Source organism: Terrapene carolina, unplaced genomic scaffold (genome assembly GCF_002925995.2).
Source record: "Terrapene carolina triunguis isolate 2854851 unplaced genomic scaffold, T_m_triunguis-2.0 Scaffold58, whole genome shotgun sequence".
Classification (NCBI taxonomy): domain Eukaryota; kingdom Metazoa; phylum Chordata; order Testudines; family Emydidae; genus Terrapene; species Terrapene triunguis.
The window spans coordinates 30910681-30982769 of record NW_020664409.1 but is presented as its reverse complement, the minus strand read 5'-3'; the positions used below and the strand labels follow the sequence as shown (position 1 = coordinate 30982769).

At 42.7% G+C, this 72089-nt stretch overlaps 1 protein-coding gene across 1 annotated transcript; it reads right to left on the bottom strand.

The window, feature by feature from the left end:
* Positions 1-57510: 57510 nt before the first annotated feature.
* AKAIN1 (A-kinase anchor inhibitor 1) lies at positions 57511-62562 on the bottom strand. The gene is made up of 2 exons (XM_029914209.1): positions 62511-62562; positions 57511-58405 (listed from the first exon to the last, which is right to left on the bottom strand). Exons 1-2 carry the CDS (start codon positions 62560-62562, stop codon positions 58215-58217), a joined length of 243 nt encoding a protein of 80 aa, XP_029770069.1. The 3' UTR covers positions 57511-58214.
* Between the last annotated feature and the right edge of the window lie 9527 nt (positions 62563-72089).

Below are 72089 nucleotides of genomic sequence, written 5' to 3'. Positions count from 1 at the left end.
CAATCATGTGTATTATCCCACCAAGTTTCAGTGATGCCAACAATGTCATAGTTGTATTTATTTATTAGCACTTCCAGTTCTTCCTGCTTATTACCCATACTTCTCGCATTTGTATATAGGCATCTAAGATACTGGTTTGATCTTTCCTCCCGGTTTTGTCCTGACCCTCCTTTCTCTCTGCCAATGTAGCCCACACTCCCTCTCGTCTCCGACCCATCTCCCAGGTCTCCATGTTCCCCACTTACCTGCGGGCTTTGCTCACCTGTCCCCGTCGAACCTAGTTTAAAGCCCTCCTCACTAGGTTAGCCAGTCTGTGTCCAAATAGGGTCTTTCCCCTCCTCGAAAGGTGAACACCATCTCTGCCTAGCAGTCCTTCCTCAAATAGCATCCCGTGGTCTAGGAAGCCAAAGCCCTCCTGGCGACACCATCTTCGCAGCCAGGCATTCACCTCCATGATGCATCTGTCTCTGCCCGGGCCCCTACCTTTGACAGGAAGAATCGAAGAGAATACCACCTGCGCTCCAAACTCCTTCCCATGATGCACCATTTGGTAAATACTGCTCTAGGGTTTTTATCTGTGTTTGTTTTGCTGTTCTGCTGCATGACATATACATTTTATCATTCCTAGTGTCAGATCCACCTCCCTAACCGTTCATGGCCTTTTTTTTTTTTTTTTACTGTTACACCCCAGAGCAATGTTTAATGAGAGCATCTTAATATTCCATATTCTATTTAGTTCTAAGTCTGTGACAAACTCCTTATAGGGCGGTTGTGGCTGTCCATCTGGTAGGGAAGCCATGCTCCCTCTCTACAAGGCCTCTGGAGGGGCACAGTTCAGGGGAAATTAGCACCGGGGCCCCTGCCACTCAGCTGGGTAGAGCAGTCAGTAACCTCAGAGCCCAGTCCTTCTGACAGGGGGGAGCACCAAACAATTAATGGGCTCTGGCCTGCAGTCAGGGCACAGCAGCAATGTCTATAAGTTCAGGGCCTCAGGCAGGGCGAGGCAGCAAAGTCTATAAACCCAGGCCCTCAGACAGGGCGGGGCACCAAACAGTCAGGGATCCTGGCTCTGGCAGACCGCTGACAAATGCTGGCCTTTTGGTCTGGTAGGGCAACCGGGGCCCACCCGAATCCACCAGGTCCCAGCTCAGGCCCTAACAGTGGCGGAATGGTCTACAACTGGGTCAGCGGGGAATCCAGTCACAACAAACTGGCCGGCTGTCAGTCAGCAATGCAGTCGAACTATATTTGGATCCCTGGGCTACTTCCAACACTCCCATTCAGGGGAGGTACCTGGGTCCCGGGTTCATTGTTCATCTTGCCGGGATAAACAGCTAAAGGCAGCCCCAACAGCTCCTTGGTGTCTCCGGCAGTCCCTCCGGCTCTCTGGTGCTGTAGCGGCTGCTGTCAGGTCCGAGCTCCAGCAGCGGATGGGTGACGTCCTTTTCCTCCAGCAGTTCCTCTCCAACTGAGCTGGAGGGCCCACCTTTTATATTTCCAGTTCCTGTCCTGCCCCTCTGCTTCCAGTGGGCTGGGTATCCCGGCTCTGCCCACCAGAAGGCAGTCAGGGCTGTCCCGCCATTCATCTGGGAGGGACATACTCCCTCGCTACACTCCTCTATTGTTTCTCTTTCATTCTGTGTTCTCATCCTAAATACATCTCTTTCATAAGTAATATTTTTTCAAGGGACAATGATCCTCATTTTCATTATTTCCACAGTTTTCCCTCTCTTTCCCTGCCACAATTTGTATGGAATTTGTTGTAGACATCTAAGGTTTCTGTGGCTGCCCCTGTTAAGAGCAGAACAATTCTTTGCCTATCCTGCCATTTATTTTGCTCTGTGGCTTTCATATATAGTTCAAATTGCTGTTTGAACCTTTTCCGGTAATGTTCAGCATTCCCCTGGATTCGCAAGGCTGTGAGGGAGTTAAATACAGTAGCACAGGTTTTGTAGCAGCCATTACAATGTTACCTCACACTGGTTCTTCCAACACATTGTGCCTTTCATTGGTGGTACCATGTTGTACCTTTGACAAGCAGATCAAGTTCTTTTGGTTCTACCCTTCTGTGCCTACATACTACTCAGTCACCACCTGCTCCCTTTTTTCTGCTTCTGTCCACTGCACCCCCATCAGCTCCTGTCCTACTCTTCCTCTGCTTCCTCCCACCATGGTCAGTCTTCTTTTGCTTCCCCCTCAGCTCCTGACCTTCCCCATCAGCCCTCTGCATTCAATTCAGGCCATTTCCACCCTCTCCCCATTGACTAGGTAGCAGCAGCACAGGACAGAGAATCACCCTGCGTTCAGTTTCTGTCCCCAGTCACCTCTGGCAGCTGTGATGTGCAATTGCAGGAAAACTTGTGCTCAGTCCATGCACCCCTGGGCTGGAGAATGCTCAGTCACTCTAGGAGACTACTGCATGCACAGTTTGATTGGCACATAGGAGCTGTGAGGGGATAGAGCATGTACAGCATAGATAGAATCTCCAGAGAATTTAGCGGCCAAACTCTTACAAGTCTCTACTGACGATGTGTAAACCAAGATTTTTCAAAAGCTTATATCTTGACCAAATTTGGACTAAATTTTCATTGGGGTGGCAAAAGGCACATCCCTGGCACAAAGGCCACCTCCTTGCCAAATTTCAAGTCCCTGCTCCAAAGCATAGAAACACTAGAACTTCTCAACAAAGTTGTAAGAGTTGTTTTAATGTGGACAAAATATGCATTTTTCACTACCCTTGTTCTCGGAAATGGCTGAACCATTTTAGCTGAAGATTTCCATAATAATTCAGCCTGAAACACTCATCTGGCATGAAAAATTTCAATGAGAACATTTAAAGTTGGACAAAGTTATAAGAACCTGTTTTCAGTTGCTTACAGTGGAAAATGTTATGCAACCTCAACTATCGGTGATGCTACCAGTGCCACCTATAATTTCAATCAGCACTGCCCCCCAGAAGTTTTTGTTGTAGCTAGATCCAGAAAATATGGCAGTACAAAGGAAGAAGGTATGCACATTAATTATTATTTTATATGTATACATCTGCCTGGGAGGTATGATAAGATAGGAGGTGGGCATTCTACTGTGCTTAATGAATCGGAAAATGTAGGATTTATTCTCCTATCAATTTATATAATTGCCTACATCAATCCCATGTGCATTAATGGGAGAATAGAATAGAATAGTAGCACCTTAGAATAGAAGGAAGCATAATGTTGTAAGCATGAGAAAGTCACCAAAAGCATATATTAGTATGCTTCTGTGGTAGTTTCTGTAATTTCAATGTCCTCAAGGGAAGTAAAATAGAAAAAATATTTTTGTGTGTCAACTGGAATAAATATTGGTTGGAAAGGAAATGTCACTTTAAAAAGGAAAATCAATATAGAAAACCTTAAGCTTGTTAAAATTCTATGTCTTCACAAATACTCTGAGCTGTGTACCAGATCAGAGCCAACCATTTTAGAATAGCATTCTTCCACCAGGCAATGGTACTAGTGTTGCCTGAAAATTATTCCAGCCCTGTTTCACTTATAGTTTCTGACAAACAATGGTAGTGAAAGGCATGCCATAGAGCATTAGCCAGTATCGAGAGAATTAATTACATGATATTTGTTTAATTTCTCTTGTCATCTGTCTGCTCCTCCAGTTTTCATAGTAATTGACTCAGCTAAGTGATCTCTCCTTCCTCACACTGATATCTGTGTGCTGTCAGGCATGACACATTCATTTTCTCTTTTCCAAGGACCAAAGAAGCTATGATATTAAAATAACCCAAAATTTGTAAAATGTAATAACATGTTTTAATAAAAAAAATCAAGATTTTTGATCGAATCCATTTAGGATCATGCTTTCAGACCTTTATTCATTGGGAGTAGAATCTAACCATTACAAGTCCCATACACTTCAGTCAGGCTGCTTGTGGAAGGTGCTACTCAGTGTGAGCAAGAGTATCACAATTTGGCTCTTACTATTTAAGCTCACTTCATTACAACTATTTTTAAAAGTATGCCTTAGTTTCTAAAGCCCTACCCAACCTTCTCTGCTGGTTATCTACACTATTCTAATTCTTTTGGCTATAATAGAATGAAAAGACCATGTACACAGGCACTGGCTACTGTATCCCCTCCTCCAATCTCCATTATTTTCTTCCCCTTTATTTTCTGCTATTGTTTGATTCTCCTCAGATATACTTTTTATAATCCCAGATCATCTCTCCCCTCACTGTCAGATTGCAGATAATGGCACGATGTTTAAGAAGTGGGGACTTCAAGACATATGCTTAAGATAAGCCACAACATATGTATGACATATGGACATATGTAACAGTCTCTGTTGGAAACCCATAAACCATGATGCCATTGCACCAGATCCTCTGGTACTGTAAAGGGAGTTATGCCAAATTTATACCAGCTAAGGATCTGACCCATTATGTCCAAGTCTACAAATTCTTCCAAGTCCTTCTAGCCACTATCATTAATCTCGACATTTTTGGGCTAATGAAAAAAATCTAGACCCGAAAGAACAGAAAAAGAGCAAATAATATTTCTACAAACCACAACAAAGCATTTTGAGGTAAAGGTAAAATTACAATGTATTTATGTGCCAAGTTATCTTTTATCACATCAATCCTTTGCATTTTGTTAAATGTTATATTTCAAAACTGCTTAATAAAAAGATTATGTAGAGTAATTTAGGATCCAATTCTGCAATCATTGTTACTGCAATGTTGAGAGGTACCTTACGATTCAATGAGAGCTTACTGATTTCAATGAAAATACCCACAGAGTAAATTACTATTCCATACGAGTAAGGGTGGCAGAATCAGAACAGGGCCCTTAACAATTAGATATGTAATAGCAATAGTATTCCATAGTTTTGCACAGTGTTCAAGTAGATTCAAAATTAGGTAATACATATTCAACCATCTCTTGTGCATTACAGGCCAGATTGAAAGCCCAGTGAAGTCACTGAATTCAATGGACTTTGAATCTGGCCAGCACATTTGCATATTACTGATCTGCTGAGATAATACAAATGAAAGTGACTAAAGCAACTCAGAAATCCATTAAGAATAAAGTACAACACTAAGTGATAGAAGTAAAAACAAAAAAAGACCATTTCAGGTCAGTATAATTTAAATGATAATTACCTTTTGAGCAAAGCCCACAAAGTGGTTAATTCTAAGTATAAATCACAACTGACTCATTAATTTCACTTGGAATTTATTCAGCAGAACTAGCAAAGTCACTTTTTAAAAAGTGAAAAGGGCTAACTTCTTGCCTTATATGTATGTGGGGCTCCAACTGACTTATGTTTGGCCAAAAGCTGCATCTTCTCTCTGAGGAAATGTGAATTAATAGTAACTTGCAGAGCAGAGGTTGTGCCCATATTATATTAATTTTTTGTTGTCACAAGTGGTCACAATGCACGTATTGGTTTTTGCTACTAAATTCTGAAGCTTCATCCACATATTGAGACCCTGCACAGCTTTGGGATGAGGGGAAGGGAGGAATGAATCTTTCCCCCCTTGCATTCACAGGGCCAAAGAATTAATTGGTAAGTTTGACTGGCTTACACCAATTCATTGATGTGTAAAACAATCTGTGTAATTTACATGCTGAGAAGCTGCAAGGTCTGGGTAGCCTACTGTCATTTACACTCTTGGTTTAACTGCTTTTCTCACTGCATCCTGCTCTCTGGCCTGTGAGTTAAGCAAACAGACTTCAGAGACAAGTCCCAGCGGAGAATAGATGTAAATTACACTCATTTAAACTCCCTCTACTCTTCCTCATATGTAATGTAAATGTTGAGGGAAGTCCAGAAGAAGGCATAAATTATACTCACTAAAATTCTTCTCAGAATTTGGCCCACAGACCGTAATCCCAATCCTTCTCTGAAATGTTTTGTGACACTTCACTGCCCCCATGAGCTCCAAAAGCCATATTGTACCATTGATTTTTAAACAGGACTTTCCACTGACTTCAAGGTAGAGACTCTCCAAAACAATGACTGATTATCATCCTATTCAGGGGCAATTCTGCTTCTGTGTTATTGGAAGTAGTTTTTTTTTTCCTCCTTGTTTTTACTGTAAAAATATTTACATAAAAAGAAAGCATTTCAACATCTAGGGCTCCATCTGCTCTTGCTGCTTATTCCATGCCTGAAGTCAGAATCCTGTTTCTGATGTCACTGACTGTAATGTGGAGACACTTGTGTTTAAAGTGGATTAGCATGTTGGGTGCTGAATGAACAGCAAGAGCAGATGACTTACTAAAAAACAAAGAGGTCATTGTCATGGAAAGGACCCTAGCAATAAAAAAAAAAAGAAAGAAAATAGAAAGCCTGTGCAAGATTATGCCCTGACATGTTTGCGCACAATTCCTGTTGAAATCAATGGGTGTTGTAAGCAAATCAGAGAGAAGAATCATCCATACAATACATAATAGGAGCAATGTTGTTCCCAAAAATATATTTAAGCATATTTTATGAGACATATGATCTTCCAAAGCATAGGCGTGCGCACGCGGTGTGCCCAGGCACACCCTAATGCAGGGGTGGGCAAATGGCTCCACTCCCCGGCGCAGCAAGCCACAGGGTCTGCGCTCCCGGGTGGAGGGCCCGGCCGAACGCAGGGAGCTGCCGGCCCCTCCCCCGCCTTCGCCTCTCCCCATGAGCCATGCTGCCGCGCGCTCTGGGGGCTGGGGCTGTGCGCTCCTGCGGGGCAGCGTTTGGCTCCGCGGTGAAGCAGACATGCTCCCCCTTCCCCTGGAGCCGCGCACAGCGCTCTGGGGGCCGGGGCTCCGCGGGGGGTCAGACACGCTCCGCCCTCCCCATGAGCCATGCCACCGCGCGCAGCACTCTGGGGGCTGGGGCTGCGCGCTCCCGCGGGGCAGTGTTTGACTAGGAGCCTCATCTCATGGTAAGGGGTCCGGGGCCAGGGGCGTTGGATAAGGGGTGGGGGCAGTCAGGAGACAGGGTGGGTTGGATAGGGGGTGGGATCCCGGGGGTGGTGGTTAGGGGCAGGGGGGTCTCTGGAGGGGGCAGTCAGAGAGCAGGTGGGATTGGATGGGGCATGGGAGTCCCGGGGTCTCTCAGGGGGCGGGGGGTGGATAAGGGTCAAGGCAGTCAGGGGACAGGGAGCATAGAGGGTCCTGAGGGGGCAGTTAGTGTGTGGGGGGTGTCTCTGGAGGAGTGGTCAGGGGACAAGGAGCTGGGGGGGGGTTGGATGAGTCAGGAGTTCTGGGGGGGCTGTCAGGAGGCAGGGGTGTGGAGAGGGGTTGGGGGAGGCAGGGAGCGGGGGGGTTGTATGGGTCAGGAGTTCTGGGGTTCTGTCAGGGGGTGGGGAGCAGTTGGATAGGCTGGGGAGTCCCGGGGGTCTGTCTGGGGCGGGAGTGTGGATAAGGGTCAGGGCAGTCAGGGGACAAGGAGCAGGGAGGCTTAGGTAGGGGGTGGAGTCCTGGGGGACAGTTAGGGGCTGGGGTCCCAGGAAGGGGTAGTCAGGGGACAAGGAGCAGGGGGGGTTGGGGGTTCTGAGGGGGGAAGTCAGGGGGCAGGAAGTAGGAGGGAGTGGATGGGGGTGGGACTAGGGCAGGGGCGGGGCTAGGGCTGGGCTCCCTGGGTGCACACCCTAATGAAATGGGCTGCGCATGCCTATGTTCCAAAGCCTGTAGCAATGGCCAGATTTTCCCCCTCAGTTACATTCCTGTTCAATCCCACTGATTTCACAGGTGTTTTGGAGGAGACAGTTTGAACTAACAAGTGTGAGGACATTAACACTTGAGAAGACTGCTCTACCTGAAAGATGCAAGGCATCAACTAATTCTTAAAATGAAACAATGTTTGGGTGACAAAGCACCCAAAATCCCAAAGCAAATTAACAGCAGACTCCAAAAATCTTTAAAATACAGGAGGTGATTTTTGGAAGACAAAAGAGAAAATGCTTATTCTTTGGGAGGGTGAGATGCTGAATGTTAATTTCAACCAGCTAGAGAAAATCTGTATTTTCATTTTTTATACTGGGCTGATTTTCAGCTTGGAAAAAAATCAATATAAATCCTATTATTAAAAAAAAAATCTTTTTATTGACTATTTTCATTCTGATGGTTCAGTTTAATATATGTGGCTAATGGTATCCAAATAGTTAAATAATAATTAAATAATTAATTTAATTAATACAATTAATTAAAACTACAACAGTGTTTTTCAATGTCTATGTTTCTAGGAGCACAATATAGAAATACTAACATACCAAAATTCTGCCCTCTGATATACATCAGCAACCAACATTGGCTTCAATGGGAATTTCACCCATATATTGTGTCCTGTAATATAAGGACATCAATACTCTACAATGCCAAGTGCTAATTACATGTTTCCAGAACACAAATAGCAAACATTTAGGTGGAAGTTTCCTTTGTGATTTTTCCTTATTTAATTATTTTCATAAATATTTAACCCTGAGTATCTCCTTCCTCCAATTTGATACAAACCTCATTCCTACAGATCAGGAGAGATTCAAAGTCATGTATTGTTTAGGTAATTTAAAAGCATAATCAAGGACTACTCAGTTAATATTAATTAACTGAAGACTGCATCTTGATTAACCAAACTATTGCTAAGGAGAAGACAATGGCGATGAATTAGATGAATAAATAAAATAGCATCATTATTATTTTTATTACAGGAGTGCCTAGGAACAGATTCAAAAGAGCCCCATTGTGCTAGGCACCATACAAAGTATTAGACAGTCCTTGCCTCAAAAAGCTTTACAATTGAGATAGACCAGACAAAGGGTAGGGGAAAGGACTAGAACACACAAGGGGATTGAACAGAGCGGGGGCCAGCAAATGTCATGGTAGGTCAAAGATTTTTTTTTTTTTTTTAATTTTGGGATGGGGTTTAGTTAGGAGGAGGTTAGCTAAGCAGAAAGAAGAGAGAGGACATTGGAGGGAGGGAGGGAGGGAGTAGGGCAGGGGAGAAGAGGGAAGGAAGCAAGGAGGGGTGTACAGAGAGTAGGCGAAAAGATGGAGGGAGGGGATAAGAGGAGCTTGGCGGAAACAGCACTAGGAAGACACTATCCAGTCAGAGTTGTAAAAAACTCTGCAGACATCAGTGCCAGATGGTCCCTGCAGTAGGAATGGTTGGATCTGATTCTGTGTCTGCTCCTGCCATCTTCAGTTTCTTTGGCCCCCAGGGCTGGCTCTTCCTTAGGATTTAATTTGTTTCAAAAGTCCACATGGCGCAGGACAGCAGGGTACAACCTGAGTCCTAACGCTCATGTAGCGGGCGGGGGGGGGGTCACCCCTCCGCAGTTCAGGGCCTAGGGAGTGCTAGGGAAAGGGTTCATCACAGCTATGCCCATCTTTCTCCCAGCTAAATACTGCAGTACTCACTGGAGTTGCTTCGCTGTACTTACACGATGACTTGTGTAGTCAGTTGCAGGTACAGAGCAGGGCCGGCTCTGGCTTTTTCGCCGCCCCAGGCAATAAACCCTCCCCTTGTTTTCAAAGAAGTCAGTTTCCTAATGAACATTAGTATGACTAAATTATAACCAGCTGGTTTAAAAAAAAAAAAAAGGCCACAGCCAACCAAGCAAAAAGAAAAAACCCAATCCCTTCCTCACTCTTCACTTTTCCTTCTCCTCCTCTCCTTTCCCCTCTTCTTCTCCCCTTGAAACAAAAATGGAGGCGTGAATGGAACTATTGGGACTACTTCTAGAGATAAAGAGAGACCGAGCTCTAAGTATAGCAATAGCTGGATTGCAATGTTTTAACACTGCAAAAGAATCCTCAGTTCCTGACAGTTTTAAGCCTGTTTTACAAGACTAAACCCTTGGGCAGAAAGCAGGCTGTTGGGAGTGGTAGATGATGGCTACGCTGCTGGAAAAGGTGGGGTTGGAGTAACAGAGCAGTCAGAGTGAGCCAGTGTAACAGAGAGATGGGGAAAGAAGGTTGGGAGAGAGACAGCACTGGGATTCTGACAAAAGCAGTGAGGACCAAGGGTCAGAACAGGGTCAAATCTGAGACGAATAGCAGAGCAGCTCTCAGTCAAGTTTGAGGCTGGGGTCAGTACCAAGGATCAGAGTCTAATTCAGGTTCCAGGGCCCACGTCAGGAGGCAAGGTCCACATCAAGCACAAGTCAAAGCCAGGGGTGCAAGAGCAGACATAGTCCTGACAGCTCCCCATAATCCACACTGTTGCCTGGACACTTCCTGGAATGTCCCTTAGGTTTATATAGGGCGGGGAGCCAACCAGGAGCCATGAGGCTGCTGCTTGTTGGACCCTTTGAGCAGTGAGTCATGGAGAGTGAGTTGGTTACAGCTGCTGCTGGGTGGCAGTATGGTGCTGTTTGCTGCCTGGCAACTCTACAGGCCTGGTTTTGAGACCTGCTGGACTTGACATAGAAAAGGTATGGGGTGTGTAACAGAGGGGATGGGGCCAGGGTGGGATAGGGTTTGGAAAGAGTCAAAAGAAATAATGAGCAACATTATGAAGGTGAACAGAGTAAGGGTTAGGAAGAGGATGATAGCAACAGGTGATGGAGAAGAAGTGTGGAGAGGCAACAGCAGCAAGGAAAGAGCGGTGGCTGAGACAAGGTGTGACTATAGAACGCAGATACCTGTATTACATATAAAAAGGGTGATTGTGCTTTATGTAGCTATTATTCTATTGAGGGAGTTCTGGTCATTACATAAATCACTTAGGCTTTTCTTCCAGCGGAACTGTAACTGCACAGAACTGCATTGTTTATAATGGGCCAGATCCTCAGTTGCTGTAAATCACTGCAGCTCTGTGAAAGCCAAAAGCAGTTTCACTGGTCTATACTAGCTGATGATCTGGCACAAAATCTGACAAGCTGGCCCAAACACAGAGCAGAGGGGCATTTTGTGGTCATTGGATTTACATGTACACTATATGATGCACTCTGGCTCCTCTCTTATGGCCTAATTTGCTGACCCTTGGCCCAGAGCTTAGGGAGATATTGTGCCTGAGGCAGACACAACCCCTCTCCATGCCACCTGATATTCTGAATCAGAGTTAAACAGGCTGTACTCTACCCTTCTCCTCTTGGGGTGCTATGTCCCCTAAGAAGTGCATGGAAGGAGCAGCCCTTTGTTTCTTTGAGTGTACAGACTGCTATTTTGACAGGCCCTTACATGGGCAGTAGAAGCGGTGAGCCCCCCGACATGCACTTTGTTACAGAGTCACAATCTGACCATTAATAAGCATTCAACGGGGCATTTGGAGCTGTGTGCTAAATTACTTTTCCTGGTTATGTTTGCCTCAATGTTTTATATATTTTTGAGCTTTAATGCCTGTTGGGCCCTGCATCTGCATTCTGAAGGATGCCCATCTATATAACTGGGACTGGCTTTTGCTCTAACCACAACCTAAGGAATTCCTGGCTTTTTCCTGGCTAAAAGGGGGCACACTGCATTGTGAAATCTGTCACCTAAAAATCTCCTGTAGTAGCAAGCACATGATGCAATCTTGTAAATAACTATATTTTTCAGTAGTGGGATTTTCACATCCATTACCTCTTATTTAATTATTTATAGAAATACATTTCCCCCACAATCCACATTCTTGTCAACTCCCCATCCCCAGAACAGCCCTTATCATGTGATTGGTGCAGTGTTGCTTTCAGCACAACCTGGCACCTGCAAGTGCAAATGAGCAAGTAAATGAGGTGGAAGGGAAAGCGAACCAAGTTCCTGTGACCCTCAAAAGTTTAGTTCAGATTTGTTTTAAGGTACAGTATGTATCAGCATTTGTAGTGACTGACTCATCCCTAATCAAACAATCATTTTCTTATTCTGCAGACATAGGGTCATATCTTCACCTCACAGGTGTGTTTTCTTCCCACAGACCTGTTGTGTGAAAAGCACAATCCATGTCAATTACTATACATGAGCATAAAGCACGAGTAAAGCAGATAGTGTAAAGATCAATTACCCAGTCCTGGGGTACAGATAGGTTGTTATGGTCATCATCAGATCTATGTCAGTCTGATCTGAGGCAAGTCCTGCATTGCTCCTGCACCTCAAGTTGTTAAACACTCATTCTTTATTCATAGATTCATAGATTCTAGGACTGGAAGGGACCTCGAGAGGTCATCGAGTTCAGTCCCCTGCCCACATGGCAGGACCAAATACTGTCTAGACCATCCCTGATAGACATTTATCTAACCTACTCTTAAATATCTCCAGAGATGGAGATTCCACAACCTCCCTAGGCAATTTATTCCAGTCTTTAACCACCCTGACAGTTAGGAACTTTTTCCTAATGTCCAACCTAAACCTCCCTTGCTGCAGTTTAAGCCCATTGCTTCTTGTTCTATCCTTAGAGGCTAAGGTGAACAAGTTTTCTCCCTCCTCCTTATGACACCCTTTTAGATACCTGAAAACTGCTATCATGTCCCCTCTCAGTCTTCTCTTTTCCAAACTAAACAAACCCAATTCTTTCAGCCTTCCTTCATAGGTCATGTTCTCAAGACCTTTAATCATTCTTATTGCTCTTCTCTGGACCCTCTCCAATTTCTCCACATCTTTCTTGAAATGCGGTGCCCAGAACTGGACACAATACTCCAGTTGAGGCCTAACCAGCGCAGAGTAGAGCGGAAGAATGACTTCTCGTGTCTTGCTCACAATACACCTGTTAATACATCCCAGAATCATCTTTGCTTTTTTTGCAACAGCATCACACTGTTGACTCATATTTAGCTTGTGGTCAACTATAACCCTAGATCCCTTTCTGCCGTACTCCTTCCTAGACAGTCTCTTCCCATTCTGTATGTGTGAAACTGATTGTTCCTTCCTAAGTGGAGCACTTTGCATTTGTCTTTGTTAAACTTCATCCTGTTTACCTCAGACCATTTCTCCAATTTGTCCAGATCGTTTTGAATTATGACCCTGTCCTTTTTGAATTATGACCCTGTCCTCCAAAGCAGTTGCAATCCCTCCCAGTTTGGTATCATCCGCAAACTTAATAAGCGTACTTTCTATGCCAATATTTAAGTCGTTAGTGAAGATATTGAACAGAGCCGGTCCCAAAACAGACCCCTGCGGAACCCCACTCGTTATGCCTTTCCAGCAGGATTGGAAACCATTAATAACAACTCTCTGAGTATGGTTATCCAGCCAGTTATGCACCCACCTTATAGTAGCCCCATCTAAATTGTATTTGCCTAGTTTATCGATAAGAATATCATGCGAGGCTGTATCAAATGCCTTACTAAAGTCTAGGTATACCACATCCACAGCTTCTCCCTTATCCACAGGGCTCGTTATCCTATCAAAGAAAGCTATCAGATTGGTTTGACACGATTTGTTCGTTACAAATCCATGCTGGCTATTCCCTATCACCTTACCACCTTCCAGGTGTTTGCAGATGATTTCCTTAATTACTTGCTCCATTATCTTCCCTGGCACAGAAGTTAAACTAACTGGTCTGTAGTTTCCTGGGTTGTTTTTATTTCCCTTTTTATAGATGGGCACTATATTTGCCCTTTTCCAGTCTTCTGGAATCTCTCCCGTCTCCCATGATTTTCCAAAGATAATAGCTAGAGGCTCAGATACCTCCTCTATTAGCTCCTTGAGTATTCTAGGATGCATTTCATCAGGCCCTGGTGACTTGGAGGCATCTAACTTTTCTAAGTGATTTTTAACTTGTTCTTTTTTTATTTTATCTGCTAAACCTACCCCCTTCCCATTAGCATTCACTAGGTTAGGCATTCCTTCAGACTTCTCAGTGAAGACCGAAACAAAGAAGTCATTAAGCATCTCTGCCATTTCCAAGTTTCCTGTTACTGTTTCTCCCTCTTCACTGAGCAATGGGCCTACCCTGTCTTTGGTCTTCCTCTTGCTTCTAATGTATTGATAAAAAGACTTCTTGTTCCCCTTTATTCCCGTAGCTAGTTTGAGCTCATTTTGTGCCTTTGCCTTTCTAATCTTGCCCCTGCATTCCTGTGTTGTTTGCCTATATTCATCCTTTGTAATCTGTCCTAGTTTCCATTTTTTATATGACTCCTTTTTATTTTTTAGATCATGCCTTGGCTTGTACCATCACACAGGTGCAGATGATTAGAACAGACTGTTTATAGATGAGGTCGTTTTAAGTATATTTTCATACACACTAACCCCAAATCCTTTTAACTGATACATTACTCAATCCAGCTGTCTGTTCATTCATGTCATGTACTCCAATATTTCTTACAACAGTTGTCTTGTTCTCACTTATCTGCTCTTGTGGCCTTGGAGTTACTGGCTGGCTAGTTCTGTTCAGTCAGTATCCATTCTCCCTAGCCTGTTTTGCTAGAAGGGCTGCACCTCGCTAGGAAATTACACATTTGTCTGGTTTGCTTTCACTGTAGATGAGATTGTGATCGAACACACCCTGTAATAACACCTTAAACACTATTACACTATTGTAATACCTGTTGTACAAAATATGCCTTGTGAGGTATCATTTGAAAACTAATAACTCACTGGTCAGTAATATCATGGTGAAATGTATTATACATGTGAACTACATTATACGTAAAGTTACTAATTGCCCCTGTATGATGATGATGGCATGTGTTCAACCCCTCTTAGCCCTGGCTAGGCAGAAGTTGTTAAATATGTCTGTCCTAAACAACGAAATGTGTGTTTACCTCAATTTACATATAAGTAGTAAACAGGGTCCTTGGGACAGAAAGACAGGGTAAACCAGTTTCACAAAGACAAAGGACAAGCTGCTGCCTTAGCCAGGTGTTAATCACCCCATTCTTTGGTAATGAAGGGGGGCAGGAACAGGTTTGTTGCTAAAATGCAGATCCACAACATGGAACCTCTTTCACCTGGAGACTCCATGTCTCCATCCTCACAGGAGGAAGAAACTTTATTTAGGGGTAACCCTCAGGAAAATGCATTTCAAAGGCTGACTGGACTATAAAAGTGAGGGGCAAAAAATACCCCAGGTTATCTGTCTGTCTCTCTCTTTTACCCAAGAAGACAAAGGAACCAGCCCTTTGACTTTGGGGGAATTCCTGACCTGAAAATTTGGTCAGCTGTGTTGCTGGGAACCTGTGGTAAGGATTTTACCTTGAACCATGTCTAATTTAAGTTTTAGCTCCCAGCAAGCATTTTCTTTTTATTTCTCTTGTAATCATTTCTGACTTTAATACCTTACATTTGTACTCACTTAAAATCTTTCTTTGTAGTTTCATTTTTAAATCAAAACTAATCCACTATTGTTTTTAAACTGTGCTGTTTGGTAACTCCATTTAAAGGCTGTTGGATATTGACCCCTTACAGGGGCAATGGACCTATAATATCTGATCTGTCCAGGAGAGGGCTGGACAGTGCAGAACACACATTTAGTGAAAAAATCAGGACTGGGAATCTTTTGGGGTCACCCTGCAAGTAGAAAGCAAGGCAGGTGGAAGTCAGAGTGTGGATGAAAAGAACAGAAATACTTGTGGCACCTTAGAGACTAACAAATTTATTTGAGCATAAGCTTTCGTGGGCTACAGCCCTCTTCATCAGATGCATAGAATGGAACATAGAGTAAGAAGATATATACACATACAGAGAACATGAAAAGGTGGAAGTTGCCATACCAACTCTAAGAGGCTAATTAATTAAGATGAACTATTATCAGCAGGAGAAAAAAACACTTTCGTAGTGATAATCAAGATGGCCCATTTTAGACAGTTGACAAGAAGGTGTGAGGATACTTAACATGGGGAAATAGATTCAATATGTGTAACGACCCAGCCACTCCCAGTCTCTATTCAAACCCAAGTTAATGGTATTTAGTTTGCTGAAAGGCAGCTGGAGTCAGAGCTGCTGGACCAGGGCTGCAGACCCCCCATCTGCCCAGCTGCAGCGGGGATTCCCCACAGCTACCCAGCCACAGCTGCAGTTGCGGCTAGCGGCTGGGGGACCCTGCAGCTACCAGCTACCCGGGGGCGAGGTGACCCTGCAGTAACCCAGCCCCAGAGCTCCCACGCACCGCATCAGTGGGGGACCCTGGAGCCCGAGCAGCAGTGGGTGCTGAACCCACCTACCCCTTGGAAATAAATCCCGTGACCTGTCGCTGACTTTTACTAAAAATATCCCTGACAAAAATTTAGTCTTAACCATTATAAATGGAAAATAGATCAATGTCAGAATAGTTTGTTTTGTTAAATACCATTCTAACCAGCATAGTGTACAGAATGTTAGGCATGTCAGACATGGATGGGTAGATGAGATTTTCCCTATTTATGTAATTTATATAATCACAGAAATATGCAAACTGCAAGAGAGCTTAAAGAAGGTTGTCATTTTATGCATAATTAAACTCATTAGTGCTAGGCTGATGGCTTAGTGTTCTGTTTACATCAGCACCTTAACCCTGTAATTGCATAGGAGAATCCAGATGTAGATTATGATATGTGTGATATTTCTGAATCTCTAACACTTCAGCTGCTTTGTGTAGTTATTCATCCACAGGCAGTGATATAAGGCATTCTAGATATGAAGGGAGCTTGACTGAAACGGAGGGCAGGAATGAGGTGGAAGACATGGCACATTAATGGCTCTCTTCCCAAATATTTGACCTAAACATGCAAAAAGAGTAGTCAAGAGGTTTATTTTCATCCCTCACACATTACAATGGAACTGATTTTCCCTTGTTTACCTCATGCTTATACCAAGCCTGGGAAGTTTCAATACCAAAGGGGTTTTGTTTTGTCTACCTATTTGGAGAAAGAAGGTTGAAACTACTACTCAGTCTTATCTAAAGTTTCCTACCAGAGAAGAATCCTCTATTAATACAGCACACCTGCACTGCCTTAAATAATACATAGGTATATCTCCATATATTAATAATTATCTCATAGAGCTGGAAGGGACCCTGAAAGGTCATTGAGTCCATTCCCCTGCCTTCACTAGCAGGACCAAGTACTGATTTTACCCCAGATCCCTCAGTGGCCCCCTCCAGGATTGAACTCATAACCGTGGGTTTAATAGGCCAATGCTCAAATCACTGAGCTATCCCTCCCCCCTGCTTGAAGTACAAGCATGAACATGTTGTATGAAGAGAAAAGACAGAAATAGAAGTTACTTTCAGACTGAAACATACATATTTAATATTCTGGTATCTTCAGCCCAATCATGTAGTGGCTGAATCAAAAAAGATAACAAAACAATTTTCTTCTACACCAAGAGCTCAGTCCTTGATGTGCAGAGCACTCTCAACTGAATGGTTCTACCCTCTGGTTATGCAAACAAAATATTCAAGATATTTGAAACAATTATGGAGAACAGTTTTAAGCAACACACAGAAATTTAATAGAAAGAGATTGTGGAACAACTGAGAAGCAGTAAACTATTAAATAGATGCTAGAACTAAACTGGGACAAAAAGAACCACCTGAGCAAATGGAACTAACATAAATAGAAGGCAAAAGAAAGAGGACGGACGATTTTGTGATTAATGCATTGGATTCGGACTCAGGAGACAAACTGAGCTCAAGTCGCAGCTCTGCCACAGATTTCCTTTGTGACCTTGGGCAAGTCACTTGATCTATGTGCCTGTGTTCCTTATCTGTAAAATGAAGATGATAATACTTCTCTTCGACCCTGTGTCTGTCTCGTCTATTTAGACTGTAAATTCTTCAGGGCAGGTATTGTCTCTTATTCTGTGTCTGTACAGCGCCTAGCACGGTGGGGTCTGGATCTCATTTGAAGTCTGTTGATACTACTACAGTACAGCTATTTAATACTAAGAGGAGCTACATAATGCCTAACTGCACTAGAATTGTTTAAGATGCTCTTTCAGAAATGCAGAAGTTGCCATGAATATCAACAAATACATTTTAAAAGTACAAGTGAACCAGATAACTTTATTTGTATATTTTATCACTATAAATAAGTGCATGCAATTCTGGGACAGGGGGCAGACACCTGGCACACAGCTCCAAGCTTCCCACCCATTGTGAATATTAACTACCCAGAAGAGAGTGTGTTACAAAAAGCACAAATAGGAAAACAAATAATCCTTTACCACCCAATGGGGCACTTCACACTCATCTAAAGATCAGTAGAACCGATCTCCCAGCCAGGACAGCAGCCGATAAAAGAACATTAAAAAGATTTCAAGACTGAGGACCTAATCTTCAAAGGAGCAGGCTAATTGATAAGACTTGATAACTATAAAGTTTATTAGTAGGATATTATAGTTCTAAAACTTTTATGGTCTCATATTTTCTTTTACTACCGTAAACAAGTGGTGATAACTTCCTGGACACTGAATGAGATACAGAGCTTGTCTTTGTTCATTTGTGTTTTGCTTTTGTCCTCTCTCATTCTTATGGTCACGTAACCACTGTAAACTGTTCTCTTAACATTTGTCATTTTCTATTAAAAATAAAAATGCAAATGATTATAAATGAAGAGCTTTGCTTCTAACTTTGTCATTTACTGTCATCACAAGGACAAGGAATACTAATCTTGTGTTGCACTGAGTGATAGCATTATTCGATAGAGTGATGTAATATTTTATGGTAATAGCTGTAAGATGCATAGGATCTTTGGAAAAGAAAAATCCGATTGACATTTCTGTTGCTGGGCATTAGGTGGCACAATTGTTCTGTTTTTAATGTTATGTAGTCTACCTCCCAATGCACTTCATATAAAAAAAATACTTTAAAATGCACATGAGTCACGGAGAAAACGGGAGACTATTTATTTTCCTTAATATAATTAGTGTAAACATAATTTGTTAGATATGTACATTGCATTCCATTTTTAATTATAGAGGACTAAATAATTCATAGTGAATAGTTTATTCAGCTGATTTGGCCTCTATTTTTATTCATAGGCCACCCATGAGCATCTTATGATTTTCTTAGATTTGTTTTTGGAAATTATTTTGCAAATCATTTCCACAAATAAATATTTATCTATACATTGTGAGAATTGTATATTCTAAATTCATGCTGTATTGGCAGTTCTTCACATGGCATTGCAGGATATCTGTTCCCGCAGTGGAGGGGAGAAGCTTGATGTGGTTTGTACTGCAAATATTCATGTTTAAAAGTAGCTCACTATGGACAATCATTACAAAATGCAAAATTCACTGTTTCTCCAAACATTCCTGCCTAGACATTCATTTGTTAGAGTAGTCACAGAAATCGAACGTGCAAAACAAGTACGGGTTTCTATTTGAATGGATATTTGCAGAATACAGAGGTTTTTACCTAGCTCCAGGAAGGTCCTTTTGCTGTGGCCACAGCTAAAGTGGCTGTGAACCCCCTCCCCCCAGTCTAGCTGGGAGAGAATTCCTCTGGAACAGAAAATGAGTAGGACACTTGGAGACAGTTTTATGGGTCCCATTCTGCAAGCCCCACTGTAGATAGTATGCCAGAAGTGGGCCACTGCAGATGCCACTCTGGTGATTCTGGGCAGGACTGCTGCCCAGAGGAAATTTAGTTTGGGCTGCCTAAGTTACACCTTGAATCGTCTCAGCCTTGAGAGCAGGCCGGAATCAGGAGGGCACAAAGGGAAAGCTGATCATATTTTTTTCCATCTCAAAGTTGGTGGAGGGAAGAGGGAAACAGAAGGTTTTTCAACCAAATTTCTGTTCTCATTTTGGATGAAGATTTTTTCCTTCTTGGTAAAAAATGGTTGACATTTTTCATTTCGTTTTGGTGGGGGGAAAACATCTCACTCTACTTTTAAAAACATTTGCCTTCCCTTTTTCCATAAGAAGAGGGAAAGAAAGAAGAAAAAGAAAAAGCAGTTCCCTACCCCCACTTAAATGAATTTCATGAAAACTTTGAAACCAAATGAAAATGTGTTTCTTTTAAAATATTTTCACAAAAGATACTTATTTTTCCCCAGACGCTCTATGTAAAAAGGGATTTAAAGCCATACATCTTCCCGCTAGGCTGCAAGCTTTAAATGGTGCCTCTTGGAATCATTGCACAAAATCACACTCTGCTTTTAATACTACTCTTGAGAATTAAAGAATTCTGCCATGAGCTAGGGATTTTCCAGTTTTGTGACAATTTCCATGTGCCATACCAGGAATCCAGTCCTATGAATAGAGCTATGTGAATAACTGATTGTTCCGTCTGCTGGCCCTACCCCACAATAAAGAAATTGGTTTTGGGTTAAATCAAAATGAAAACTTTGCTGCAAATGGAAAAGTAAGGATATAGTTGACCACAAAAACAAAATGTTTGTTCAACCCCAAAAGCTTTCATTTGAGCTTTGTATTTATTTTACAAAACAAAATTGAAATATATTTCAAAACCAAAAAGCTGTTTTGAATTGACATTTTCAAAACAAAATGTTTTGATTTTTTTGGGTCCCTCCCCCTGACTGAAACAATTTAGTAAATTCAACATGAATTTGTGAAGTGTTTGGTCAACCCAAATCTCTATATTTTTGGGTGGAAAACAAACTTATGGCTGAAAAATTTTGCCCTGCTCTACCTACAAACTCTTGCTCACATGAATGGTCCTTACTCATGTGAGTAGCTGGTCCCTTTGACAAGGCCTGACAGTACTCAGGAACTTCCAGTATCTAGGATGTGTTGCTCTCTCTCTCAATTCCTATTGAAGTCCAGGAGATTTGAGGTCATCCAGCACCACTGTTTCAAGGGATGGGCACAAATACCTATATTTAATCAAGTCTTAAGCAGCTATTTCCCAGAGATATGCTGAAAACTTCAGTCCTTTCTATATCTCCCAAACACAACAATAAACCTTTTCAGGCTGGCCATCGGGGGAAAAAAAAAAATACAGAGCAACCAACACCTGTTTGTTTGCGTTGCACCTGAGACAATGGAGCAGTGATCCTCGCTGGGGCCTGTGAGCCTGGTTTTCATACAATAAATAACATCCTCGTTCTTTTCTGCAGCTGACTTTCTCTTTCAAAACCCATTCTCATGTCTAAAACGGTGCATGTCACCTTATTAACAAAAATTAAAAGCTTTGCATGAAGGCCCAAATTCCAAATAAATCAAATTTAAAATCAAAATTTATTGCCCACATTGTGTGTTAAGTAACCGATTTCATCTCTGTTAATGCCCATGTAGCTCCCATTAAAGTTAATGAAAGTTCTACATGCACACCAGCCTGGCACTAATATATCAACAAAGATTTACATTCTATACTTGTTTCTAAGTACATAATGTAATAGCCTCGGCACTTCTGTAATTGGCAGAATCATAAAATCTGAAAGGGAATTTTTATCCCAGGGACTGACTCCTGCTCCCAGTGAATAGCAAAATGCCCAGTGATTTCACTGGGAATTGTAATATAAAAGCTATTATGCGCTTTATCAACCATTTGTTTAAAATGTTTGGAGCAAGAGAGAAATTATGCTGTTTTCATTAAACAAAAACCTTTCAAATAAAATAACATTTTAAGGTATTAAGATCTTATTTGTGTGTCACATGTATAGACCTCTTAACACTGATTGCCAATTAAATACTGAGAACAGTCATGTCCCTCCCCTCCCCCACCCCCATCACTTTGCCAGGAAATTTAGCCACAGCTAGATTTGATCAAAGCTACTCTGAAGCAGTGTTCCTCTAATTTCTCCCACACATGTGCAGAATGAATTTTGTTATGTGCACCATTATGGAGGTGATGTGTCACATCACCTCCATAGTGGTGCACAAACAAAATTCATATGGTGGGGATGGAGCCGAGGGGTTTGGAGTGTGGGAGGAGGCTCAGGGCTGATGCAGAGGGTCAGGGTGTGGGGGGTGAGGGCTCCAGCTGGGGGTGAGGGCTCCGGAGTGGGGCCAGGGATGAGAGGTTTGGGGTGCAGGCTACCCTGGGGCTATGGCGGGGAGAGAGGACTCCCACAGCTCTCTCCCCACAGCAACACCTGGGCTGGGGGGCAGAGGTGCCTCTCCCCGGCTGCAGCAGGTCCAGGCCGGGGCCGACGGAAGAGCACCTCTTCCCTGGCTGTGGCAGGTCTGGGCTGGGGATGGGCGCCTCTTCCCCAGCCATGGCAGGTCTCGGTCTGGGCTGGGGCCGGCAGGGAGAGGCACCTCTTCCCACTGCGGCAGGTCTGGGCTGGGGGAGAAGCATCTCTCCCCGCCGTAGCGCTGAGTGCCTGCATGGTTCTTAATAGGCTGCTGTGCAGCCATGTGGCCACGCAGCTTAGAGGGAACTTAGCTCTGAAGTCTCTTTTCTCCTTCTGGCTGGGAAAAACCATCAGGTGATTCCATTATAGAGGAGAAACAAAGAAAAGTGGAAGGATTGTTTTTCACGTGAGTCATTGGACTGCTATTCCGGAGACACAGGTTTAAATTATTATCGCTACCACAGTCTTCTTATATAAGTTGGGGCAAATAACTTGACTGGAATGTACCTTCCCTACCACATTTCCCTTGCCTCAAAGTCTGCCTGTTATGGTTGAACACTACCACTACCGCTTGGTGGCATATCTGTCATGAAAAATTTGATGAAATGTTGCTTCATGGGCCATATTCATTTGAATACTACTTATGACAAATGCAAACAGCTTTAACTGGTCTGTCATAGCACTTAAATAGTGGATAACCTAAGGTTCCCAGGACAGCATTATTACTTGGCTGCATTATGGGGCAATATTTATTTAATCCATTAACCACTCTCCAAAAATATTTCCAATGTTTTAAGGTAAAAATATTTGCCTCCCCATCAGGCCTGAATGACTATTCCTTCTCTTTCCTCCCACCTCCCCACCATGCCCTTTCCAATTATTCTAAGTAGCTTAAATGACAACCTTGTTGTTTTTTTAGGTTGAAATCCTCCTTTCCCATCACCTCTCTCTCATAACATTGGCTGAAAAACAAAGTTTTGTTCCAAAGACACAGCATTTTACTAATATAACCCTGGATGATTGAGGTTCCACAGTGTAACGAACAGTCATCTGTTGCATTAATAGTATTTAATAATCTACTATGAGGAAGTAGACTCTAATTTGTTTCCAGCTAGAGTTCAGTCTATTGTTTAGGGACAATAGGTGGACAAAGAATCATTTGAAGCTATTTATGGACGCTCTGTTTGATAAATTTGTTATTAATGATGCTGCTCCCTTTTTCCCTTGAATAAGTATTGTCAGGATGACTTATTTGGGGTCTTCTGTTTTGACCCGCATAATAGTTATCTTCTGAGGACTTACAAAGGTTTTCTGTGTGCTTAGCCATTTCAAGGGTGCTAGAGCTGTTGGCTGGAAGATTATAGTAAGGGTTTGAGACTTCCTAGTCAACTGAGAGAATGTAGTGTGAGCAGGGAGCCCTGTGAAGCATCAAGTTATCCAACCCTATCTCATGAAGCTACTATAACTGCTCAAACTTTTTCAGTGTAATCTTCTAACTGGAATGAAGTCATTCACCAATATTACCTTAAAATGGCATATCAGACCAACTTTACTGGGCAACCTGGCCTAGGGGCCTCACAAAATGCAGTTCAGTCATGCTGCACTAATCAACAATGGGCTGATTGTTTTATAAGGGCTATTTCCCCAACACCAAGCAACATGCAAATGCATTGTGACTTGCACTGTTCTCCATATTCCTATCTGAAGCATATCTTCCACCCAGACCCTGCAAGGATTTACAGTACATGAACTGTGCATTCACATTTATGCTGTTCAATACAATATTGCCCTTGCACTTTTCCTTGATCTTTTGTGTAAGGATATATATAGTTTTTCCCTCATCTATGACCTCCTCAGATCTCCCATTCTTAAGTATGAATCAAATGTTTCAAAAGCACCTCCCCCCCTTCATGAATCTTCTTTTAATGAATTACAATAAAACAGGTTCAGGTTAATAAGTATATTAGGGTAAAAGGAACCTTGACGAATTCAAGATGTTTGGAAACCCTGGATACAGTTTCAAGGTTTATTCAGGGAAGTCATGATTACAACAACATGACTCCCCGCAACACCTTTGTAATTTAAATCTATGAGCCAAAAATTTCAAAGTCAGATGCCTAAAGCTGACCTAATTTTCACAGCTTCCTTGGACTTCCTTTGCAGCTTCCTTGGACTTCCAAAGGAGCTGAAGTTGTTCACCTCCTCTGAAAACAATCTCACTTTTATTTAGGCACCTACCTTTAAGCATCCCTGTTTGAAAACATTCACTATGTTTGTTCAGTGGTGATTCTATTTAGGCTGAAGACTGTGCAGCCAAGTGCTGCACAATAAGGATGGAAGAATTTCCACAAGAAATAAGGCTAGTCTATAGGCTGCATTTATTTTTCATTAGTATTTCTCTCTTGCCCTGTTTCCCCCCCCCCCTTTTTTTTCTTCTTTTTTTGGTGGTGTAAATATAGGCCAAGATTTTCAAAAGTGGCTAGTGATTATGGGTACTCTACTGGAGATGCCATAGAGGGGCTTGGTTTTCAACAGACCGGTGCTCAATGCTTTGTGAAAATCAAGCTGCTTAAAAAGTGTCTCCGGTTAGATTTTGAAAAAAAATTATAAAAGGCTGGTTAGAAGCTCCAAAAATACTCCTTTGTAAGTCCCATGACCAGCAGAGACATAACTGGAATTAGGGAAATCTATCACCAACAATATTAGGAGATAGTGAGTATGAAAGAAATAAGAATTTTCTTGAATGTAAGGCTGCCTTTAAGACATAGAACTACCGACCATTCTGAACAGAACCAAGTAGAGTGGGAAGATGCAGCCTTATTTAATAGAAACATTTGAAGTGACAAAACTGTACAAACTCCTGAATAGTAAGTCAATGAGCACAGAATTAAAATTAGGCAAGATTAGATGAGTAAGCAGTGTAGTCCTCCGGGGGTCTGGAAACCACTTTGGATCTTAGGTCTCAGCTGAGGGATCGGTAGGGGAACTTGAACTGGAACCGAGTGAAGTGCGTGGACCCAAGGTCCTGAAACCAGACAGGCTTAATCAAGCCTCAACAACTCCTCCTGCTGTGCCCTGAACTCCTTCCTACCTCCTTTGGTTCTGTAGGCTTCTCCAGCTTGTAGGTCCAGTCGTCCCTTTTCCGGGGTGTCTTCTCACCAGCTTGCTGGCAGGACCTGCCTTCTGAAGCCTGCTTGTTCCTCTGGCAGTTGTGACCCTGCCCCTCCACTTCTCAGCTTTTTATTCTCCCTGCCAATCAGCACAGGCTGGTGGTTGCTGCATTAGCTGTCAGGCCAGCACTGGGTCTAGACACCACATGACACTGCACTGTGGTTTGGCACAGCTCATTCTGCGCTGGTCCTGCCATGGACTCTAGTTCCACTGTTGCTTCTCTGATACTGTCTCACTGACTGACTTGCATCAACTGTGGTGTTGACTCCTCAATACATGCTCTAGTTGAACAGTGTGGGTTCCTCAGATCAGATGTCTCTCTGGTCACTTGTGGATGGACTGTTTATGTCTGCTAGAAATGCCAGCTTCTCTTCTGGTCCCTGTGTAGACAGGACTCTTAGGGTATGTCTACACTACCGCGGTAGTTCGACGGCTGGCAATCGAACTTCCGGGTTCGATTTATCGCGTCTGGTCTGGACGCGATAATTCGAACCAGGAAGTGCTCGCCGTCGACTGCGGTACTCCACCTCAGCGAGAGGAGTACCGCGGAGTCGACGGGGGAGCCTGCCTGCCGCGTGTGGACCGCGTCTGAACCGCGGTAAATTCGAACTAAGGTATGTCGACTTCAGCTACGTTATTCACGTAGCTGAAGTTGCGTACCTTAGATCGAATTGGGGTGTTAGTGTAGACCAGGCCTTAGTGATTTGGTTGATTCCAAATGGGCTATAATTTTCTTTCTTGATATTGGCAGGGGCGCTTCGGCACATCTACACTGACTTTCATTACAGAGGAATCCCTTTGGTCCTTAACATTAATGGGTCCCCCCCACTCCCCCTTTCTAGCAAGCTGACTGCTCAGATTTCCTTTGAAGAAGAGACTGAACATTTTGATCTTGATCTCCAAAAAGAGTCATCAATCAGGTTCAGTAGAGAGACAAACTAGTTAAAAAATGTTAGGCCAAAGCCAACATCAGTCCCTTGCTGCAACTGCTTTTTCTGTTAAATCTATCCCAGACATTTTCATGTTCCATTTGGGAAACATATCTTCAATTATTAACAGATTTAAAAGTATTTCATCTATAAAACATGTTAAAAATAAAGACATCACATTCTGCACTAAAAGTCTGTGATCAATATATGACCAAAGGAAAAATGTTGATTTGAAATATCCCAAGATAAATATATGCAATACTAAGGAATAGAAAGACTGTGTTGATGCAGAATGGTCTTAATAAATATTTGATTAAGTATTCTCTACCTACTTTGTCCCTAGGTCTCTATGTGAGACTTTAATACACTTTCTTGTTCTCTCCCAGTTGCTTTAAATCCTCAGAGTTCTGCTTATCTATGATCAACCCATTTCTTGTTACCAAATTGTGACTGGCAATATTGATCCACCTGTCAACATGATGTTCATGCTAGACTGTTAAAATGAAGATTAATTAAGCCATTTTTCTCTGCAGAGGAACAGGCAGCTTGTCAGAGTCTCAGTAACAGAGCATGGTAATTGTCATCAGTGTCATCAAATGTAGAATTCAGATAGAGCAGAACCCATTCTTTCTTCAATGGGCCAATTTTTTTAAGGTAATGGCGCATAATTCTCATTCTGCTGAAATTTTATATGAAATACACACCTGAATGGGAGCATTTTTGAGACAACCTGTGAGCATGTTCTCTGTACATGAAATGGTGCAGATATTTATTTATTTTTAATTCTTTTTATAGTGATAAGAAGAAACCACTATACTAAATTCTGTTGAGAATAGACACGACTGGGCGTTGAACATTTCTGAAAATCTGGTCCCATTGGCTGTTATTGTTTACAGAGCATCTAACTCTTTAAGTGAATATACACACACAACAGAGAGAGACAGGACCAGCAGTTTGTAGTCTCAGACAAGGGTAGAAGAAAGGCATACAACATGAGGAGAGATATTAGGCACACATCATCTTGTTTTTTGTTTATTTTTAAAATAAATCTACCCCTTTTGCTGTTTGGAATTGCTCTGCCTCATTTTAAAAAATCCATCATCTCTCTTCCAACCTTGCATTCGACTTTTGTATCTTAATGACAGGTGGTTACAGACACCCGAGTAAAAAACCTAGTTATTTGCATCGTAGACAACAAGCTATCACTTTAAGGGCTAATACCACACATTGGCAAAGGTAGAGGGGCATCAAACTACAGCAGTCATAGCAAGGAGGAGACACTGGTCTGGTCTTTTCTTCTCACTTGTAGGCAAGTCTTGCATCATGTATTCACTGTGTATGAGTCAAATAATTTCTTGCCAGTGATTATATATCTGTCAGAGAAGAAAGTAAAAACCTGTGGTTTGCTTCTATTTTTGGAAGAGGCAGACAGATAGAATTTGCATTAGCATTTGTCAGCTGAAACTGCAAATAAGGGAGTTAATTAGTGCCATTTGCAGTGTGGACATCTACACTAAGCTGTGGACTAAGACCAACAGTTTGCTTTTCATAGACCAGGCTCTGATAGATTAGAAAAGGGCCAAAGCTGCAAAATCCAGACCTGATTTTACATTTCCCCACCCCAAAAGTTCTGAAGTGTGTGGATCAGGGTTTTGGATTTTGCCAATTATAGAGCTAGGGGCTGAGAAAATTGGAGCTGGATTCAGATATAATCCTCCAGAGTCTGGGGCTATTCACATCTAGGTGTCTGCTGTGGGGGCATTTCTCAAATACTCTCTCAATGCTAACTTGGTCTGAAATTTGAATTGGTGAGCCCTTTGGAGGTAGAAAGGAAGTAAAACTATTGTTGACCTTGAAACCAACCCATTGTTTGCTAATAAAGAGACAGTATACACAGGGCCGGCTCCAGGCACCAGCCTGGCAAGCAGGTGCTTGAGGCGGCCGCTCTGGAGAGGGGCGGCACGTCCAGCTATTCGGCGGCAATTCGGCAGACGGTCCCTCACTCCCGCTCGGAGCGAAGGACCTCCCGCCGAATTGCCGCCACAGATCGTGATCGTGGGTTTTTTTTGTTTTGTTTTTGTTGTTGGCTGCTTGGGGCGGCCAAAACCCTGGAGCCGGCCCTGAGTGTACATTCTTCTCACTATAAACTCCCTCCTGCCAGAATTTCCACCCTAGATAAAATATGAATTATTGACAAAAAAATAAATCTGTACCAGTCTGAGACATCCAGTACCTCAGGTGTTTTTAATTTATTATAATTAAATTGTAAAAAATTATTATTAAATGAACATTTAAATGACTGGATTATTGGCAGCTACTCTTTTTTCTGTGTTGTGCACACTATGCACTCTCAATCCCTAATCTTCAAGATTTTGTTGCAGCAGCTATTGTATGAAAGCACTTGTCAGCCAAGAGTAGGGGCAGGAGGCTACCTCCAAAACTAGTCAACATGACCTTTTTAATTACAAGGTATCCAATACACAAGAAAACTGCTTTGATAAGGTCAAATGAAATAGGGGTTACCACAGAATAGAAAAGAATTCACCATATTGTGTCTAGTTTTCTAAGCAACTTCCTAACAACCCAATGTGGATTGGGTGCCTGTAGTACTTACCGTTACCAGCACTACCGTGCCCCCAGGGTGGAATTTATGATTCTAATTGGGAGAGATGTTCAGTACTTCATGTCCCTAACTTGACTCCAATGTCTTGCCTTGCGTTAAGTCACTACATATGACCACATCATCCTGAGCCCTGATCCTTCCTGACTGCTGCACCGCCAACCTGTGTTGTCAGGGTTACCTTACCAATGCCAGCATTGTCCAACGATGCTGATCACTGCTCTGCCACCCTGACTCTGCCTAAGTGTCGTCTGCAAGTCTGAATCAGTGCGAATAACCTGCTCTGTTGATGTCTGTAAATGTAGAATTGTTAAACTTCTGTTATACCCATTAGCAGATTGAAACTACTAAATAAAAAGGATCAAATCCAGTGCTTTCTGGATGTGTAACCATCCTCCCTCTCGAGGTCAAGGAGGTGGCATCGGGGAGTCAGTATGTCCCTCAGCTGTCTGGGTGGTCCACCTTGCGGCCACGCAATCACCCAGATATTAGTTCCAGTTTCCAAAAGGAGGATTTGACACAGCACGAGACAGCTGGTAGCCCTGGCTTCCTGGCTGGAGTGCACAGCAGCGTCTAGGACTCTGGCCCTCTGGGCATGGGCGAAGCACTTCAACAGTCTGTAGCCCTCCGCCTCCTGCCTGGGGCAACAGCAATAGACTAGGGCTCTGGCCCTCTGGCGTAGGCAGAGCAGTTAAACAGTCTATGTCGCTGGCCTTCTGGCCTAAGGGTTAGTGCGCTGTCAGCCCCACGTATGGGGCTGAGGTTAAGGGATAGGATAGGAGGACCCAGACCTATCCTGCTCCACCAAGTCCCAGCCCAGGGCCCTAACAATGGTGGGCGATCCTACCTCTTGATCAGCGGGGAAATGTGCAGTCAGTGCCTGACGTCCCAGCAACAATACCGGACCAAAGTCTTGTTTCCCTGGGCTACTTCCTATTGGCTCCTGCTGGCTCTGCTCCATTGCCTCTGGGACCTGGCTCTCAGTCTCACGGTCAGGTGGCCCTTCCTCCGGTCTCTCCCTGGGATCTTCTGTTTTCTGGGGCCCTGGGTTGCCTTTTCTCCCCACTGCCAGTCGCGGGCTCTGCTGAGGGCTCAGTTCCCTGGGCGGGACGTTTGCCTCTTTCCCTGGTTTGGCTGCAACTGAACTGCAGAGCCCCATTTTTATACTTCCTGCCCCAACCCCGCACTTCCTGGGAGGGGGGCAGGGTGGGGTTGGTTGCACCCACCAGTGGGAATTAACCCCCTCTGTACTGGAGGGAGGCCACTCTGCCTCACTACAGGATGTAAAAAAGAAATGGATTTTACCTTGATAGCCATTGATAGCCTGCCTATCTGCTATATCACACAGTGGACAGTTCGCTATCCAAGCCTTGCTTGTCTGACAGTTCTGGCTTAAAAAGCAATTTGTTTTTAATGCATGAGTTTGAAACAAGACCTACGGTATCACTATGCTGGCTTAGTAGGTGTGCAACGGAGGAACTTGAAAATACATTGAGTGGCATTTTCCTTACTGTGTTCAAAGTAAATGTGCATTCAAAGGAGAAAAAAATAAAGACTAAGCAGCTCTGCAGTCCTGATTTTGAGAAGCAGCTTGTTCATGTCTAACACGCTGATGAGTTTTTTGGAACAGTTTTTGCTCATATGAAGACTGTCTTGTAATGCTGCCAAAATGTGTTAAACTCAGCATCACCTGCTGTGTTATGGACCATCATGCAAGATGAAGCTACCCAGAGTGACTTTTTTAGGACACCTGTTTTACTGAGTTAAATTTTTAAGGATCTCAAAATCCAAATTTGTGCTGCAAAAACATGCATGACAGCTATAGGTGAAGGAAAGTTCAAATCCCACACATGGGGAGCACATTGTAGGTCTTAAACTTTTTCAGAGTGCAGAGTAGTTGTTAGGAGGTTCCCTTTAATGGATGACCTCCCTTCCCATGCTCCAGATCCTGCAACATTACTGTGACAAATACAGTATTCTAACATAGACAAATAATCTTAGTAGAGAATTTTTCTATATTAGTTTGTAAATAGCATTTTTTAAAGTATTATGATTATGACTATCAAAAAAAGTCTGCACTGTCAGATCTGATTAAATTGTAAATGTACCAGAGCAACATGTACCAGAGCAACTTAAGTTCAAGTACCTTGTCTTTTTAAAAATATTAACCCTACTGTCTCTCCTTTTCTGCATATTTCTGATCCCCTCCTATTTCACCACTCCCTCATTTTTGATGCCTTAGACAAGATCTCTTTTCTTCTCTTTCAGCAAGCAGCTCAGGACCAAGTCCCCACTATCCTTGCCCTTCTGCAGTCTGTAGCGCTAGCAATCTCCAACAGAGGGCTGCAATTAACAACTACAATTTGGCCCCTAGCATATGAAGTCAGATCTCCTTACAAAGCTGGCTGAGATATGATGTCTGGAGCCCAACCCTGCCGCCACCAGTGCTTCTTTTGCAACAACAAAAGAAACACCCCTTCTCAGAGGCCTCATTTATTTTATTTGTTTATGTCACCAGAAAAAAGTCAGATTTAAACTTTCTGTGCAGCGTTTTTGGGTTAGCTACTCAAACAAAAGCAGAATATCCACAAACAGGCAACATACCATTGAGAGATGTCCAAACAGACTCCACAAGCTTCCTGGGGAAAATGCAGAGCTGGCACTAGGCACAAGCAGACTAAACTATTGCTTAGGGGTCCTGAGCAGCTCAAGAGGGCCCCCTATTTGCTTTTTGTTATGTGTTGTGTGTGTTGGTGTGGGGAGGCAAGAATAATCCTGCTTAAGGCCCCCGATGGGCTAGCACTGCCTCTGGGAAAATGGAAACCGTTCCTTCTGGCAGCTCCCTTTTTAGAACCTGCCCACTCCTTATGTGCCTCTCTCTTAGGAATGCATCACAGACACCTTTAGTAAATCAGGCTCAAAGGTGTCCTAACTTTCTCTGGAGCTATCCTGCAGTAATCTATAGGGAAAATAGGACGGGGTGTATGGATCCAGGAGTGTGAGGGGCCCCTAGCATTTGCCCTGCCCATTCTAATGAGCAATACTCTTCCTAAGCCACATTTCCCTAGAGAGCTTTTCTTGTCCAATAGTCAAACGCAAGTTTTTGGCAGTATGTTGTTTTAGTGTCCATACAATTTGTTTTGTGGATTCTGAATTTTAAGTCCCTACATTCAAGGAAACTACCTGATGACACCTTGTCACTGTTGTTCATATTTCAAAATGCTCAATTACCACCACCTCCTGATTCACGAAAGTCAGGAAACAGTGAAATTGAATTGAATTCCAGTTATTTTTCAATGAAAACATCACACTAATATTTTGTTATGGAACATAATTAGTTAGGAGGTACATATGTTATATCTGTATCAGCAGTATACCTTGCTAGTTCATCCTATCCCTCCCACCCCTGAACCATACCCAAGACATTCTTCTTGTAGTCTCAGAGCATGCTTACTTAAATTCTTACATACTAACTTATGAGAATTAATTTTTAAATATTGGACAATTATAGACATTAACAGATTATAAACCAAACACACACCACACACCATTTCTTCTTTGTGGATCTCTTGTATCATGTCTGAATTCAAGGATTGCTGCAGATGCAATGGCCAGAAAAGCCACCAGTAAGAAGCTAGAGCTGTGCATAGGTCTTTAGACCTCATCAAACACCCAGAGACAAGAGTAAACATTGTCAGTGGTAGAGTGGCACCACAATCAATCAATGTAGATGACACCCATACAATTGGAATTCATCAAAAGTAAGATTTTGAACATAGCTGGCGCCCAGGGTCCTATGGCACAGTACCACAGATATTAGAGACACTGGCAGTGACAAAAAAGCATATATAAGTTGGTCCAGCATAGTTCTTTGACACTAACTTTATCTATTCAAGGGTGATTGATAAACCTCCAAGCACGTTCATGAGAGGTTGATATCAAGAATATTTTGTCACACGAGTTGGCTCCTGTACCAACAGCAATGTAAACTGATTCTGGTGACATGAGGATTGCCAAGGCTAAGTCTTGCCTAAAAATACAGCTGCAGAGGTGTCAAACTAGACATACGTCAGAAGACATCACCTGCAGTCATTGACAGTTCTTCAGGTAGTACACCAGCTAGTGGTATCATCAAGGGCTTTGTGATCCATTTCAAAGCCTACACTGAACACAAGCTAGCAGCAGGTAATGTATACCTTGTCTGTGACAAGTACAAAGACTTCAGCACAAAGTCACAAGAGCCAGCAGAGCTACAGAAGCAAGCATCCAATGCGTACAAGTATCCAGCTACCTCCACAGAACATAGTCTTGATGCTTACTGAAAATAAGAAACTGTTGACTGACATCATTTGTACAGAACTCATTCAAGACAAGAAGTTTCACCAACGACATATACTAAACCACAAGCTAATCATCACAGGAAGAGACAAAACCCCTTGAAATAAACCAAAGGGTGTGGGGAATCAACAGAGAAAATATGGCCACCTTGAATAAGGAAGTTGACAATATCCTTGTTCAACAAATGATGATGGTTGCAAAAGAGAAACAGGTGGGAATATCAGTATTATCATTTGACAGTGATATATTTGTCTTACCTTTGCACCATTACCTTGAATAGGGCCTAACATCTTTAGTCATTATAGAATTCACAGTCCAAGAGAGAGCTGTAATAGACATTTGTGCAACTGCAAAAAAACACCAGAACTTTGTACCAGGACTATTAGATGTCCACATACTCTCAGGCTCTGATACAGTAACTTCCTATTTTAACCTCAGCAAAAACACTGCATTGAAGATTTTGTGGGCTGGATACTCCCTCTCTGCTGGGTGACATTAAAGCAGCAATGTTTGATGTCATTGAATGTAGGGACGCATAGCTCCCGAATCGTCAGCCCATGGGTACGGCACACTGTTCCCATGGCGACGAGGCAGGAGTGGCCTTCACCTCAGCATCTGTGATTAGGAAACTTATTTGGCTGACTTGATTGTCTCCCTCGCAGCTGGCTTTCACGTGCACAAGATATGGGTTTGTTATCTCATGTTGCTGTACACTGTATGCTTCTTCTATGCGCAAGAATTTAACCAGTTAGAAGTGTTGTAAACAGAGAAGTAAAAAGAATAAAAGCCCCAGGAAAAGTTCCTGGGGGGCTGAGAGGCTTTTCGGCTACCACAGACCAGGCGTTCTGTTTCCTTTCCTCTGTCGTCGCCACAATTGAATAGGCAACCAAATTCATGGCTGTATGCTACAGACAATCATAGTGTGCTACTGTGTCAGAAGCATGGCAGGAATCACTGGCAGTGAAAATTGGCAAAGGTACCACGTCAACATCAAAGCTCAACTCCTTACCACTAATAATTGAAGCATTTATAGAAAACGTACAATGAGCATGTCTTCAGGCATACATGTGGAAGACTGATTTGGATCCAGTCGCACCACCCTTCAGCATGGATAGATGTGCGATGACAGTGCCAAGTCTGTTTCCAAAAAACTGTACCAGCCAGTGATGTGCTTGCGCCTGCAGATACTTTGAAGTTAATCAAGTGCTCTTGTGAGAGTGATGCATGTTATAAATCTATGAGACGTAGCTCTAACAGTGCCAAACTACCATGTTCTATATACTGTGCATACCCAGAAGGTGTGGTGTGTTGCAATGACCTAACAAAATCAGCATTAACATTTGCAGATGAAAACAGCAATGACAAGCAGTGCCTGTATTTCTCATATTTGGACAGTGCGCTGTAGTCTGAATGAGACAGAACATTAGTAATCATTTATAGTGATTCCAAAATGCGGTATTTGATACAAATTATTATAACTGTTGAACATATTCAACACATTTGGAATATATGTGCATATTTTTCACCTTAAAAATTGGTAACTGTATCAAATTAAAATGGAGCTCCCTCAACCCCCTTCCTCACAAACCCCTATTATTCAAATATGTATTGATATTACAAATGTTAAATGCATGTATTAGGACACTTCTGCTTTGATTTTGTATGCCTAAAACATGCAAACTCTTACTGATTATGGACCCTAAAGCAAGGTTGACCAGAATAGCTGCTGGACTATTCCTGCTGGCAGCTTAAATTTACATTAAATCATTATTAATTAAGAGAAGAAGTGGGATTAGGATGCTATGTACTAGTATTTTTCCATATTAAGAAAGTACCATTTTATTTTGTTCACTTCTTCTTTATGTAAAACTATAAAATATTTTTAGTTTGACCCATATGCTCTAATCTTTGCCTGAAAATACAGTGTATCTTACTGAAAAGAGTTGATATTAGTCATCTATGACCCTAATCCCATTTATTATCATTTTAATATTAATAGTGTCAAAATAAATCTAATGTTAACAAGTGGGATTTGTCCTAACATATACATTGAAACCATGTGCAACCTTAAGGACAGAACCTATAGATTATATATGAGACATATGACAACAACTGTAAATCACAGAGGAAATCAGGAAATATTCTGAGAAAAGAGGAATGATTCATATAGTTGTCAACATTATATTTTAAATCCCTGAAATGATTCTGAAAAGAAGTTGAGACTTTGAGGGCTGACCAGTGTGAGAGGGGATCACATGTGGAATTTTAGATTCTTTTGATATGAACAATTCAAGGCTGCTGACTGTTGTGCGTTCAACTAAACAGCCAGAACCCATGGAGTCTCCTCCCCAGGTGATCTCCTCTTCTTCAAAAAGTTCCCATCCCCATATGTTCTTTTGTCTTGTGTCAGTGTGGGTAGGTTCAATGGTCTGCAATTCCCTAGCCTGTTCAGGAAGGATTAGCAGGCGTGTTTCCCTCTCTGGCATAGTCAGGGGGGTCTTGCACTTTCTCTATTGGGGATGGGAGGTTTGCGGCATCTTCTCCATGCTGTCTATCAGTTGGGCCTCCACGCTTCTTCCTTCATTGTCTCTCTCCTGTGAGCTAGGGAAGTTTGAAGTCCTCCCTCCCTCCCTCCGTCTCTCTATGCCCCCAGTGAACTCCTGTGTGGTTCCTGTGCAGCTCATTGATTTCTCAGGGATGGTTAAAACATACAGGGACAATCTGTCCTGCCCAAATAAAGGTCCAGTCCTGCAACTGCAGACCTCTGCAGCCACGTAGCGCCCCACTGAACTCTGTGAATTTCTGCACAAAGGCAGTTGCAGAATCAGGGTGTAATTCTCTCTTCTTGCCAAAACTCACCATTTATTTGATGCAATAAACTGGTTATAGACAAATCCTGAGCAGCAACCAAATCCCCAACCAGCCTCTTGAGATCCCACTACCGCTGCCTTCTGCTGTCTGTACAAGCTCAATCAGTGAGTGGGCCTATCAGGGATAGATAGATAGATAGAGAATTCAAATAAAATACTGCGTGGGTTTTGTTAAATCCAGACTGGGTTTTGTTAGAGACAGACTGGAGATTATATGCATCTTGGCAAAAATGAAGTCCTACGCTAAGTTCAACATACATGGATACAGACCCGGGGTCTGATTCTCCACTGCCTTGCATGCAGTGTACTCATTTACATCTGTGCAATTGTGCATAAAACACAGCCAAATCAGAATGCCCAGAAAACTCTATGAAGTCAAGGAAATGGATCAGGCCCAAGCCTTGCAAAGATAGGACTTTTTTTTTTTCTAAAAATAAATCGGATGAATTTTGTATGGTACTTATGGTACAAACTAATAACACTGGACGGAGGCGGACATAATGCAGGATAATGCTGAGAAAGCCTTGCCCACACAGCTCTACTAATTCACAGCAATAATGGCATGCAATACTATTCCTGTCATGAGCAAAAGCTGGCTCTCGTAGGGTGGCTTTGTGATGTAAGTGCAAGGAGTGGGAATGAGATCCCCACACTCATTATTACTTTTGAACTTAGAAAGATTTGAACAGATCGCCTCAAAACTGAAAAAACAGGGGTCAGATTCCTGGAACTAGGTCCATGATAGAGTGGGAGGTGAGTGGTGGGAGAAGCGAGAGAGAGAGACCCTAAAGGACAAAGTTAATGAGGCTTCGCGGAGGGGTCTGTCTCCCTGGATCTATCCTGAGAACATTACTTTTCCACAACCTACCTCCCACACAATGTTATTTATATAAATTAACAACAATGGTCTTAGGGTAGAAACCTATGACAGATGTCTATTATCAGGATATTGGTTGCCAATGGTCATTTTCTGTGGATGCTTGAACAGTACTGCACCCCACAACCAACTAGAGTGCAATATTGCTAATAACACTGAAATCAAATTTTCCATTAGTATGAATATATGAAGATGATTCATAACATCAAAGCCTAAATTCTCAATTTAAAACTCTTGCCGGGATCCATAAAGATCCTAGCAAGATGTTTAAACTCAGGGTATCATTTTCAGCTTTCCAAAGGGCAGAATTAGAGGAATCATCAAGCTCTAAAATAAACCAAACTGCAGCAGTGTTAAAATTATAATAATAAATAATAATATTGGGTCAGGTAATCTGAAACCTGACTGCAATCAAATTTCTTTAAAGATTACATGATACAGACATAATCGGAATGGTTTTGCAGTGGCTTAGATTGATTTTGCTTCCCCTTTTTGCCAGGGAATAACCTTAGCAAAATTTCCAAATGGAAAGTAATTCACTAGTTTCAATGGGCAAATGAAATAAATCTTTAATAAAGAGGTTTGCCTAGGGAAGGAAAAGCTAGTTAAGAGAGCTTAGGGCTCCAAATCATCAGTCTATGTGCTCTGCATAATTTGATACTGAAAAGAGCTCAGCTAACTTCATCAAGAGGATGAAGGTGAAATTGAGATAAATTATCACGTGAAAAGAGACAGAATAGAGAATAAGCACTAGCCAATGGGAAGCATGGCTTTCTTCCTTCCCTTACAGAACAATATATTTTATATCAGTGACCACATCACCAGTGAGTAAAATTATAAGAGGCATGATGTTGGCATCATCCTAATAAACAAATGGGTAGTTGCAGGTCTCAAACTGGTTTTAGCTGTTGAATATTTTCATCCCAGTAATGAATTAAAACTGGAATTTACCTTCCCTACTAACCATTTTACACTTAAAGGGATAACCATAATCTGACAATATTGATTTTCTACATCTCTACCAAGTAACGTATCTTAATACAGAAAACTAATTACTAATCCCGGAGCCCCAAAAGTCTTGGGATTCGAAATTCTAATGCAAGTTTGTAACATTGAACAATTACCACAGGAAAACCCCAGCTGAAACATTCATGCTAACAAATACTAAGTAAAAGTGTAAACCGCCACTTGGACCTTGCTAGCTTATGGAGTGCCAGACAGACTATACAAAGGACTACAACTGTAATGGCTACCAAAGCCTTCTAACACCATTTCCCAGCATGCTTGGAGTCAGGAGTGGGGATGGAATGGACTAGAAACTCCTGCTGAGACCAATAGGGAGGCTTCTGCATAGGATAATTTGGGCAAGCAGTTTCCTGGGCCAATAATGAGCCAGGGGTGCTGAGCTCCTCAGTGGAGACACTGTCCGACTCAGAGAGACTAGGTTTAGTTTCAGTTTTGGCAGTGTGTATTGTTACAGTTCAGGGCAATGGCACCTGTATTTCCCCTCAGTAGTCCAGCAAGGGCACCCACTCTTGGTTTTCAACTCCCTAACTGTTACCTTTCTTGGGTGGAGACGTGTCTCTCTCCCTTCTGACCTGGATATTCCCAGGCTGGACAGTTCCCTGCCTTCATTGGGTCATTCCCAGCTCAGACAGGTTTCCCCTAGGACACCTGCTTGCTTTCTCTTCAGACACGGATAACAGTGTAGTTGCTACAGATATAAGCTACCACACAGCTCTTTCTAGCAAGCCTACTTTATTCTTAAGGTAAAAATCATTACAGAAATGGGGGGTCGTGAGCTGTCAGCCTCCACCCCAAACCCCGCTTTGCTTCCAGCATTTATAATGGTGTTATAAATTAAAAACATGTTTTAATATATTTAAGGGGGGGTCGCACTCAGAGGCTTGCTATATGAAAGGGTCACCAGTACAAAAGTTTGAGAACCACTAATCTAACACTATTAAATGACAAATGCGGGGGGGGGGAGGGAGAGGAGGAAGAAGTTTGCTCACATCACTTTCTCTCTACCTTCTTTGAGCAATGCCTCAATATGCACGTACTCACACTGCCTCTTGGCACTGTGCGATTCAGGAGGTTCCAGATCCCGGCATACAGTTCCACACTGAGCCAGCTCCCCAGAAAGAATATTACATGTATACAACTTAGGCTAGGTTTACACTAAGGGGGGGGGGGCCCAATTTAAGATACGCAAATTCAGCTACGCAAATAGCATAGCTGAATTCGGCGTATCTGATCCGACTTACCCCGCTGTGAGGACGGTGGCAAATCGACTGCCGCGGCTCCCCCATCGACGGTGCTTACTCCTACCTGGGCTGGTGGAGTATGCGCGTCGATTCGGGGATCAATTATCGCGTCCCAACGAGACGTGATAAATCGATCCCCGAGAGATCAATTTCTACCCGCCAATCCGGGCGGGTAGTGAAGACAAGCCCTTAGGAACTACTTTATAACTCCCTTACAAAGCATCTCAATCTACACATTCACTTAACCATCGTTAAAGCATTAGAATCCTCTCATATCATGTTCCACCTCACTGCTAATAATAATAGCCCTGTTCCCTACTTCTGACATAACTTACACAGTTCTGCATTGACATGATGCACACTGGTCCTGAAGGGACACATGCAGCTTTTCCCTTTGCTCACACGAGAGGGTACAAAACATAGATCTCCTCATATCATAATCGCAGCTCTGCTTACTCACCTCAAAGTAATCCACATATGTTCTCACGTTGCAAACACCATTGCAAAGCACCATTTGCCTCTATCATTTAGTGTAGGTACACCTAATACATTGACTGCATCTGGAGTGTATGCAAATAATTCCCATTGGCTACTGCCAGTGCCAGGGGAACAGAGGCAGGGTGGCATGGACAATGTGTGTGTGTCCCCCCTGTAATAGTGTTAGATCCTGTGGGTAGAAAATAAGAGATGAAGAGCTTGCACATTTCAGCAACTATGGGGTTGGTAGAGTAAAGGTATGTGTGTTAATAGGGTGCATTGGATCATTGGTGCAAGAGGGCAGAGGGCATTACCTGGTTTTCAGAAGTTTGAGTTTTGCTCAGGTCAGCACTCAGCAAGGGGTTGACATTCCACCAAGCAACCTTAACTCTGCATCAGTTAATTTTTGCCATTGAACTACCAAATGTTTTGCATAAGCCATGCATTTAAATAGCGTTTTCATCTACATTTTTACATAAACTGCACTGAAAAGCATTCAATCCTCCCTACCTAATGAGAATTTTAATTCAGAAACTTTATTTCAGGCATGGGTAGTTTACTACACTTGCATTGAGAGCTTTTTAGTAAACCTCTTTCTGTAGCAGCAGCAATCTGTAGCGCACCATCCACTAATCTCTGTTCCTTTCCAGGTTTGGGGGCTGAATACCAGTTGATAGTATCAGTCTTATCAAGTTTCCCCCAGCAATATTCATGCTTCCACTAAGTTTGTCTCAATGACTGGATGTACTTTCATTGTATTTTCTCCACTATCTATATAGTTGAGCGGCAGCCAGGGCCAGCTCCAGGCACCAGCTAAGGAAGCAGGTGCTTGGAGTGGCCAATATTAAGGGGTGGCACTCCATCCGGTATCGGGGCGGCACATCCAGGTCTTCGGCGGGAATTCGGCAGCGGGTCCCTCAGTCCCTCTCTTCCTCTTTGAGCTGCCGCCGAAGCGCCGCCAAAGAGGGAGAGAAGGACCCGCTGCCAAACTGCCACCGAAGAATGGAGTGGCGTGATTGAGCTGCTGCCGAAGTGCCGCTGATCGGCTTTTTTTTTTTTCCTCTTATTTTTCCCCTGCCGCTTGGGGCAGCCGCATGGTCCCGTAGCCACCAGGTGTAGGAGTCAGATTGTTCCATTCCTGGCTCTTCTATCTGCCTGTTGTGTGACCTTGTACAAGTCACTTCACCTCCGTTCTCCCCTCTTACCCACCTGTCTTATCTGTTTAGGTTGTGAAGTCTTGGCAGTACCATTTTTTACAGCTTTGCCTAGCACAATAGGGCCCCAATCTCAGTAGGGTCCTTTAGGTTCTACTGTTACACAAATCAATGATCAGTAGTAGTTCACATTCTCCTTATAGACTGTGGACTATGTCATGCTGCCTGGAGTGGTTCATGACCATGAGTACCAACCTCAGGGCAGAATGTCAAAAGCAGGGCAGACACCCCAAACTGGTGGTATGTTCTATAATTAGATTTCACTAAGCCAGTAACAAATGTGAACTCCTACATCACTGTCTTTTGGGAGTCAGACAGTCTACTCAGACTCTCCAGTCTATCTTGCCAACCAGGCAAGCTGCACTTAATGATAACTGGTCACTTACATCAAAAATCACAAAATATTCAGGTTGCTTCTAGTCCCAAGAGACCAGTCACTTACCCCAGATCAATTGGTACCCTAGACCAGTGGTTCTCAAAGCTGGTTCGCCGCTTGTTCAGGGAAAGCCCCTGGCGGGCCGGGCCGGTTTGTTTACCTGCCGCATCCACGGGTTCGGCCAGTCCTGGCTCCCACTGGCCGCGGTTCGCCGCTCCAGGCCAATGGGGGCGGCGGGAAGCAGTGCAGGCCGAGGGATGTGCTGGCTGCCCTTCCCACAGCCCCCATTGGCCTGGAGCGGCGAACCGTGGCCAGTGGGAGCCGCGATCGACCAAACCCGCGGACGCGGCAGGTAAACAAACTGGCCCGCCAGGGGCTTTCCCTGAACAAGCGGCCAACCAGCTTTGAAAACCACTGCCCTAGACCGTACACCAAAGACAATGCCTGTAGCCAGTCCTGTAATAAACTATCTAAAGGTTTGATAACTAGGAAAAATAAATGAGAGTTATTTGAAGATTAAAGGAAGCAAACACATACACACAAATGAGTTACCATCTGTGAGTCCTAAAGATGACAGAGATTTGATAATCTGTCAATTCAAAATGTCTTTCAGTCAGCCTACGGGTAACCCCTGTGCATCTCTGCCTTAGTTTGATGTTGTTGGCCCTATAAGAGTTCAAACAGCAAAGAGATGAAAAATCTTCATGTCAACTATTTTTAGTTACCGCTTTCAGCATTCAAACCAATGGAATGAGGCCTTCTGCACGTATTTCTTCCAGGGTGGCTGTGGCAATTAAAGTTTTTTGTTTTAAGATTGGCCAACTTAATTTTTGGTAATTCTCTTGGGTGGGTGGGATAATTCCTGTGCTTGCGTTCACAAGTTCAGAGCAAACATTTTCAAAGTTATAAAGCAAAACTTACATTATTTCATTATTAGAAAGACAAGGTAGGGGAGGTAATATCTTTTAATGGACCAACTTCTGTTGGCGAGAGACAAGTTTTTGAGTGATAAAGAGCTCTTCCTCGCTGGCTCAAAAGCTTGTCTCTTTCACAGAAGTTGGTCCAATAAAAGATATTACCTCACCCATCTTGTCTCTGCAATATCCTGGGACCGGCACAACTACACTACATATTTCCTTATAGCATGGAATACAGACATTGCAAGTGAGATTAATGGACCCAGCAATATACAAGCATTTCATAGACTCTAAACAATAAATAAATACATTCTTGTAAGACTAATATCTATTCTGAACAAAACTAACATACATATGAGCTGGTTTGTTTTCCAGCTATGAGTTTGTCAGTTCTTAGCTAAAGCCGACGGCCTTGGTCAGAGTTTACCAGCATCACAGACTCGTCTTCAGTAAATAAAGGAATTAAATTAATACAATAAAAGTGAATACACCATGATTTGTTTAATTGAACTGTCTTTTGAGCAATTCACACAAATCAGCCATTGCTCCCTTCAGTTTGCCAGTGGACGTTAGATATGTGTATACTGCGTGGAACCCCAGTGAGTCCTTTTAACAGAGGTTAAAAAAGGGATCATTTGGATCCCTGGTTGCATTCCCAGTTGTGAGCAGCTATATCTTCTCTCTGCAAGCCTGCATCTCCAGCTGCACGGCTTTGTCTTGCTTGTGTACTGGGCTCCTGCATGCCTCTCTAGTCATTCACTCTCTCCTCAATAAATCCCATGCCAGGCCCTAACATTCAGACCCCAGGCATCCATTTGTACAGGAGGCCTTATTGCCCCAAATATATACCAAGAAAACGTCTTGACAGTGAGCTATGTTTGGCTTTGGTTAATCTCCCAAGGGAAGTGGTTGAAACTCCACTGCTTTGTTTGGAACTTAGAAAACTAGACTAAACATTATACTATAGAGAAGGTGCTGTGCTGAACACACATGGGCAGACAGGGAGACAGACTCTGAACCATTTAGTCATTCATATTCACAGGGCCATCCCTAGCCATTTTGGTGCCCTACACAGCACCCCTGTGGGGGCGGGAGGGCTGGCAGGAAACTGCCCCCCAGCACGAGCCGGCGGAGCGGGTTGGGACTGGGTCGGGGCCGGGTTGCTCCACTTCCTGCTGCCTGGTGAGTGCAGGGCAGGCCTGACCCCACACTCATGGGGCAAGGGAAGTGGAGTGACCCGGCCCCAGCCCGCTCCACTCTGCCCCCCTGGCTCTGAGGCTTGGGGGTCGGGGGGGAACCTCCCCCCAGCACTCACTGGCAGCGTGGCTGGGAGCCAGGGGAGCGGAGCAGGCTGGGGCCAGGTCGCTCCACTTACTGCCGCCTGTGAGTGCAGGCCCATCCCCGCTGCAGTTCTCAGGGGTGTGGGGGCAGGGCTGGGGTGGAGGAGGGGTGGGAAGAGGTGGAGCTAGGGCAGAGCAGGGGCAGGGGCCATGGGGAAGAGGCAGAGCAGGGGTGCCCCACATTTCCTGATGTCCTACATAGCTGCATACTTTGCGTATGGGTAGGGACAGCCCTGCATATTCATCCCTCGTCTCTGGTATTCTGAGTATATGAATTTCCTGGCACAGAAATAATCAGTGGTGTATATTCTGTAACAAAATATTACACCATAGCTAGAAATTTATTGAAGCCTGAGTGCCTGTGGTTGCAGCAGGAAATCTCTTGGTAATGGAATAAAACTATTTGCATTGAAGTTAAAGTCCATTTCCTTATTAGGGAGCACAGGAAAAATATTCTTTTAAAAATCAATTTATTTTAAAGGTTCTGTTCTACTTCAACACAAGAGAGCAACACATTGGATACTCTGTGGAGCACTGAGTCACTTTTGGATACGGGTGCTAAGAAATATTCAGTACAGACAAATGTCCAACCTTTCCAATATAGGTTGTTTGAAATTGGGGATTAAAACACTGATTTAAAAATCTTAAAAGCACACAGCATTCACTACTGACCTTAGTCATGCCACATAAATTTAGCAAGGTCCATATGTGCCCCCCATAGATTTAGCTGAGCTCATTCTGCTTTGTTGCATACCTCTGCTGCCAAGACATAGAGTAGGATTTGCATTGTGTGCAGGCAGCAGCTTTATTAGGTTAAGGGGTTGTTTGTGCTTTCATTGAAGTCAGTGATAAAAGTTTTATTGGGTGAAATCCAGGCCCCACTTAAGTTAATGGGAATTTTGCCAGTGACTTCAGTGGGGCTAGGATTTCATTGTTAACTTTGTCTAGAGCCTACATTAGTAAGAGCTGGGCTAAGATTTTCTTCATGTAGAAAAAACAGTTACATCTTATTCAAAATATTAATCTGTTTAATTAAATCTTCTGGAATAAAAATGGACATAGTGTAGGTTTCATAAGGGAATTGGACTGGAGACAGTACTCAGCCAGTTGCCTTTCCAACAGTGACATCACATACTTCTACTACTCTTAAAACCTAAACATGTCAGATTTCTACACATCAGCCAGTGCCTGTGGCTTTTTTGGTATGTCTAGATTGATACAGGCTACTGCATCATGGATGGCTGGGCAGATTATTTTTTGCAAAAGGACAGGTACAACTTGCCTTCAAAAAGAGACAATTTATTGTAACCCTTTAGTCCCCTTGATAGAAAGTGACAGCTATGTAGCATTGTATTGTTTCTGGAAGGTATTCATGAAGATGTATGTGAAATCAAAAGCTGCTTGGATGAGATTTTATGGTCATTGTGGATGACAGATAGCAAGATTGTAGGTAGGACATTTAGTTCTGAAGTACACTTCTTGTGAATCAAGGTTTTTTAGTATGTATTAATAAAACAGACTCAGTTTTACAGTTCTCAAATAAATGTTTGCTTTTCTAAAACAATTACTAGACCTACTAATGTACCAAACTCAGATTAAATACATTCTGCCTCCCTCAATTCCCTAGCAATTTCAATCAAAACTTGGTATTCTTCATTTCTACATGGAGGAAAACAATTATTCTAGCCACAAAACAAGAAAAGCTGCCTTTATTATTTTAATAGCCCTACCAGCAGAAGCTCAATCAGCAGAACCAGTAGGTATAACACCTATATACAAGGAGAACATTCTATAAGACCTTTATGCCACGAACTGTTACAGATTGTGGAAACAGTCTTGACACTCTATCACGTACGTCCACAATGGCAAGTGAAATCTGTTACTGAATCACATAAGGCATCATGGGATTTGTGAATCAGTGTGATAGGGTGCTCAGAGGACTGGGTGGCCTAGCAGACATAGTGGATAGCATATATGACTTGCCTCTCTGTCAGGACAGTAGAGTTGCCTGTTCTTCTCCCTAAACTGGGAATCTTCAGCTCTCCAACCACATCTGGGCCTTGGCCCTTAAGAGGTATGGTAGGGGGACTCAATCCCTCCCTCTTTACTAGGTCCCAGCCCAGGGCCCTGTGGGAAGCAACATTGGCAGGGTCCTCCCTGGAGCGAGTCTAAGTTTGCTGCCTGATGCTACTTCCTAGCTATATGTCCCTTCAGTTTGGGGCTTGGCCCCTACAGTCCAAACCATCAATCACATAACAAAAGAGTCAAATGGAGCAGGGTCCTGCAGGACCAGCTGGTTCTCAAAGGGTGACAGGTGGTAGTTGAGACAGCTCTGCCTGTGAGCCTTACCCACTCTGGTCTCCTCTCAGGCTCAGCCTTCTGTCTAGCTTCCTGGAGAAGGCTCCTGCAGCCAGTCCACCACCCTTTGCCTGGGCTTCTGAACTCCTTTTAAACCACTCCTCCAGTCGGAGCATGCTTGGCAGTTCTGGAGGGGCAGGGCTTCCTCGGCCCGATATTGTGTTTTAACCCTCTCAGATCCAGTGTGTGGTTGGTATACCCCATCGCAGTCAGTTATGTCATATATGGTTGACTATCCTTCAGAGACAGCAGATTTCACCTATTGCAATGTGTTCACAAAAAATTTGACTGTCCTTACATACCTTGGGGTTTAATAAAAATGACCAGACAACACTGAATGAACAACAATCTGATCCTCAAACCATCTACTTCCTGCAAGCAAGGTGTTCACAGTCCTCGCTGAGCTCCTGTCAAGGCTGATTCCCCACTCTGGCACTTTGAGTGCAGAAGGTGGGGGCCTGCAAGGACTCTCAAAATTAATATTGGCCACTCCAGGCTTGTATTAAACTCCCAAGGTTACAGTTTTTCTCTGACCTTGGCTGGGTAGAAGCTGCCATCACCCAAATGCAAAACCCCTGGGAACCTAGGAAGGTGCACTTGGGATTTCCTTCCCGTGGGATACCCTCAAGCCCTTTCACCCCCCGCCCCACAGGGAAGACCTGAGAAAGGAAAACAAAGAAATCAGCTGTTGCAACCAGATAATTAAAAAACATGTGCACAAACTTAAGACACAAAAATCCAAATCCTGTTCTAAAAATAAAAAGGTAAATTTTATTAAAAACAAAAAGAAAGAAAATATATCTGGATCTTAGGCTTTTACTAGATTTAAAAATCCCACTTACAAAAATTAAACATCAAGAATAACCTTTTTGAGGTCCAGCTTAAAGGTTACATGCAAAACAAAAGCATTTGGGGTTAGCACAGAGGAGTCCACAAGCCTTACAAAATAAAAGAAATAAACCTAATCACGTCTTTCTAGACATTTCTGATCTACTTACATATCTGGGTTGCCAAATAAGCAATTTCTAGGTCTGATTCTGATGATTTTCATACCTGGCCTTCAGCTTCTCATAGCATAACTGCTGCCCTCTTCCCCAGAGAAGAACAACAGACACAAAGGGAAAGTCCCCCCCCCCCCAATTTTAAAAAAAATTCTAGTCTTCCCATTGGGTCTTTTGGTCAGGTGTCCACTCCCTTCCTTTACCTGTAGACTTTTTTAACCCTTTACAGGTAAAGCAAGAAGAGAACAGCTACTATGAGGGATTTTATAGCTAACTGACTGGCTGGGTGTCCATAAGGGGGAGGGGGTTAGCTCCCTTTTATGGATACACCTCTACCTCGATATAATGCGACCCAATATAACACGAATTTGGATATAACGCAGTAAAGCAGTGCTCCGGGGGGGTGGGGGGAGGCTGCACACTCCGGTGGATCAAAGCAAGTTCGATATAACGGGGTTTCATGTATAACACGGTAAGATTTTTTGGCTCCAGAGGACAGCGTTATATTGAGGTAGAGGTGTACTCACCAGGTAGCTGTGTTTGAATCTATGCTGTGAATCCAGGTGCTTTTAAGCTCCTCTTAGTCTGGCTAGGTTCCATCTGCAATGGCTGATTTTGGCCTTTTAGGCATGCGCTCTCTGTCTGATGCGATTTCTAGGAAATGAATTGCTGCAGCCCCACTGCCCTGGGGCACAGGACCAGCACTAATCCCCCAAGAAAACCCAGTCCCTCAAACACACCCTCCCAAGTGTACCACCCTCACAGGTACTCTAGTTTTTAACCCTTCAGGAACAGTTGACACAAGTAATGCACAGACTTTGCAGAGCAACTTCTAAACCAAACACACTTTACACATAGGTAAGGCTACGTTTATGTCATGGAAGTCATGGAATCCATGACTTCCAGAGACCTCCCTGACATTTTCTGTTTTAGCCCCAGGGGCCGTGGGACTGGAACTGGCAGCCAGCGGGGCCCGGCAGGATTCCAGCGACAGGTGACAGCACCCTCAGGGGGCCCCCTTCAAGGTTCCAGCCACAGGCGACAGACTCTTGAGGGGGCCCTCCTCAGGGTTCCAGCAACACACAACAGCCTCATGTGGGAGGGGCAGGGGGAGACAGACATCATGATCTCTTAAAAATTGTGTATTACTGCATATCTAACTACAGCATTTTTCCAGGTCAGACAGATCCAGGAGCGATATGCAATTAAGCCGAAGTCTTCATATGCACGCCCTATCATCCTTCTCTAGGATCCAAATGCTGAGCCTGTAAACACGTTTGCTGGGTGCATACTGTACTCTTCACCACACAAAGTAAACATACCAATGGTATTCAAATCTTCCATCAGGTAGATGTGTAAAGCAAGCTTTCCTATTAACACAAATACTAGCTAACTTGTTAAAGGGCAAAGTGGATATTAACCCAATCCTTAAGAGATCAATAGAGCTAGAGTTGCTGGCCAGATAATGGCTACAGTCATTAAGTGAAACCCTGCCTCCACAAAAGTCACTGGCGTGACTTCAGTGAGGCCAGGATTACGCTCATAGCATATGAAGTAACCTCCACTCCCTGAGAGTCACTGGAATTACTACTGAGATACTCTTTCCCCAGTCATAGTTTTATACATGACCCTCACAGTGGGTGTGCAGGTAAGGCTGTGTTAAGAGCATCGTGTACAATAATTACAACTCTCTGTTAATTTTCATATTGATGTTGGGGGAAGGGCAGACAGGGGAAATTTGCACAGAGGATAATCTGGAAAGTAGTCACGATAAGCGAGGAGCTGATTCTAAGGTTTCCCTGGAAAGCTGGCTCAGCAGAACTTTATGTACCAAACTCCAGCAAGATCCACAACCAAGGCACAGACAGAGCGTTTAGGTTCTTTTCTGTGCAGGATTGGCTTTACATAGCAATATCACTATTCTTAGAACTATAAAGGAATGAAGCAACCTTCTTTACTAGATAATTACACTGTGAAGGGCACCTTCAGCAGTATGGTCCTTTCAACTCATCAGATGATGATGAGAGAGAGATGCACAGCTCACTGGCAGGCAGCTATGTGCAATCAGACAGGAATCTTGTTTATTGCTCACTCATACTTGCTAATGCAGGCACCCTCACTGATCTCATCTAGGGCAGTATGGTCTGGAAAGTTGTGGTCTTTCAGATAGTAATCCCCAGGCCATTTAGAGCTCTAAAGGCAGGGCCGGCTCCAGGCACCAGCGCAGGAAGCAGGTGCTTGGGGCGGCCAATGGAAAGGGGCGGCACGTCCGAGTCTTCGGCGGCGGGTCCCTCTTGGAGGGAAGAACCAGCTGCCAAATTGCCGCCAAAGAATGAAGCAGCGCGATAGAGCTGCGGCCGAAGTGCTGCCGATTGCGGCTTTATCTTTTTTGTCTCTTCATTCACCGCTTTGGGTGGCAAAAAAGCAGGAGCCGGCCCTGTCTAAAGGCCAAAACCCATCCTTTAAAGTCTACCAGCTACTTAACTGGTAGCTAGTACAGATCCAAAAGCAGTAGCGTCATGTGCTCCCAGCAAGATGTATCATATAACAAACAAGCCTCTTAATTCTGCAACTGCTTCAATTTCAGATAGCGCCTAGAGACGTAGTCCCATCGAGTACACCACAGCAGTATAATCCGGAGGTGACAAAGACATGCATAACAGTTGCAAAGTCTGCATCCAAAAGAAACGAATGCAATCTTCTGGCTGTGTACAAACAGAAAAAATGAATATTGCCATAGCTGCTGCCTGCTCTTACATCTAGCCTCCTAGATTTTGTACCTCCCCCACCATATGTAGAGCAAACCTCATCAATGATAGATTGTGATGCTCTCAGCCATCTCGTCCAGCTTTTTCTCCAAACCAATTTACATCACCTCAGTCTTCTCTGGATTGAGTCTCAGCCAGCTAGCTTCATCCATGCCCTGATCTCATCCACACGTAGTGTCTCACTCTAGAGTGGTAATGGAGAGTCTACATACACTAGCTGGAAGAGAAGGTAGGATGTAGAAGACCCTCTTCACTCAGACTTCTGCTGCTTTGAATGAGGTTGCACCAATTATTCTGCTTTCTTCCCTGAACCTTAAGGAAGCAAGAGCACAATTTGGACCTGGGACTATTAATGAATGAATGACAATTCTAAAATGCCCTAGTTTATTGTATTGTCATGATCCTTGTGCCTCAAAAAACAAAGTATTATGCGCATTTGCTAGAAAAATACATTAATGTTAATTGGACAATTGTTTTCAAAGATCATCTCTATGAATAAAAGCTTGACTTGGTCCTGAAATGTGAAGCTCTGTTTAAAGAAGTATTGAACCAGAGCCTACGGTCCTTCTTCTCTCAAAACTCCTGAAGACTTTGATGAAAGTTTGGCCTGAATAAGGATTCCAAGAGTCAACCCATAGCTTTTATATTTCCTGTTTAATGTAATCAGGACTTTTCAGTGATCCTATTATGCTGGTTGGTGCCATTTGGCTTTCTGTGGCCTATTGCTAGATTACATCAGGGTTTTTTTGGTTTTTGCAATCCTGCTTTATTTCTTAGTCTGCCTCTTCACAAGAGCCCTTTCTGTACTTCCTAGCCTCAGTTACAAGCAATTTCTCTTCACCTGAGAAGTGAGTTATTTCTCACAGAGAATTTATATTAGTTATGACATACTTGCTTTACCCTAAAGATATTTTTAATGAAAGGGTTTTTGGCAAAAGTGGGAGGTGACAGGGTCATTCAATAAAAAAAATAAATTCCCATGTCTATTTCAGAGACAATGTGAGACAGCAGAAGCTATATTTTTATGTTTGAATATTGTAATACCTACAGATCTGTAAGTTACAGACATTAATTTACAGTCTACCATTCTTGATTTCTCCTTAAATCACTTTGTTTAGGTAGTAGCATAGGCCCCTAGATCCGAGTTGAACATATCCAAATTGGACTTTAAAAAAACCCTGATTTTTAAACTAAAATAATAATTAAAAAAAAAAATTCCCCATCAGGTAGTCTGGGACTATTGAACAAGACTAAAAAAATAAACTACATTAGCTCACTCAGTTTCAGTGGTAGAAACCTCTCATCCACCACTGAGCTACACCCAATCCATATAATCACCATTCAGGAAAAAACCTAGGGGACCGAGCATCAGACTTTTGTGTATGGGTGTGGGAATGGCATTTCGGAGCTAAAGTCCCTCAACTAACAAAATCCTGCCACCAGACTCCCATTTTTTTAAGTCTAGTGAGTATTAGTTCAATTACATCAGGTGATCTCAACTGCTGTGGTGACAGTTGGAAAAAAAAGAGACTGTTTCTCAGGCACACGTACCATGAGGCTGTAGCCACAGAGTACATCTGTCATGGTAGATCCCCTTGCACTCAATTCCCTCCTGCTTCTTCCAATAATTCATTCATAAACCAGAGTACTATACCATTTCCCACTCTTGGGGGGGGGGGGAGGAGTTTATTAAGCTCTTACAGAATACCTTTTGCCCCTTCAGCCCCAAGCCCTTCCTTTTTGGGCTCCAACTCATGCTTGTTCCAAGACTTCAGGTTCCAGCTGCCCCCAGTACCCTTCAATCCAGGTCACTCTGTCAGTCCCTCTCTAGGCAGTCTTTTCACTAGGCCCCCCTCCAAGCCCTAAACTCACAAACATTTTTTCCTTGATTCCAGGGCTCCTTTCTGGAGCTGTGTTGCCATTCAGGTAGGCTTCCCCATAATCAACAGCCAGGTTGTGGTCTCACTCCAGTGAGCCTAGACTCATAAACTACTTCCCCTAGTTCCAGGGCTATGCTGTAATTCAGTGGAGGCATCCTTAATGCATCATCATCCAGGCTCTGGTTTCTATACCAGGTACCTCTCTCCCAACTCTATACCCCCTATGGCTCTTATTCCCCAAACCAAATGCCTGAGAAATCACCTAACAGTTTCTTTCCCCTACACCTACGAGAGAAACCTAGCTGCTTCTTACAGTTTTTCTACCTCAGTGGAACTCTTTCTGGCCTTTATGAGAACCAGCTGCTCCTCAAGCTATCACCTGCTCCCTAGCACCACAACACTGATTATTCACAGGTGGGACTGGATCTATCTCCCCTTTGAGCCCCCATCACCACGTGACAGAGGCTTTTTAGGTTAATGTTCACACCAAATTTAAATGTCCCTCTTCCGGTATGCAAACAGGACATGTTCCCACCATATTTCTAAACTTAGCTATAGTTACAAAACAAATGCAAATAATTGGAAGGTCCTGAAGTGTGTAATGTATTCTGAGAGAACACCTGCTAAAGACAGTTGAAAAATGCTTCCTTTCCTCTGTAATATTATTTATTGCTGTTGCTAGACTTGAATAAACTCTTGATGAATGGGGGGAAAAAATCCCCACAACATCATAGTACACCCTATAATTCCACTGAAGTACAAGTCAATAAAATAAGCAAAAATGAGTGAATTAGTATTTCTTAAGGCTTAAGACTAGCAGATGCACACACAAACCCCAATAAATAAATCACTAGGAGAAATATTCTAAAATAAGCAGGATCTAGGAGAATAATGCCCTTACATTTTTTTTAAGTAAGCAAAATAGAACCTCTATCTGATCAATGAGTAAAACCTCTGCTTTTGATAATCCCATACTACTGTGAAGAAGAATATGTTACCATAGGCTTACTTCTTAACCCCCTAAGTACATGATCCTGCAAGCTGTTATGCACAGGTGGACCCCTGCACTCTTGTAGGGCCCCATTGAGATCAGTGAGGCTGTGCAAAGCCCAGGGGTTTTCCCTCATGGGTCCCGAGTGGGTAACCAATGGAAAGTGGTCTGTCCCATATCCTTTCAAGTAGCTATTTTATCCCCAATTATTCCAATTCAACTAGGTCAGTCTCCTTAAAAGTATTCCTTTAACAGAGCTATTCTATATAGGTTTTTATACCATACTCATCACTGTAGTATCTCATCATCTTCCAGAATGAACCCAAATTCCCATGGCAATACACCCTTTTTTCATAGTAATAAGTTCCCATACAAGTCTCTGGACCTTGCTGTGTTACACGGGAGCTGTTCAAGATTGCTCCAATCAGCATTATTTGGGCTGTTAGTGGGAGTTATCCGCAGCTGTTTCTTATTTCATCCCTCTGGCTCCACTCTTTATCTTGTCCTTGGGGTGTATGCCTTTGCTTTAGGGTCATCAATCTGCCATCCGGGTGAAAGTTGTGCCTCTCAGCTCCTCCACTTCCTTCTTGACCATCTGGCCCAGCTGTCCTTTTTCAGTTAATTACCATACATTTTGTACTCACACCAAACAGTAAATAAGGCAATTACAGCCATAAAACTTCTATCCTTTTAAGAACAATTATTAACACAATCAGTAAAGAATAAACTCAGAACAATTTCTTCTTTCTAATTCAAGGCTACAATTTCTTCTTACTAATTCAAAACTAGCGAAATGGAGTATTAAGCAAAATGGAGTACAATTTTTCTTGAGACAATTTCTTCCCATTAGGCTTTTGCTTACACATTAACCAAGGTGACTGTGACATTATCTGATTAAAATATGACCATGCAAATCATTGTTGCTACCACTGTTATATAATTGCAATGAATCTTAAACAAAGTGTGATGCATAACTAGAAAGGGTTAAGCATCCTGCAGGATAAATGACCCAGAGTCAACCTTTAGAGACACGTTAGAAAAATATATGAATGGTAATTAGGGCCAGTCCATGTTAGATAGGCTAGAGCTCTGAAGTTCAAACTTGTATTGTTAGAGAATTAGTGATACTAATTGTATGTGTTTATTTGTATCTTGTTAGATGTTAGCCATGTAAACAGACAGTTCCTGTCTGCCAGTATAGCTATTGATTCAGAGATCAAAAGGGAATATTAACATTTAGATGAATCTTGGGTGAAATAATGTCATTGTCTATATGTCTCTTTAAAGTTTGTGATAAACTGCCCAATGGATAAATTGCCTTACGTTAATCTGTGTAGCTAATTACTGGTGATGTTTAGGAAATAGGTCTACCTCAAAGTCTCCATGATTGCCTATTGTTCGCCTAAGGACTCCGACCTGTTGAGAGAAGACCTGGAACTGTAAAAAAAACCCTTAGGTCCGGATTCTGTTATCTTGGATCTGCTCGATGCTTCATGCAGGGGAAGCTTAAGCCGTAAGACTGAGATCTCCAGAGTCCTGTCTGGATCACCCTGAATATGGACATTGGAATATAACCTATGGACTAATTCTAAAAGAACTCTTTTCAACTTCAAAGCTCACCATCTCTACTATGAATCTGATCTCAGAACTGTACTCATGTCTATATGTATATATTGATCTTTTAACCAATACTCACCCTCTCTCTCTCTCTCTCTCTTCTTTTTTAATAAATCTTAGTTTAGTTAATAAGAATTGGGTAAGATCTGGAACATTCATTAACCTGGAAGGTAATGTGTCCGATCCTTTGGGATTGATAGAACTTTCTTATATGGTTAATAAGATTTTCAGTAATCCTCATCATATTTGACTTGGGTGTCTGGTGGAGGCCTGAGGCTGGGTTGCTTTAAGGGAATTGTGTTGTTGGCTTCTGGGTGACCAGTGAGGTATTATAGAAGCTGTTTTGTGCAGGTCTGGTAAATCTAAGTATTGGAATATTCACCAGCTCTGGCGATTGTCTGCCCCATTCTTTGCAGTTTACCTTAATTGAGTAACTTCAGCGTGGCTCCCTGGGACCCTGGTCACAGCAACTAACATCTGTTTTGTGTTGTTTGTTCCCTCTTCCTCCCCCACACCCAGCAGAAGAAGCACATGCAGTAAAGTGCCTTGTTTTGGTAGGGTTTTGTTGTTGGTTTTTCAATAGATATATCTGTTGCTATGTACTTTGATAAGACAAGGTGAAAGAAATGCACCTTGCACTGGAAGTCAAAAGCAGTGAAGTTTGTGATGGTCATTTTTTGGGTGAGTTCATGCCATAGGCTTGGACCAGCCCCAGAGAAGGTTCTCTCTCCCGCACAGACGAACTTTATTCTTACTGTGTTTGAGTTGAATGCTGCATTCAGCTTCCCCCATCATCTCCTATTTGTACACTATGAGAGATTATCTAGCGAATCCGAGATTTGTTTTCCTTCTTCTGTTAATATAAACCTAATGACTTAATAGCATTTGTATTTCATGTCACATATAAAAAGGACAATCTATATATTTCAATTAAAAGCACCTCTTACTGATGGAACTTAACTGATTTGTATGTTTATTATTATTGACAATTTCCATTCTCAGGTGCTGGAATGATAGTGGAAAATCAGTTAGACACAATGGTGAACAGTAACTATAATTAAAATGTTGAATGCTCTTTTTGTGATATTACCAACAGATATACAAGATGTTCGAACTCTAGCAACAATGTTAATTTAAGTCATAAATAAAATGTATATACACTAAAATTAAAACAAGTGTCTTTCCAAATAATAGATGAAAAGTATGGACATACATTGCACAGGCAATTAGACACAACACTTTGCTTCTATTTTTCCCAAAATCTTCAGAGGAAATGTTTGATCACAAATATAGTGTAGCTCAGTTACCCGGAAATAAGTTATAGAAGTTAACCTAGCACGAAGGATGTCAGTAGGCATGGCTGGGGATAGTCACAGAAGAACCCAATCTTACTTAGCATTTTTGTTTTTGGCTGAGCATGAGTACTTCTATCTATTCATATCTCCTTTTATTTCTTCTGCAAGTGGTGTGCAATATTATTCTATATCTTACTTTAAATATTTCGATTGTCTCAAACTCTGTTAAAAGATGAGTGTTTGGGTTGAACACTGCATTCATCTTCCCCCATGTTCTGCTATCTGTGCACTATGAAGAGCATCTAGTGAAGATTGCTTTTCTTCTGCTGTTGATATGTGCACCACCTGCCATTTCTGAGTATTGGTAAAAAGGCCTCCATTTTATCTGAAATAATTTCTAGTCAGTTATTTTTCTCCAAAAACATACTCTTTCTACCAAATACCAAGAAGCAGATTATGCTTCTTTACCATACTGAGTATGCATTAAGCTAGGGTAAAATTTTCTTCCGTGAGCTACACTGCCGCTCACTTACACACAGGGTAGATCATAGCTACGTATTCTGGGTGCAACCCATATATGGGAACTCCCATTGTCAACAGAAGAGACTAAGTGTACAATATGTATTACAGATACACACTATGGATATGAGACCCACACTGTACTTCTGAGAGAAACTATACTATTTAGATAACTATTGTTTTCAATGCTTCCTCCATGCTCCATCTATAGTTTCAATCTAGTGTGATTAGGCCTGAATAGTTTCAATCGGAAAATTAAGCAGCTAGATCAAAGAATGAATTATTTTCCCTTTTCCCCAGAACTCAGACTTCTGTCATGACAATGGAATTGGTGAACATGACTTACCTGTGGAAAAGAGTGTTAAGAATAGCTAAGGCACTGAACTTAATGAAATGTGATCTAGAATTCAGAGAGGCCATATTGCCACTAAGCTAAGGAGGAACATGACACACACTGCACTTTAGTTTTGAAACTGCACTGAAGGTTTTTATGTATTTGAGCCAAGATTGTTTGGGTTAAAAAGACAATTTAGAAGCAACTTTGGGAAGGAAAAGGATAATCTGGGATGTTTTCTGTGAACAGAAAGAATATCCATAAAGGGATGATGGGTGTCTCCTTTCCTTTGCTCTCCAAGTGAGAATTTCAGTGGCTGAAAAGCATCCTCAGTCTCCAACTATGGAGTCACTCCAAACTAACATCATATTCTAAATTGATCTTTCCTGCCCGCCAGACTCAGAATTGGACCTTGCTCTTGATCTACTTTTCTAGACCTCCAGAGAAACTAGCAATATGCTGGTTGTTTAGACAGGAGCCATCTCTCTGCTCAAGGTTGATACCTCCTATCAGCCATCTGTCATATGACCATAAAAGACAACAACACAACAGCTTCTTCCTTCTCTTAGTTTTTGTCTGTCCTTGATTAGTGAAATTCATTAAATAAAAACTAAGAACTATGTGAGTAAACGGAAGATGTTTCATTGCAGTTCAGCTTTCCATCATTTAAGGATTAAGAAAAACTGGTTTTATTATTTGGATTTGGACTGGGCCAGATCATTATCTGGTGTAAATCAGCATTGATCAATGGGAGCTAATAGAACAAAGCAGAACATTAGAGGATGGGTGGTTATTACGGAGTTAAACCTCAGCCCATGAGAAAGAACCCTGAAGTTTAGCACTGGCGGTAGTTTAGTACTAGCAATAGGGTGCACCAAGTAATAGCCAATTAATCTATAAACCAAAAGAATACTCTGAGAAATGTCTCATTGAGAAACAAATGCATTTAGGAAAGTTTGTCTCCCTCTTCACAGACTGCATCTGCTTTCCCCAAGTGAAATATTTCTAGATGTGCTACAGCTTGTGCTCATTGTGGCCAGTATTACAGAAATTCATTTGAGGCAAAGGCAAGATCATTTCTTGCCTGGTGTACATGGATCTTCACTCCACTGGTATCAGAATGCAACCTACAATTCAACAGCTGAACATAAAGTGACAAAGTTCACATTGAATTAATTTGGCTTTCATGTAGACTTCATGCACCTTCTATTATTAGCATTTAAGGGCATTTTTAATTGTTTCTTTAGTGTACATGTATATAATGTCAATCTATATTAAAATTGCAAATAGTTGAAGTCAATTTAGACCCAGCAATTGGGAAACAAATGTCTTCTATCCCAAAATGAATTCATAGTGTATTTTCAACCTCCTGAATTTTCAGAAATTCAAAAGCTTTACATATTTTAGCTATTTTAATTCTATTAGTTATTATAAATCTAAGCATACATGAATTTGCAGAACTGGAGGAAGAATTAGGCAGCAGTATAATACCCTGGGTTCTTTTCTTTTATTATTGGCAAAATTAAAGGAATCTTTGAGGCTCACAAATGATTTTTGTGCAAAAGATTAGAAATGTACCGGACATTTACATCATCTGCAGCATAAGGAGTGAACTATATAGTCATAGATAATGTACTTTGTAAAGAGACTGTAAAAGAATGAAAAGAGATTTGTGCATGAAACTTTCCAAATCCATTTTACAGCTGCTCTTTTGTACAGCCCACATTCTATCCAAATAAAACACAAACTCGTGTTTCAAGGAGCCTGAAAGCGCATCTCCTACACGCTACAATATATTGTTTCATTGACATAGCCAATCCCTAGTAAAATCTGTAACTCAGTGGAGATATCTGCCAATTGAACAGACACAAATGATGCACATAAGAGTCATACAGAAGTGCACTAGCAATAAGCGTTTGCATATAAAACCATCCCTTAAGAAGAGATTGTGCTTGAAACTATTTTATAGCTATAGTATTTTTGTTCATTATGTTTAAGAGGCACTGCATAAATATGAAGTTAGTCACCTAATGCACTTAATATTTCTCAATTGAGGACTATTGCAGCTTTACTCTATGTCTAGGTGCTGATTATACTTTGGTTTGCTTTACAGTAGTAACATTGCACTGGCAACACAGCTGATACTAAGAGGAAAGCTGGAGATACTGCCAACTGGAGGACCAAAACAAGTAGTTCACTCTTTTACTTCTTTTCATGCTTCTTGGTTAATTCCCCTCTTTCTAACTGCAGACTCACACTGCTGTTTACTCTCTTCTCCTTTTGTTGGCTCTCCTGAGAGACTTGCTGAACTGCCTGCAGGATGGCAGTTTGCACAATCTGTTTACTGGCATTCTGCAGCGCAACTTCTTCTTGTTCATTTCCAGATTTCTCACCTACAAAAAAAAAGTTTGAAAAAAAGGAATTAAGTATTTTTGCTACTTAAAATACATTAAATGTAATACAGAAAAATTCTGTTAGCAAATTGTAAAGGTAAAGATTAAATAAGACACCTGCTATAACAGGAGGTGATCTAGAAAGGTGGATCTGTCTACAACATTATCAGAGTCAACACAGACTTCAGCAAGAATGAAGAGGGATGGCTTGTTCCTGCATAGATCCACCACCTGAATGGAGGAGGGGGTGTGCGTCAGATAGAAGCACTTCTCAGATATGGAATGGCTACATGTTTACTTGGTAGGTTGAGAGGAGAGGAGCCTTCCACCAACCCTCCTGGGCAACAATTTACTTGGGCTACGCTCTTGGATGAGGATATAAACTTAGCATATCTGACACCTTCTCCTTTACTGCTATATAAAGAAAGACTATGCTTCTAACAGTTTGTTTACCTTTAATAATAAAAAAAAGCACCAAACCCAAGTCCTGCTGACATCTGTGTCAAAATTTCCATTGGCTTCAGAATCTGAATTATTTTAAGGTGTAAACTGATTAATCTGTAACAAACTACACCTGCAAATATATTTGCATAAAAAAGTTACTTACCTGTTCTGTAAGTGCTGCTCATGAGGGTGCAGATGTGTATTCCACTCAGGTGTGTTTGTGCCCAGTGTACCAAGAGTTGGAGACTTTTTTTCCCTGCAGCAGTACCTGTCACTGTCGGGACAGTGTATACACCCTGGGTCTTCTCGTGGCCCCTTCTGAGCCTATGTAAGGGTGCTGCTACCCTAATCCCCCCTCCAGGGAACAGAGGATGGAGGGTGGGTCATGGAATACACATCTGCACCCACATCTAAAAAGAACAACAGTTACAGAACGGGCAAGTAATTATTTTTTCTTCGAATGTTTGCAGATGTTCATTCCACTCAGGTGACTCCCCCCCAGTACACGCTTGGAGTCTAGTTAAACAATGACTATAATATTAATTTGCCAAAATTTTCATCTGGTCCTGATGCAGTTATGACAGCATAGTGATGCATGAATGTGTATAGTGAGGACCACATGGTAGTCCTACAAATGTCCAATATAGGAACATCTCTCAGGAAATCAACTGATGAAGGTGGAGCCCCTGTAGAATGGGCTGAGAGTTTGGAGAAAGAGTGTCAGCTATCCAATATGCTGTCGTGATCCAGGAGGTGATCTATCTTGAAATCATCTGCATTGAGACTACTTGCCCTTTTATACAATCTGGAGAGGACACAAAAAGACAAGGTGATTGTCTGAAAGTTTTGGTCCTGTCCAGATAGAGATAGATATCACTCACCTAACACCTAAGATATTTGGAAATTCCTCATCATTATTAGAACGTGGCTTAGGAAAGAAAACCAGAAGTTCTAATGTCTGATTTAAATAAAAAACGGACACTACTTTGGTTAAAAACTTTGGATGTGGCCTCAAGACTATCTTGTCCTTGAAAAATATTGTGTAAGCATGGCTCATTGTCAAAGCTTGCAGTTCAGATACTCATTTGGCTGATGTAATGGCTATGAGGAATATGGTCTTCTGTTCTGGCCAAAGGTAAGCAAATGCTCAAAAGCACGCTCCTATGAGCTGCCAACACAAAGTTAAGGTCCCAGGTCAGCACCACATCCCTAATAGGTGGAAAAAGGCACATCACTCCCTTGTGAAATCTAGTCCTGGCAACCTGGAGAATACCAAGCCCCTGGGACAGGGGGATAGATAGCTAAGATTGCTGCAAGGTGAACTCTCAGGGAACTCATGGAAAGGCTGAGGATTTCAAATTAAGATGGTACTCTAAGATGTTCTGGATCCTTGCCTCTGAAGGTTGTAGCTCATAACTAGGGGGCCATATGGAAGACCTTTTCTACATAGCCATGTAAGTTGTCCTTGTTGACTGCTTTCTACTGTTAAGCAGGACCTCTTGAACTGCCAAGGAACATGACTTCTCCTCTTTGTCTAGCCACTCACAAGCCATGCAGTGAGGTGAAGGCTCTTGAGGTCTGGATGCAGTTTGTGACCATACTGCTGTGGCACTAGGTCCTGGAGAAGAGGCCGAGGGTGAGGAAATTAAACGGAGAGACCGAAGTCTGAGAATCAGCACTGCCTGAGCCATGCCAAGTCTACGAGGATTAACCTGACTTGATCTTGTTTCTTTGTGAATGACTGGAGGATCAGGGAAAAGCATACATTAGATCCAGTTTCCATACCAACAAGAAGGCGTCGGTGAGAAAGTCTGGACTGTGGCCCACTTGAGAACAAAATGGATGATTCTTCCTATTGTCTTTTGCAGTGAACAGATTGACTAAGGGAACACCCCATGTTCAGAAGATGGACTTCAGCATGCTGTTCTTGAGAGACTACTTGTAGTTGTGGGAGAATCTTCTGTGGAGGAAATCAGCCAACTGATTCTGAATGTCAGGTAAATGTGCCACTACAGGAGTGATGTCCTCTGTGTTGCAAAACTCCCAAAAGCTCATGTCTTCTTGACAGAGCTGAGTGGAGCAAGCCCCACCCCCTCTTGTTCAGATAGTACAATGCAAAGGTATTGTTGGTCCAAGTTTGGCCCAACAAGCCCCCTGATATAACTCAGAGCTCAAGGACAATCTGATATGCAGATTGGACTCTTCCTCCAACCAAAGCACTTGAGTTTATGAGCACCCCAGCCTATTAGAGAGGTATTGATTACAGTTGTCACATCTGAGGTTGGGTGAGAAAAGGGAATGCCTACACATGTATTGTCTGGGGTCATTCACCACTCCAGGGAACATATTACCACAGGCGGGAGCTTTTTAAGCCAGAAGAACACATTATTTAAGCCAGAAGGTGGCACAGGAAGTAGTCTGAGCAACTAGGTAAATCCATGGCTGACTGCTATGTTGGATTCTCTCACTTCACTCCTGAGCCCTACCTTATTCCTGATTTCTGCCTTCCTGTCCTATTCCCCTGGTTCCCACCTTGTTCCCGATCCCTACTTCTCTGCCCTACCTACTGACTTTGGCTCTGACCCTTGGCTTGATTCCTGACTCCAGCTCTGACCCTTGGTTTGACCTCTGGTTCTGACCCACACCTCTGATTCCTGGCTCCTGACTCTTGCAGCAACCATTAGGCCTGACCACCACTGGTCTGACCACCTACATCCCAGCCCATGACACCGACCTGTTCAGGTTGTGTCTGGGTGATAGACAGATTTCAACCATGAGGCTATGTGGCCCAGCAATCTCAGGCAAGTCCGAGCTGTGGTGGACAGATGAGATCTGAGGGACTTGCACAAGTCATGAATCATTTAAAACCTGTGAGGAAGAAAAGTAGTCAAATTCATAGAATTCAGTAGGGTCCCAATGAACTTGAGCCTCTGAGTTGGAATAAATATAGATATGGCCAATGGGAGCTGCGGAGCCAGCGCTCAGGGAGGCAGTGCACAGAGCTGCATGGCCACACCTCTGCCTAGGAATGTTGCCACTTCCAGGGAGGCACAGAGCTGGGTAAGGAGCCTGCCAGCCCAACCAACGCCCACCTCTCAAGTACCAGTGCAAGTTCCGGGCCATGTGGCACCACCTGCTCCCCCCGCCCCGAGCACTAGCAGGGGTCCGGGGCCGTATGCCGCTGCCCGCCTCCCCAAGCACCAGCGGGGGTTCCAGCCTCCCATCCCCAGCACCTGCAGCACCCTCCGGGCCACCCCTCTCCCCAAGATGTAGTCAGGAGTACATAGTACAAGTCATGGACAGGTCACGGGCTATGAATGTTTGTTTACTGCCGTGACCTGTCCATGACTTTTACTAAAAATACCTGTGACTAAAACGTAGCCTTACTCATAATACAAACTCTGCATAATGAGTGAGCTCATTTCATTCTTAATTGGCCCTGTTGTGCCTTGGTATCAGGATATGTAATTGGCTTTCTGTTCTGAAGCCACATGAGAGGAGCTCTTTACATAATAACTAGGGTAAATCAGAGTCCACTGAAGATTAAGTTCTGTGTGAAGCATTCTGAGCTGTGAGAAATTCCCAGTCTTTACTTTATAAATCTTTCAAGATCAAATTTAAGATTCTTATGACAGGGTAAATAGCAAAATGTTGTTCTCACCTGATGGAAAACAATGCAAAGTCTTGGTATTATATGTCCAAATCAAAAGCATGACACCACTCAAACTACTAACCTTATGAGAAAGAGGGAATTTGTGAACTCTAATACTTTGTAAGGACAGATGTTGTTTAGTTTTAGCAAGGTCATTTTGAAATGTAACGATTAACTTAATGTAATTTTATTTTTAAATTACCATACTTTAAGATAGATTTTAGCCAAAATATAAAATAAGAATGTGGTTTACAGTTTAAAAAGAATTTATACTTAGTATCGGAGCTGACAACATTTGGTCCCATGTTAAAGAAGCTAAATCAAACTCCTAGAAAGCCAGATTTTAGATGAAAACATTGACACAATGGAACCACTTGAATTCTTGGCACTATCCGCTCCCTTCTATTCAGTTTCTTCCATTCCCAAGCATTTGAAACAGTAAGTGTTTTCTGGATGCAGTTCAATGTCATTTAACAATAAAATGCAGAATATTTCTCTATTATCCAAGAACTAATGTATCACAGAGCCAATTTGTTCTCCTGTAAGGCAGTCAGAGGTCATCCAACTTCAGCTGGTGTCCTAAAGGTGATATTTTATCAAGAATAATGGATAAATATAAGATTGAAAACAAAGCAACATGTATTAAAGTAGGGTTTATGCAATCTCATATAAATTTCTAGAAGCTTGATTTGTGTCCAAAAACTTCGCTTCATCCACCAAATCAGTTTTTATTCCTAACAAAACATACTGTTACCATGCATGATGCTGTTGAATGTTGTTCCTTCCCCCTCCACCCTTTATCTAAGGGGTACTTCCATGTTTATTTCACAAGTTCTTTCTGATTTTCTGCATTTAGATTATATTATATAAATCTAAACTTGAATTTATTTCTGAAGATGATGCATCAGGATCTTGTCCACAATAATACCAGAGCTTCACAGACATTTTTCACACTGTGAATAGCCACATGTGAATTAATTTTCTTCCTGTGAAGTTTGTTCTCCCCACCCCCATGAACAATGGGCAAACAATTAAGTGTGGTATGTTTCCCAAATCCATGAAAATGTGACTTTTTTTTTTTCTGTGATGATAGAATTTTTGCAGAACTCCGGACTGCAGCATGAATAATGCAACGTGATTAATTTGTTGTTTAGTGTTTTGAACGTGTCCAGTAAATCACTGATTTGCTATGCTGACATTACATAATGGATCAGCCTATGAAGTTTGGAAATGTGTAACAGTAAGCAATTGACTAAAACCCCACACACTATTGCTGTGTGAGTATTTGCATGAATGTTTGATCTAATTATTTTACAAAGGGAAAATCCTGTCCCCTGCCACGTGTATGTGTGTGTGGGGGGGGGGGAAGGCTACATTCCTAGAGTGGTGCTCTTTAAAGGTTGGTCCATGGCACCAGGCAGGGTGCTTTGAGGGCAGGAAAAGACTGTGGCTGTGTGACATTATTGACATAATCTGGGACCATATAGAACATGGTTGCCATCAAAGTCCTGTAGTGGCACCAAATCTTGTATAAAGGGGGTCAAATGAGGTGTCCAAGACAAGGTTATGGTTTGCTGGTTATGATTATGCTGTGTGTATATGTGTGTATCAATTTTGTAGTTGAACTTATGAATATTGGCTCTATACTGTCTGTATTTCAAACTTATGCTACGCTTCTGGGAGACATCCCAGACAAGTTGGTGTTAGCTCTGCCTAGCCTGCTTGATGGCCCATTAAGGACCATCAGCTATACAATTGACCCATTGGGAGAAGGCAAATACGCCTTGCAACTCAGCAAGGTATGCAGGGACTGGCTCATGTGACTCCAGACTCCATTTTGCTGTAATTTTCCACAGTAAGGACTAAGAGGTGTTCTTACACCTGGAAAAGACTATAAAAGCCTGATGCCTCTCCGCCATCTGGTCTTCAATCCTGCTTCATACCTCTGGAGGAACTTTGCTACAAACTGAAGCTCTGAACAAAGGACTGATGACCCATCCCAGCTGGGGACGTATTCCAGAGACTTGATTTTGAACCTGCAGTTTATTTCATCACTGCTACAAGCCTGAACCAAGAACTTTGCCATTACTGTATGTAATTGATTCCATTTAACCAATTCTACCTCTATATCTTTTTCCTTTTATGAATAAATCTTTAGATTTTAGATTCTAAAGGATTGGCAACAGCGTGATTTGTGGGTAAGATCTGATTTGTATATTGACCTGAGTCTGGGGCTTGATCCTTTGGGATCAGGAGAACCTTTTTTTTCTTTTAATGGGGTATTGGTTTTCATAACCATTTGTCCCCATAATGAGTGGTGCTGGTGGTGATACTGGGAAACTGGAATGTCTAAGGGAATTGCTTGTGTGACTTGTGGTTAGCCAGTGGGGTGAGACCAAAGTCCTCTTTGTCTGGCTGACTTGGTTTGACTTAGAGGTGGAAAAACCCCAGCCTTGGGCTGTAACTGCCCTGTTTTAATCGATTTGTCCTGAATTGGCACTCTCAGTTGGGTCCCACCAGAACCGCATCGTTACAGGCTGGTGCTGAGGAGTTTTGTTTTGCAGCAGGTCCACTTCCAAAAAACTAACTCTAATGCATGTATCAGCAGAGGGGCTGTAGTAAGGTAACAGCACTGTGTCCAGAAACTAGCCTTGTTTAATTACTAAGATTCTGATCTGGGTATCAAAGAGTAGGAAGGGATGATTTGGTATCCATACATTTTAATCTAGGTTCTTATACTGGCACCCATCATTATAGTTCCTCTATCTGCGTAATAGAAATTTCTAAGTTATCTGACTATTACGTAAAAAAAAAAACCTTAGCGTTTGCAGAGCAGAGAGTGGTTATATTATCACTAATAAACAGCACAGGCTTCCCTTTAGCTAGTTGTTCAATTCCTGATACTGCATTTAACTTAACTTTTACTCCAGCAAACACAATACATGGAAAATGGTTTGCAGAGTGAATAGTTTTGTACCCCACCCCCCCAAAATAATTTGAGAGGTTCACAAAGCCTCAAACTCTAAGTGTACATCTACATTGCTGCTGGGACCGTGCTTCCCAGCTGAAATAGACAGACCTATGCTAGCTCTATTTGAGTAGTGTGGCTCAGGCTAGCCACCTGAGTACAGACACAGGGGGTCTGGATGGGTTTGTAGTCAGACAGCTGGCCAAGCTGCCAGTGGTTCTATCCCTGCTGCACTGCTATTTTTAGCACACTAACTCAAGCAGACCTAGCCTGTCTTTCTACACAAGCTGCGAAGCATGTTTCCAACTGCAGTGCAAACGTACCCAAAGAGTCACCAATCTCAAACTTAGAGTTCCAGTTTCACCGAAAACTGGCACTGTACACCAGCAGCTAAGCTTCTGAAGTACTCTTGACTAGGATCAAAGCTGCTCTCCATGAAAGAAAAACTATTAATAATTTTGGGAAAATATAGTATTATAAATAGATTCCATGGCTTTTTTTCTGCAAATCAATGGAATTGTTGTTATTTAAAATCAAGAACCTCTTGTGTGGAAGATCTCACATGCTCTGTGGTGTTTCCTGGCTTCAGAGTACACATAGGAACTGCTTTCAGAGAAACTGAGTTATAAACTAGGATTATAAAAACAGATTAAGATTTGCAGAAAGGTGTCAACCCAGTGTGCATATAGTCACCTTCACACACACACACACACACACACACACACCTGCACCTGCTCCACCCCCTCACAAGCATCATGAGTCTTCTTGCATGACCTTGAAATCAAATCCCTCTCCCACCCTCTATACTGTGGGCCTGCATTCAGACTTTCTGCCTTCAGCTTGCTACAGACCAGCTTTAATAATGTGTGTATGCCACAGGAAGTGAGTTTGCAACAGACAGTCATGCTACAGTAAGTCTCTGAATCACTCATTTCCTCTCCACATATCCATGCGCAAAGTTGTGGGATATTATTGTGAAGTTAACCCATTAAAGACACGAGCCTGCTATTACTCAGGGGTAAATCAGAAGTAGCGCCATTAAGGTCAATGAAGTTTCAAAGTTATAAAATTGGTTTAAGTGGCAGCCGAATCAGGTATTTAGCAGGAAACAGAAGCAGCATTTCTGGTGAATTGAAGGAGAGCAGTGGCAGGATGGTAAATGAGGAGTGATCGTGAGGGATCTTAGACTAGGAAAAATTGAGTAGACATCACTCCTCACTGCCAAGCAATGTGGTGTGTATTCACCCCATCATATCTTCTTACAGTATAGGGCTGCACTGAAGGCTCATAAAATGAATGGCATCTTTTCCTTTTCACCAACAAAGTTGTGACTGCTCACTAGCATTGAGGATCCCTAAAAGCAGCTGTAGTAAATAGAGCCAGGGGCTTCATCTTTACTAGCACATATTATGGATGAACACATATGCATGTGAGGAGAATGGCTGAGCACATATAGCAGGTTACATAAATCCCAAGCATTCAAAGAAGAAAGGAAGTCAGAGGTAAAAGCTTAGGTTCTGCTTTGTAGCAGCAATGAGTGTAGTTTCATTTCAGCAAACATATACACTAGAAACTGTCCTTCATTCAAGGTTCTTTTTGTGTAAACAGCTTTCAAGTTACCCATATTTAAAACTAAAAATCACATTCTTTTTGGCAAATTTCTTGGTAGTAGTTTAGAACTTTTAATTGAAGGAATGGGGATTAATTTCTCTGACTTGGCTACAATCGTAATTTATGTAAATATGTCTAAGTCTGAGTGAATCTTGAACCAGATCTGCATTTTGAAACTGCATATGAGTAGTACTTGCGTATATTCGCCATCCTTAAAAATGTACCATTTAATTTTATAACTATACAGTTCTGGATTGGAAGACTAATGATTTACATAAACCTGTTTACGCATCTCCATTTTCATGGGTGTTATATAATGTATTGTGCTATTTATTTGCAATATGATAGCACAATTATGATTTTATTTACACAATTAGTCCGATAAAGTCTGGATACAGCAAATGGAAAAAAATATTGCTATCTAGAAAATCAATCTCAATCATATATTAAAAGTTACTAAAATTAGATTTATAAGTTCACAACTAAAAAGCCCTAATGAAATTTCAAATTGGGATGGAATTGTGAGAAAAGGAGACTATGATTAGCGAAGAACTACGACAACCTCTTTTTAGGCACACTTTTAATTGAGGCAGAGGAGAGAATACAGTTGAAGATAGATATAAGTGGAGTAGATGTATTTTATCTCTGTGGAAGAAGTTACAGGATGTTGCTTGTAATATAAAGTAATTGTTAACAGTCACAATAGTAATTTAAGCTGTGTGCAGGTGGATCCCTGCATCTATATGGAGTTCACTGCAGAATTAGGACCTTAGTTTACAACCCATACATCTTCCTCTTGGTTTGTGCCAGTGGAAAAATTCTTCGGGGACATATTGTCTTCATTTTTGCTATATTAACACACTGTAGGCTGCTGGCGTGCTGAGACCACTGCCTATCATGCTGACCAATATTATTTTATTGTTTCCTTATACTCCTCTGTCCATCTGCTGTCTCTTGTCTTATACTTAGGCTACATCTACACTGTGAACTAGGAGTGTAATTCCCCTGCTTCCGTACATGGAGCTCACACACAACTATAAATAGCAGTGTAGCCATAGTAGCATGGGAAGTGGCAGCAGAGGCACAGCTTAGAGGTGCCAAGTACATCTGAAACTCCCTGGTTTCAGGTGGGCTTGTACTTGGCCTGGCTATCCAGGCCTCCACTGCCACTGTCTGTGCTACCACAGCGGCACTGGTATTTATAGTTGTGCTAGCTCAACAAGAACTAGCACAAGTATGTGTACTTGAGCAGGGGGATGACATCCTAGCTCGTAAGATGAGAATATAAAGTCTCTGGGGCAGGAACAGTCTTTTTGTTCTTTGTACAGTGCCTAGCACAATGGGGCTTGGTCCATGAATGGGGTTATGACAGGGTAGCTGGTCTCTGTGGATAGACTGAGCCCAGCACTCCTGGACTGGAGCAGGTGAGCCTAATCCAGCTAATTAGAGAGGTCCGGGCTACCTCTGGGCCTATAAAGGGCTGCTAGTAGGCAACTGGGGATGAAAGACTGAGACAGGCTGAACTCTGGGCAGCAAAGGCCATACTAGAGTAGCGCTAACTCCTGTGGTGAGTCCCTGGAACAAGGTGGAGCCAGAGTATCAGGGAAGCAAGCCTGTGGCTGCTGCTCCAAGCCGAAAGCAGATCTGGCTGAGGGTAGGAAGCTGCCAGGAGCTGGAGTGGCAGAGATCCCTGGGAGGGGTGGCCCTGAAGCCTGGGGGCTAGGTATTGACTTAAGATTGTGTTCTGTTTGTTTAACCTTTGTTATAAAAGAATAAATGTCCTTGACTGGGAGTTCACTGCAGAATTAGGACCTTAGTATTCTCACACTTGCTTCTTATCAAACTGTCTGTACTTGGCTATCTTGATTATCACTTCAAAAGTTTTTTTTCTCTTACTTAATTGGCCTCTCAGAGTTGGTAAGACAACTCCCACCTGTTCATGCTCTCTGTATGTGTGTATATATATCTCCTCAATATATGTTTCACTCAATATGCATCCGAAGAAGTGGGTTGTAGCCCACGAAAGCTTATGCTCTAATAAATTTGTTAGTCTCTAAGGTGCCACAAGTACTCCTGTTCTTTTTGCGGATACAGACTAACACGGCTGCTACTCTGAAACTTGACTGGGAGTGGCAGTGCATGCTTGGAGATGGGGTGCAGCAGCAATGGCACCCAGGGACAGGGTTTCTGAGCACTATAATAATACAAATAATTAGGGTGGGTGGTACGTGGCAGTATAGTGTATCACAAAGTGGGAAGCTGAGGTCAGTTCCTCATGCTTAGGTTGGCAGTAGGAGTTGGGAGAGTGAGATCTTCTTCCATCTGATGATTCTTCTTTGGTTACATATTTTTGTGTATGTAATGTGTGTAGCATGATTTGTTTTTAGCATATAATTTAATATAAGATGATGAAAAGCTTATTTTCTAATGACTTTTATAAACTGGTTGAAGAGTTTCAGCCCTGGAAGCCCAACCAAAATAAGGAGGATTTCAAGGAGAGATTTAAAGGGAGAGGTTGTTTGGTGTCCAAGATCAGGGAGTTAATTGGTCATGTTGCTTGTATATTAAGAATGAATGAGGCAGTCACCAGGACCCCAACCCTGCAAACACTTATGCAAATGCTTAACTTTATGCATGAATAGTTCCCGCTGAACTGTGTGCTGGATTAGGGGACTGCTTTGGACACATTGGAATCTAGATGTATGACAAGAAACCTTGGGTGTACATTATAGGACTAAGTTGTAACCTTAACAAAAGTATATGTTTAAGTGACTGAAATGTCTCTTTCATGGTATTAGAGTTAGTGGTGTCTAATATTGCCTCTTATTCTTTATTCTGGAGTTATATGGAGACATGACTGACTAGTGTGGAAAGTCTGAGGGCAATACCCAGCTGATTCTACAGCAGAAAGAAGGGAATAAAAAATGCTTAAAAACGGTTGCACAATCAGATTCTTATGTGTATTTCAGCCTCTAAAGCTGTGAATGAATAAGGTTCATTCATTGGTGCCATATACTCCTGGGGGAATTCTGCTCCACTGCGCATGTGCAGAATTTATGTCTGTGACACTCTGACATGCCAATATTCACCACTGTCATGTAATTAGGATATGCTTTGTACAGACTATGTCTTGTGAGGTATCATTCTAAAAGTCTTGATCTGCTAGACATTAATATCTCATTGGATTGTACATGTTATCTTTGTATATGAAGTTTCAGTATGTATGTTACACTGAAACATGTTATGCGGTTGAAAACACCCACAAGCAGCCTTTCAGGTACAACAGTAAAAAGGCCAAACAATGTTAATGGCTTATTGAGGAAATGAACACAAGCACAAGGATTACCTCAGGATCTGTGTACAATAGAAACCTCTCAGAGATAGCACTACACAATGGGAACTGTTTGACCCAGCTCACAGCAAAAGAGCTTTCAAGCAAGTGGGAAGAAGATATAAAAGGGGGACAATGACATCATGGGGGGGGGACCTCAGTCTCCCTGCAACAACACAGCTGGAAACTCCTGATGGGCAAGGACTGAACTGTGGGAAGTGATGGTCCCAGGCTAGAAGGCTCATGAGCTTGTGTATGAAAACCGGGGAAAGCCAAGGCAACTTGTGCCTTAGGAGTCAGCCAGCCAGTTTATCACTCAGGGTGAGAATTTGCTAATTTATATCCTACCTATTTAGTGTGTTAAGCTCAATTTGCAGTTTCTGTTTATTTACTAAGGTAATCTGCTTTGATCTGTTGGCTATCCCTTAAAATTAGGGTGACCAGACAGCAAGTGTGAAAAATTGGGACAGCGGATAGGGGGGTAATAGGAGCCTATATAAGAAAAAGACACCAAAATCAGGACTGTCCCTATAAAATCAGGACATCTGGCCACCCTACTTAAAATCTACCTCTTGTACTTAATAAACTTGTTTTTAAACCAGTTTGTGTAATTCATAACGGGGGGGGGGGGGAAGCAGCGCAAAAAGCTGTGCATATCTCTGTTCACAGTGAAGGAGAGGGCAAATTTCAATTAGCTTACACTGTACAGTTGTCAGTGCAGCACAAGACAATACAATTTTGGGTTTACTCTCCAAAAGGGGAGTGCACTTGAGTGCTGGGCAATTCCTTAGGTGAAAGCCTTCCCATGCAATACTGATTTCACTGTCTGTGTCTTTCTGCAGGTGTGTGCGTCCCTACCGGTGTGTGCGCTAGAGGAGGCTTGAGAGCTTGGCTTGGCAGGGCAGGGCGAGGGAGCCCAGGCTGCTGGAACAGGCGGGCTCAGTGTTACCCCAGTACATCAGGTGGCATCCCAGAAGGGGGGGGGGGGGGGGAACCCGTCACAATGTCCTCTGCAGATTTCTTTGCTTCCCAGCAGAAAAATGACTCTGATGGGGAAGCAAAGGGAAGCCACAAGAGCAGTCATACGACCCTCCCCAGCAGTATGTTTCGCTTGCCCAGGGCAGCTGGCAGAGAGGTAAATCACTGTGGGGCAGGAGGCAGAGCTGGGGAAGACCCGGCTGGTGGCTCCTACCCTGTGCTGGGCTCGGCTGTTAGTCCTGGCTGGGCTGATGAGGGCAGGGCTTCCTCTTCCCTGCATGGCATCCGGGGATGGGTCAAACCCACCTCCAGATTTCTCCCCTGGCTACAGGAAGCTTTGCAAAGTCCCTCCTCCCCCCGCCCTGCTTCCTGCACCCATTGCTCCTCAGCTGCAGGCGGAGGGATCCCTTTACAGGGAGCTGCTCCCCCATCCGCCCAACCCCTGTGCATACAGAAGCCTTCATACCCAGACCCTCCCACCAAGCCACACACCCAGAACCCACCCGATAAGCCCCAGTCCCCCTGGACCTGCACCACCCCAACAAACCATCCGGACCCCCCCCCCAACCCCTATCCCCCCCCCCCCCCCCACCCCCCCCCCCCAGCCCCGCTCCCCCCCCCCCCATACCCAGACCCCCCCGCTGAGCCCCAGCCACCTTCACTGGACCCTGCAGAGTCCCATTACCACTGCACCCAGAAC

Bases quoted from the DNA above. Each gene is read 5' to 3' on its own strand.
- AKAIN1 (XM_029914209.1), bottom strand. From the start codon at position 62,562: ATGCTTTTGATTTGGACATATAATACCAAGACTTTGCATTGTTTTCCA. The intron at 58,406-62,510 runs GTGAGAACAACA...TTTTTTTTGTAG, and splicing joins TTTGCATTGTTTTCCATCAG to GTGAGAAATCTGGAAATGAA.